At 42.4% G+C, this 62,572-nt stretch overlaps 2 protein-coding genes and 1 long non-coding RNA gene across 3 annotated transcripts in view; 2 read left to right on the forward strand and 1 right to left on the reverse strand.

Moving 5' to 3' along the window:
• Positions 1–1,592, reverse strand: part of apoba (apolipoprotein Ba) — a 36,372-nt gene extending 34,780 nt beyond the window's left edge. Inside the window, exon 1 of the mRNA XM_075447960.1 lies at positions 1,538–1,592. Within this exon, the coding sequence (XP_075304075.1) occupies positions 1,538–1,592 (55 nt within the window). The remainder of the gene's footprint in view (positions 1–1,537) is intronic.
• An 11,163-nt stretch (positions 1,593–12,755) lies between these two features.
• LOC142365833 (uncharacterized) lies at positions 12,756–20,333 on the forward strand. Its single transcript, XR_012766662.1, has 3 exons — positions 12,756–12,840; positions 15,073–15,151; positions 20,322–20,333. It is a non-coding gene; the product is annotated as an uncharacterized LOC142365833 (long non-coding RNA).
• Positions 20,334–20,905: 572 nt separating this feature from the next.
• dglucy (D-glutamate cyclase) lies at positions 20,906–55,695 on the forward strand. Its single transcript, XM_075447568.1, has 14 exons — positions 20,906–21,703; positions 23,096–23,249; positions 27,285–27,371; positions 32,773–32,926; positions 34,883–35,033; positions 35,122–35,244; positions 36,420–36,641; positions 38,165–38,282; positions 38,385–38,527; positions 38,596–38,695; positions 42,440–42,588; positions 43,666–43,785; positions 45,142–45,302; positions 53,279–55,695. Exons 1-14 carry the CDS (start codon positions 21,601–21,603, stop codon positions 53,453–53,455), a joined length of 1,962 nt encoding a protein of 653 aa, XP_075303683.1. The 5' UTR covers positions 20,906–21,600; the 3' UTR covers positions 53,456–55,695.
• Positions 55,696–62,572: the final 6,877 nt, after the last annotated feature.

Below are 62,572 nucleotides of genomic sequence, written 5' to 3' on the forward strand. Positions count from 1 at the left end.
TTCAGGAATAGTTCTCCAGGCTTCTTGAAGGACATCCCAAAGCTCTTCTTTGGATGTGGGCTGCCTTTTGTTGCGTTCTCTGCCAACATGACCCCACACTGCTTCAGTAATGTTGAGCTCCGGGCTCTGGGGAGGATTCATCCCTCCATCAGACCTGCTGCCACTGATTTTCAGCCCACTTCTTGTGTCCTTTGGCACAGCTCAGCCTTTTCTCCCTGTTTCCCTTCCTTAAGAACGGCTTCCTGACAGCCACCCTTCCATGGAGCCCATTTCTGATGAGGCTTGGGCCAACAGCAGATGGATCAGCTGAAGGTCCAGATGCATCTCTCAGCTCCTGTGTCAGGTCTTTGCTGGATGTTTTCCTCTTTCTTAAGGACATCACTTTCAGATCCTGTTCATCTGCTGGAGATAGTTCTTTAGGCCTGACACTTCTTCTTCTGTCCTCCACTTGTCCAGTTTCCTCAAATGTTTTAAGGACACACTGCACACCATGCTGAGATATGCCAAGTTTTCAGCTAACAGCTCTTTGGGAATCACCTTGTTGCTGCAGAAATCCTGTTTTCTGTCTGTCACACTGTGTTATCTTTGCTGTTTTTCACACATGCAGCTAAAGAAATGGGAACAAATCTTAATTCCAGTCTGAAACCCACAAAGAGCTTCTAGATTATTCATTTCTGGTGGCATAAAGCAGTTTAATCATTTCATTTATATGAATTGTTCCATAATTAGTCATTAGATTATATCTTATATTCCTTTTTTAAGCTTTAAATTGAATCTTATTTACTTTTTCTTGATGTTGAATAACATATAATTCTTATTATTGTCTGTTTTTTTCTTACTTTTCTACTTTTAGACTTGATAACTTTCATTATTTTGGGATTAGGATTTTTTTTAAACTGAATTTCTTATATTAATTTGACTCTTTTGGTAACTGAAAGCAGTTTTAACGTAAATGTACAAAAAAGTTGAAACTATGAAGCTGTTTTTCACAGATGCAGCTAAAGAAATGGGAACAAATGATGTGTCTCTGTGACAGGCTGCTGGGAACAAAGTGCCTAAAGATCCAGTTTAAAATGTGGACACAACACTGGTTCATCCCTTGAGTTAGGAGCCTTTTTCCTGCCTGAATGCTTCACAGCTCAGAGTTAAGTGGTTTAACGAAGAAAAAACACATTCCTCTAAGAATGCTCAGGTACAAGGACTGGACTGAAGATGAGGGAAGAAGCAGAAAATGTGCAAAGAAAAACTCTGAAAGAGCTTCAGAAAGCTGCAGAACTGCTGATCAGGACACTTTAAATAAACTATAAAGAAATGAGGACTTCTGTACAGAACTGAATAACAAATATCTATAAAAACAGCTGCTTTGATGCTGCAGATTTAAATTCAGACTCCACAGTATTTTAGAATATCGTGCAAATATAAGATGGTGACCGGATTTCCACCTTTATATTAAGTGAGCAACAGTTGCAGCTGATCAAAGCAACAAATGATAACAGATAGTTGCTGTAAGCTTCAGTAAAAACCGTTTGGGACTCACGCGCCACTGTGTAGCTGCTGAGCAGCAGAAACAGACACAGCTTGCTGTAACCCATCTTGGGCTGAAGAACGGCGTTTCCTCTGTCCTCCTCAGCCTCCCCACTGTTGGCTAACACCATCAGACCTCTGCTCAGATCTTTTATAAAGTCCCTCTTCTCTGTTCCCGCTGAGCGGTCATGACATAACACATTTCAAAGTTCAAACTCTGACTTACTCCTGTTGGGTAAGTGGCTGAAAGGTGAGTGTTCCCGAGTGTCTCCGATCGGATGATATGGAAGGTCTCCACCAGATAATCCACATTTCAGAACCTCTGAAACAGACTGAGGAGCAGAAAGGTGTCCCCAACTCCTGGGAAATAAGAATCAGGGTGAATAAAGAGAGACGTCTGATGAGTAACTGGTTCTTTATATGGAAATATGTCAGCATCAGATCCAGGAGTGGCTGAATGGGAACGATGATGTCACTCTAAACTAAAAAAACAGCCACTAAAGCTGCATTTTACAGCTGATTTATTTAAAAAAAAAAAATTTACAACCTAATTTATCATTTTTCCATATTGAAAACATTGACATCATTAGTTTTACAGCTGATTTATTTATTTTTTTTACAACTTTATTTATCATTTTTCCATTTTGAAAATATTGACATCATTAGTTAAGCATTTCTTACAAAAGTTGTGAACCCGCCCCACCCCATCCAGGGGGCTTCACCACAAACACATCCACAAAAACACTCATGTATCAAATGTGCAAACAGAGCACCTGTCACGCCCAGAGACTCATGTTTTTAGTTTTCATGTTTAGGTTATGTTTCTTTTCAGTCCATGTTTAGTTTTCCCTTCACTTCCCTCACTCAGGCCATTAGTTCATTCCCCTCACCTGTTCATTCCGCACCAGCTGCACCCACTCACTTAATCACTCAATCCCTATTTAGTTTCCTGCCTCCCCTTTCAGTTTGCCGGATCTTTGTTGTTGTTGAGGTTGATGTTTGTTTCCACGCCATGTTGCCACGCCATATTCGGCAAAGCTAAGTATTTATTCCATGCCATGTCCTTGTTCTTTTGTTTTGGTTATAGCTTCGTTTTTCTCCGGCTCTGCCGCGTTTTATGTTGATACTTTGTTTTTTTGTTAATAAATCACCCTTTTCTTTGAAAGTCCGCATCCGTGTCCTCCCCTTCTACACCAAACCTGACAGAAAGATCCGGCCAAAAAATGGACGCGGCGGACGAGAACGCCTTTTGGAAGCTGGTGGGGAGGTTCTGGGGCTGCTTGGCACGGGACGACACCGCCTGGCAGCAATTAAACGTGGCTGAAGACCTGGTGGACTTCTTTTTAAACAAACAGGTCCTCCAGCACTTGCCGGATGTGGCAGACATCTGGGCGGAGGTCATGAGCGTGCAGCGCTCAGCAACCCAGGACATTTTTGGCTTGGAGCCACACGAGGTAACCATGCTGTACAGCTTCTCCTCAGCCACAGTCACCAGAGACTCAGCCGTTCCCGAGCTGGCCCCGGCCCCAGCCGTTCCCGAGGCTTTAGAGCCTGACCACGAGGCTTTAGAGCCTGACCACGAGGCTTTAGAGCCTGACCACGACCAAGAGGCCACAGGGCCTGACCACGAGGCTTTAGAGCCTGACCACGACCAAGAGGCCACAGGGCCTGACCACGAGGCTTTAGAGCCTGACCACGAGGCTTTAGAGCCTGACCACGAGGCTTTAGAGCCTGACCAAGAGGCCATAGGGCCTGACCAAGAGGCTTTAGAGCCTGACCACGAGGCTTTAGAGCCTGACCACGAGGCTTTAGAGCCTGACCACGAGGCTTTAGAGCCTGACCACGAGGCTTTAGAGCCTGACCACGAGGCTTTAGAGCCTGACCAAGAGGCTTTAGAGCCTGACCACGACCACGAGGCCGCAGGGCCTGACCACGAGGCCGCAGGGCCTGACCACGAGGCTTTAGAGCCTGACCAAGAGGCTTTAGAGCCTGACCATGACCACGAGGCTTTAGGGCCTGACCATGACCACGAGGCCACAGGGCCTGACCACGAGGCCACAGGGCCTGACCACGAGGCCACAGGGCCTGACCACGACCACGAGGCCACAGGGCCTGACCAAGAGGCTTTAGGGCCTGACCACGACCAAGAGGCCACAGGGCCTGACCAAGAGGCCACAGGGCCTGACCACGACCAAGAGGCCTCCGGGCCTGACCATAAGGCGGCAGAGCCCGACATGGACTCACCGGTTCGAGCCCCTCCCTCCCACCCCCAGACTTTGGGGATGTCTGGGATCCATCCCTTAAAGGGGGGGCTCCCCCCCCGTCGGAGGTCCGTCCGACCGGGGGACGGTCTTCGCCTCCTGCTGCCACGCCACGGGATGTCTGGCCGCCCGCCAGACCACCACCTCCTGCTGCCACGCCACGGGATGTCTGGCCGCCCGCCAGACCACCACCTCCTGCTGCCACGCCACGGGATGTCTGGCCGCCCGCCAGACCACCACCTCCTGCTGCCACGCCACGGGATGTCTGGCCGCCCGCCAGACCACCGCTTCCTTCTGCCACGCCACGGGATGTCTGGCCGCCCGCCAGACCACCGCTTCCTGCTGCCACGCCACGGGATGTCTGGCCGCCCGCCAGACCACCGCTTCCTGCTGCCACGTCATCGGGGGTCCGGGCGTCCGCCGGATCACCGCCTGCTGCCACGCCGACGGAAGTCTGGGCGTCCGCCAGACCACCGCCCTCTCCTGCCGCCACGCCGACGGAAGTCTGGGCGTCCGCCAGACCACCGCCGTCTCCTGTTACGCCGTCTGCGGTCTGGGCGTCCGCCAGACCACCGCCTGTTCCGGCTACGCCGTCTGCGGTCTGGGCGTCCGCCAGACCACCGCCTGTTCCGGCTACGCCGTCTGCGGTCTGGGCGTCCGCCAGACCACCGCCTGTTCCGGCTACGCCGTCTGCGGTCTGGGCGTCCGCCAGACCACCGCCTGTTCCGGCTACGCCGTCTGCGGTCTGTGCGTCCGCCAGACCACCGCCTGCTCCGGCTACGCCGTCTGCGGTCTGGGCGTCCGCCAGACCACCGCCTGCTCCGGCTACGCCGTCTGCGGTCTGGGCGTCCGCCAGACCACCGCCTGCTCCGGCTACGCCGTCTGCGGTCTGGGCGTCCGCCAGACCACCGCCTGCTCCGGCTACGCCGTCTGCGGTCTGGGCGTCCGCCAGACCACCGCCTGCTCCGGCTACGCCGTCTGCGGTCTGGGCGTCCGCCAGACCACCGCCTGCTCCGGCTACGCCGTCTGCGGTCTGGGCGTCCGCCAGACCACCGCCTGCTCCGGCTACGCCGTCTGCGGTCTGGGCGTCCGCCAGACCACCGCCTGCTCCGGCTACGCCGTCTGCGGTCTGGGCGTCCGCCAGACCACCGCCTGCTCCGGCTACGCCGTCTGCGGTCTGGGCGTCCGCCAGACCACCGCCTGCTCCGGCTACGCCGTCTGCGGTCTGGGCGTCCGCCAGACCACTGCCTCCTGCTGCCCGAAGCCGGTACCACGCCCGTTTCTGGTTCCCCGACCGGCTTCGAGCCCCTCCCTCCCACCCTTGGACTTTTTTGGGATGTCTGGGATCCACCCCTTGAGGGGGGGGCTCTGTCACGCCCAGAGACTCATGTTTTTAGTTTTCATGTTTAGGTTATGTTTCTTTTCAGTCCATGTTTAGTTTTCCCTTCACTTCCCTCACTCAGGCCATTAGTTCATTCCCCTCACCTGTTCATTCCGCACCAGCTGCACCCACTCACTTAATCACTCAATCCCTATTTAGTTTCCTGCCTCCCCTTTCAGTTTGCCGGATCTTTGTTGTTGTTGAGGTTGATGTTTGTTTCCACGCCATGTTTCCACGCCATATTCGGCAAAGCTAAGTATTTATTCCATGCCATGTCCTTGTTCTTTTGTTTTGGTTATAGCTTCGTTTTTCTCCGGCTCTGCCGCGTTTTATGTTGATACTTTGTTTTTTTGTTAATAAATCACCCTTTTCTTTGAAAGTCCGCATCCGTGTCCTCCCCTTCTACACCAAACCTGACAGCACCAAAAGAAGAAAACAAATATACACAAATACAAAAACAGACAGAGACAGAAAAGACTCAAACCAATCTATGTTGATCAATATGGTCATAACACCAACACTCTGGACATCTGGCATAAGAAAAAAGACAAAAGTCCCAACAGTGAGAATATGGGCATCGAGAAGACGAGGACGGCAGTCAAAGAGAAAGAAAGAAAAATAAATACATTAATGAATGAAAATAAGGAGTCAGGCTAAAGGCAGGCTCTTGATATGAGTTATGAACAGTGACCAGGTTCTGTCATATTTGTCAACTGATTTATTTAAACATCCCAGGAAGCATTGTGTGCAGCATGCTGAGTTATTCTGGGATCTGCTTTATTTCTTGCTGCGACAGGAGATGTTTGGCAGGAAGGATCAATGGAGCTGTTTGTTTTTCTGTCTCTCTGTTTCTGGGTCAGTACGATTACACAAACCTGGATTTCCTGAAACAACAGTCCGTGGTTGTTGTTGTCTGGTTCTCCTCTTCATGATGCTCCGACATGTTCAGCAGGAGACAGATGTGGACAGATGTGGAGCTCACACCCTCTGTGTGCATGAAGCTGCTGGAAGTCCTGAAAACTCCAGAAACCTCAAAGAAAACTCCAGAAACTCCAGAAAACTCAAAGAAACCTCAAAGAAAACTCAAAGAAACTTCAAGAAAACTCCAGAAACTCCAGGAAACTCAAAGAAAACTCAAAGAAACTCAAAGAAAACTACAGAAAACTACAGAAACCTCAGAGAAAACTCCAGAAACCTCAAAGAAACTCAAAGAAAACTCCAGAAACCTCAAAGAAAACTCCAGAAACTCCAGAAAACTCAAAGAAACCTCAAAGAAAACTCAAAGAAACTTCAAGAAAACTCCAGAAACTCAAAGAAAACTCAAAGAAACCTCAAAGAAAACTCTAAGAAACTTCAAGAAAACTCCAGAAAACTCCAGAAAACTCAAAGAAAACTCTAGAAACTCCAGAAAACTCAAAGAAACTCAAAGAAAACTACAGAAAACTCCAGAAACCTCAAAGAAACTCAAAGAAAACTCAAAGAAACTTCAAGAAAACTCCAGAAACTCCAGGAAATTCAAAGAAAACTCAAAGAAACTCAAAGAAACCTCAAAGAAAACTCTAAGAAACTTCAAGAAAACTTCAGAAAACTCCAGAAACCTCAAAGAAAACTCAAAGAAACTCAAAGAAACTCAAAGAAAACTCCAGAAAACCTCAAAGAAACCGTCGTCCTGCTGAAATAACCACTGAGCTCCCGGGAACAGACGTCCCCTGGATGTCAGCATCTGTCTCTCCAGAGCTCCAACATCCAGCTCTGCATCAGGGGCACCTTCACACAGATGAAGCCCTCCCTGCCGTGGACCCTGATGCCCCCCCACACCTCACACAGATGAAGCCCTCCCTGCCGTGGACCCTGATGCCCCCCCACACCTTCACACAGGTGAAGCCCTCCCTGCCGTGGACCCTGATGCCCCCCCACACCTTCACACAGGTGAAGCCCTCCCTGCCGTGGACCCTGATGCCCCCCCACACCTTCACACAGATGAAGCCCTCCCTGCCGTGGACCCTGATGCCCCCCCACACCTTCACACAGATGAAGCCCTCCCTGCCGTGGACCCTGATGCCCCCCCACACCTTCACACAGATGAAGCCCTCCCTGCCGTGGACCCTGATGCCCCCCCACACCTTCACACAGATGAAGCCCTCCCTGCCACGTACCCTGATGCCCCCCCACACCTTCACAGATGCTGGCTTTAAACCTTTAATCCTGACACCCTCACCTGTCAGCAGGTAACCTGCTGGTTGGAGAAGCTTCCAGAACGCTGTTCCTGTAGATTCCTTTTCTGACTTTTCTGTCTTTATTTGACTCCAGAACAACTTTTACTGAGTGTTGCTGCAGCAGATTCTACGTTTGGTTCTGTTCATGATTAATCTAGTCAGTGAATGCACTGAAAAATCATTCATTTTCACTCACATCTGTTTAAAAAAAGATGGTATGAATCAAGAAATAATATATTTAAATGTTTGTGGCATTTCAGACAACCCGGCAACTTTTCTGGAAAAGAGGTTTGGAGTTGTTTTATTTACAAAGTAAAGTTAAAAACGATAGTTTGAAGCTACGTCGGAGGGAAATCTGCAACAAAAAAACTTGGATTAAAACCAGCTTTGAAGGTATTTTGGCAGGTTGACATAAAGATACTGACTGGTGAAAGGTGTGGCCTCACCTGGCAGTAATGTCTGAACAAACAGACAAATAAAACAGAATATTTACAACAATTAGAATCACTTTCAGGCTCTTCCAGCTGTCTCTGTGTCTCAGATTGTGTCGATGATTCCCACATCATAGTAGAGACTGTTTACAGATGGTAACGCCCAAGGCCGGATTAACCATATGGGCAATTGGGGCAATTGCCCATATGGCCCTCGACCTTGAAGGGGCCCAGGGCAGTGAGGGCACAAGCAAAATATCTGATTATCTCTGGCTTATATGTTAAACTGTCCGCCCCTGGCTTGATTGACAAGGACAACTTGATTGTCCTTGTCTTGTCTGTGGACTACGGAAGCCCAGAGCGGACGTGGTACGTATAAACTTGGAAGTATGGAATGTTGAGCGTTTGTGAAAATGCACAAAGCAAATCCAGCTGGTGTGACGAGCATTTCGTTTTTTCGAGATATTTATCTCGTTATCTCGAGAAAACGATAACGGCACCTCTCGTGCAACATTCGGTAACCATGGAGACGGCCTGGTCCCCTCAGCCGGTCAGTGATGAAGTCGACGACATCATCAGGATCACTGAGGTGTAAACGCCTGCTGAGCTGCAGTCGAGCTGGCCGTCTGCTTAAAGGACAAACAAACTGCGAACACATAAAACACATAAAACACATATAAACAGGGGCGGACTGGGGAGAAAAAGTAGCCTCGAAAACCATCGGTAAATTAAATCGTTATCTCGAGAAAACCATAAAAAAAAAGTTTACACGTACCGCGGCCGCTCTGGGCTTCCGTAGAGGACTTCCTCTGTGACGTCTCTATCACTTCAATACGTCTGTGTTGGGAATAGGTGTTATTAAGTAAATATCGGATGCTTTGAAAGTAGTTACTTATTCATTTTTTTTTGTGAAAATGGAGGACACTTCCTTCCCTCTCTGTGTAGTGGGCCAATTTATCCAGATTAGACTGATGCTGATGTGTTTTGTTTTCATAACATCTGTGAGTGAGTGGCCTTGACAAGAGGACATAGTGGTGCATTTGTAGTTTTATGAGCATTTGCAGATCTTTACATCAAAATGCACTTGATGACAGTTAGTTATTGAAGAATTGAGTATATTTACTGTATATTACTGTCATTTTTCTGTGTTTTACCAGATTATGGTGATCCTGGGGCCCTTGAATATTGTTGCCCAGGGTACAGCCAAGTGTTAATCTGGTCCTGGTAACGCCCATTATGTCGGATGCAGTCACAGTCAGCCGCTCAAACCTTTTAGATAGATAGATAGATAGATACTTTATTGATCCCAAAGGAAATTCAAACATCCAGTCGCAGACATAATAAAGCAGTAAAAATGTTTATACAATTATAAACACTTTAAAAACAATCTAAGAATTTAAAAAACAGTTTAGAAATATAAAGTGACCAGTGAAATTCAGAAGTGCCATCATTGAGAGCTGTTGTACAGCCTTTATTTGATGCATGTGGGAAAAGTTTTTCCAGCCAAAGTCTAAAGCTATAAAGCTGCTTTAGTTTGCCCTAATTAAAAGTTTCAGTGTTTATTCCCAGAATTCTGGGGCAGCAGGGGTTAAAGGACAGCCTGTCACAGAGAAGTCGATACGATTAGGAACACAGCTTCTTAGGTTTGGACCGCAGGTTTAAGGTAAATAAACATTAAAGCAACTCACTGGAGGATCTTTCTGCTTCCAGAAGACTGTAGTTTAGGGTTAATTCAGCTTAATATTTGGACCCATAAGCTTTAATTCAAAACTCTGAATAAGACAAAATTAGTGTTTTTTGGTCAAAGAGAAAAATGTGTGAAATAGTCGGACCCCGTCCCGTTGTTCTTTTTAGAGGTAAAACTGAACCGACGGGCCCAGAAAAGCTTGATGATGATTGAAAAGCACAAAAATGATCAACAGTGCGAGAAAATAATGACGAAAAGAATCATAATAACATTTTAAAAGAATATTTAATAGATAAATAAATACACTGTGAAGTAAATCCTGGAACTATTAAAGAAATTAGGTAAATGTCTGATAAGATAAAATAAGATCAGATAAGATAAAATAAGACTAACTTTATTGATCCCACAGTGGGGAAAGTTCACTGTTAAAGCAGCTCAAAGAGACGGGGGTATAAGGGCAGTTTAGATATTTTATATTATATCTACAATGTAATTGTACAAAAACAAAAGAAGAAAGAAGACGAGAGACGAACGTTATTCGAGGGGACAGTGAGGAAAGGTTTAGGAGTTACAGCTCTTCAGTGTCCAGAATGAACTTTTTCAGGAACTCAAAAGTATTTGGACAATCAGTTGAAAAGTTTTTTAAAAAACACATAAACACTTATGTACAAATATTCTGCAGGTCAGTCTTTGGAGAGCGTTCTCCTCGGGTAAGACGATATAATGATGCTAAAAAAAAAAGCATGTGACCTCTGGTGGTTAGAAGAGTCAAAAGGTTCAGTTCAGTTTTATTAATAAAGCACCAAATCACATCAGATATCAAATGCATTGTAATCCTATCAAATCCAATTCATTAAATTCCAAATCTTTAAAAAAAAGTTAAGGAAACCAACAGATTGGATCCAAACTTTGGTCTGATCCAATCCTTTTTTTTTTGTTTTTAACGTTTTTTCATTTTAGAGAATGAGCATTGATCAAAGTTATTCAACATACATATATTTCTTATTTTCTTCCCCCCACCCCACCATGCTGCCTATACAAAAAAGAAAAAGCTGAATAATAAAAATAAACATAGTGAGTGAAAAGTACAAATGTTACAGACATGAAAACATACAAGATTAAAATAATAAAAAAGACAATAATGATACAAAATGAAAATAATAAAAAATAAAATAAAGAAAAAGTGGATATTCAGGACAGTTCCAGTAGGCTATTTGCTTTCTTTAATTGTCTCTCTGATCCAATCCTAGACTAGTCCAAAACTAGACTGTGGAAAAATAAAACAAGTAATACTGTGACAAAAAACAAAGGACTTGGCGTGGCGTGGCGTGGCGTGGCGTGGCGTGGCGTGGCGTGGCGTGGCGTGGCGTGGCGTGGCGTGGCGTGGCGTGGCGTGGCGTGGCGTGGCGTGGAAATGGTGAAACCTGGAAACTAAATACTGAACAGTAAATGAGTGCAGCTGAGAAACGATGGACAGGTGAAGTGAATGAACTAATGAGCAGAACATGGGGACTGAGGGAAAAACAATGGCAAAACTAAAACATGGCAACACTTAACTAAACATGAAGTTAAAAACTAAGAGATGAAATAAACTAAGACATGATAAAACACAAAAGAAATGAAAACACGGGGAAAACCCCATGGACATGACAAACGGTTGTTATATTCGAGGATCAAACTTATGTTCCAGTCGTTGAAGGTGCTGCACACGATCACAAACCATCAACCAACATCATGTCTGAGCTCTGAAGAGTAGGGTTCAACATAAAGAGCTCCGACTCCTGAACTCTTCATCCAGTTTAGATCTTAGAGCTGCACCTTTGCACATGAACCTGATTCTTTACTGGAGCTGACAAATAAAGATGGATGCCATCCGGAGCGATGCTTTTAATCCGCCTCCCAACCACTGAGTTCATCTAGAATTACAGAAATAATCTTTTCAGTTTGTTAAAAGTTATTCTTCATTCTGACTGTGTTCCTCTTCTGTCCTGCGGATTCTCACTTTTACTGTGAACGTATGTCATATTTCATTACATAACGGTTAACCTGATAAACTCCTGTGAGAAGGTTTACTGAGTGCATGAAAAATAGGTTAACATGTCTGCTCTGAAGCCAAAGTCCCCGACTCCAGTGTAATGTACAGAAAGGACAGTATACCGAGGTGATAAGGGTCTGTTTAAAGTCCAGAAACACTTCTACTAATACCCCTGCAGCTCGTTATGTAATCAGCATTAATCATCATTAACTAACACGTACGTCTGGCTTAGAGTCAGAAACGCTGAGAGAGAATTGGTGCATTTTACAGATAAATAAATACAGATCACAGAGAAAGTCAATATTTTGGTTTGTGGAATTCCCTAAAACGTGTTCAAACATGAACATAAACCCAGAATCTGAGTCAGAACCAGAGTTAGTTCAGTTCTGAGCTCCTTTATTCTTTTGTCCTCCACTTGTCCAGTTTCCTCAAATGTTTTAAGGACACACTGCACACCATGCTGAGATATGCCAAGTTTTCAGCTAACAGCTCTTTGGGAATCACCTTGTTGCTGCAGAAATCCTGTTTTCTGTCTGTCACACTGTGTTATCTTTGCTGTTTATCACACATGCAGCTAAAGAAATGGGAACAAATCTTAATTCCAGTCTAAAACCCACAAAGAGCTTCTAGATTATTCATTTCTGGTGGCATAAAACAGTTTAATCATTACATTTATATTAATTGTTCCATAATTAGTCATTAGATTATATCTTATATTCCTTTTTTAAGCTTTAAATTGAATCTTATTTACTTTTTCTTGATGTTGAATAACATATAATTCTTATTATTGTCTGTTTTTCTCCTACTTTTCTACTTTTAGACGTGATAACAGTCATTTTTTGGGGATTAGGATTTTTTTTAAACTGAATTTCTTATATTAATTTGACTCTTTTGGTAACTGAAAGCAGTTTCAGAAAGCTGGAGAACTGTTAAAATATGACAGAAAGTCTGGCTGCTTGGAGGGAAACAGACAGAAATAGGGGCTGGATATCGTCTGTTTTCACAACTTTAGATCAAATATAAGTAATTTAAACTGCTTATAAAACTCATTATAACTGCTTTATAGCACAGAGGTTGTCTTTATGTAAGAATATAATACTAATTCTAGGCTATATGTATAGGATCGTGATTAATATGGTTCACAGCTTTTGATCGTTTAGCCTACAAAGATACGAGTTTCAGTGGGATTTTATTTTGTAGGGTAACCGGAAGTAGGAGGCTTCCGCCGCTTCGTCAACGTGCTGTGACGTATCGTCAGTTAACTGATTAATATTCCTGTCGGACAGTGTAGTAACTCTGTGAAAGGTATGAAAATAACGGTGTTAAAGCAGTAAAAAACGAGCTTGTTAGCTAACAAACAGCTTTGTGTGGTGAAAGCCGACATTAAAGATGACAGTTAGCTTGTTAAGGAAGAAAATACGTGACGCAGCTGAACTGTTCAGGATGTGAAGCTAACGGACGGCACGAGCTACCCGTTACTTATTCTCACTGTTGTCATGTGTTTAATATTGATTTTTTTATTATTATTATTGTTGTTTGATATTGTTTAAGCGATATTACTGCATTTCAGAGACATTAATTTGCCGTTACTGAATAAAATGTCCTTGAATTTATCAGTCATTCAACCGGACGTTATCGCTCCAAACTTGGGGCGTTTCAAAATAAAGGCTCACGTTGGGTTTCATATTTTAGAGTTGAAGAAAACGGTTGCTGGAGCTTATTTTGGAGATAAAACAGCGCGGAAAGTTGCTTTTAGGACCTATATTTTATATCAGCACGGCAGGTTCACCTCAGGGCACCTGACCCACAAAGAGCTTCTAGATTATTCATTTCTGGTGGCATAAAACAGTTTAATCATTTAATTTATATCAATTGTTCCATAATTAGTCATTAGATTATATCTTATATTCCCTTTTTAAGCTTTAAATTGAATCTTATTTACTTTTTCTTGATGTTGAATAACATATTCTTATTATTGTCTGTTTTTTTCCTGCTTTTCTACTTTTAGACGTGATCACATTAATTTTTTGGGGATTAGGATTTTTTTTAAACTGAATTTCTTATATTAATTTGACTCTTTTGGTAACTGAAAGCAGTTTTAACGTAAATGTACAAAAAAAAATGTGCTGCATTTCAGAGACATTAATTTGCCTTTACTGAATAAAATGTCCTTGAATTTATCAGTCATTCAACCGGAAGTTATCGCTCAAAACTTGTGGCTTTCAAAATAAAGGCTCACGTTGGGTTTCATATTTTAGAGTTGAAGAAAACGGTTGCTGGAGCTTATTTTAGGGATAAAACAGCGCGGAAAGTTGCTTTTAGGACCTATATTTTACATCAGCACGTAGGTAAAGTGGAGGCAGGTTCACCTCAGGTACCTGTTGACTCTCAGGACTAAAATTAGTGGTGAGATTTGGTGTTTCTCTGTCCTCTTTGGAGGTAATGAACATGGAATTTACTTAAAAGAACCAGGGAAGCTTGGGATCCAACCAGCATACGTCTAAATGAAAGATGACCGTAATAATGATGACAGTGTTCAGATTTCCTGTGGTTGGAAGCAGTTGGTTGTGTTCCTGATTGGTGCTTTTATTTATTCTCTGGGTATTTTTTCATTCTCGTTTTCTTCTGTTTAGTTTTTAGTTATTTTCTCAGTCCTGATCTGAGTTCAGTTTCTGGTTTATTCTCTCTCAGCTTCACCAGTATTTGTTCTCGGTCTGGATTTATTCTGGTTTCTGTTGTCAGAGTTTGTGCTCAGTTTAGTTTCCGGTTTTATTTTGAAAGTCTGTTTCCTGTTACTCACCTGGTCTCACACGTGTTTCCTGTTAGGTGATTATATCCTGTCACTTTAATGTTTTCTCTGTCAGTTTCTGGTTCTTCATGTTTTCTTCTTCAGATTTTGGATTTTTTTTAGTTTATTGGAGGTTCTGCCTCTGGATGGTACGTTTTGGGGTCCAAACCGCTCCACTTTAACCAGGGACCACAACAGATTTGTTATTTAGAAATAACTAGCATATCTTTAACAATAGAGCATTCTGCATCAATATAATTTCCTTTTAATAAAGTATTATTGGGACAAAAAGGGTCGGGTTTGATTATGCCATCCAACAAACAGGGCTTCTGTTTCAGCACCGGGGGGTAAATAATGGCTTTGCCCTGAAGGTAAAATCATTTACAGATCAGTCAAAGGTGGAAGAAGCAGTTGGAGTCGTTCATTTCTACCAGACGTCTTCATAATTAGATTATTTTCTATCATTTTTCTTGCTGTAAACGCAGCTGACGGGTCCTGCCTCCAAAGCCCGGCAGCAGCTGCTGTTCTACAGAGGAAACTCTTTGGTTTAAGCAGTTTCAGAAAAGATTTCGACTTTAAATATCTGCTTGTTCAGTAGAAGCTGAATAAAAAAGGACCCGTAACCGTGTTCCCGAACCACACTGTGCTTTCCTCGTGTCTTAAACATTTTTAAACACACTGTTGCTTTAGTTTTGTACCGAACTCTTCCTCAGTTTTGTCCACTTTCTGACCCAAACTTCCATCCTCAGACGGCAGGTGTTTGTTTCTGATCCCGTCCAGTCAGGCAGAGAGAGGACGACTCCTCATCAGGGTCCTCTGATACACCAGGTAATGAGCATAAACAGGTTGTAACACACCCACATACATGGGCTGCGTTCGAAACCGCATACTACATACTACATACTGCATACTGCATACCAGTGTTGTATAGTAACGAAGTAAAAATACTTCACTACTGTACTTAAGTATATTTTGGAATACTTTGTACTTTCCTTGAGTTTAAAATTTTTTGACAACTTTCACTTTTACTTCACTATATTTCCGAACTTAATTGCATACTTTTACTCCGATACATTTTCATTGTTCGGTTTAGTTACTCGTTACAAAAAGAGAGAGAGAGAGAAAAAACGCAACAGTGTTTTGACCCCATGCATGTTATGCCTGCCCAAAGACGTGGAAATTCTATCTTACAGAAACTCCCTTTTTTAGGTTTTAAGGTAGTTTTCCTCTTCAGATGCCAGATAAGCTGCAGTTCCCTCCCAATTCTTTTTTTCTTTTGTATAATGACCGGTTGTGTGTGCAGCTCCTATAGCTTGTGAAGTACAGTAAACGTAACAGCTTTTTTTCTTGGTGATGTTGGCCGCATTTTCTGTACTGAGTTATTACCTCCACCAAGGAGGTTATGTGATTGCCCGAGTTTGTCTGTTGCTTTGTCTGGATGTTCGTTCGTCTGTTCGTGCTGCAATCTTGCGACCTGCCACAAGGTGGCGCGACCTGCCACAAGGTGGCGCCACCTCCACAAGGTGGCGCGACCTCCACAAGGTGGCGCCACCTCAAGGTGCCAAAGCCAAACAGAGCCAAAGCCAGACAGAATGCATAGTGCGTGGATTTGCTTGCACGGCAACCCAGTGTGCATAACTGCATATAGCGTAATAATAACGGCGAACACTGCTTCCCGACAAAACATTATAATAATAATAATAATAATATTAATAATAATAATAATTAATAATAATAACGGCGAACACTGCTGTTCAATAATGAACAACATATGGGTGGATAAAAAAAAAAAGCGCTTATAAAACAAAGCTTCCTTGGCGGAGGTCTGCACTCTCTGAGTGCATTTCTAGTTTTATTTATTTTTTAGAAAGGTTTACAAAAGGGGTTTCAAACTGGACTCCCTCTTCAGATGCCAGATAAGCTTCAGTTTTCTCTTATTTTTTTCTTTAAATTTGGTTTATAATGATGGCAATAACAGCAGCAGCCTCTTTTGTTTAATTTTTTTCTTAATGGTGTAATGTACGCCTCATTTTCAGCACTGACCTTACTTGAAGAAGAAAAACTTAAAGGTTCACAAAGTTTGTATTTTCTGTCTAAACCTGGTCTAAATTTTGCCTGCACTTGGTTGTGTGCAGATTTTAAGTATATTTGACCTTCAAAGTTTACCAAAATATAAAAAATGTCATTAATTTTCCTTGTTTACTTTTTACTTATACTTTTCATTACATTACTTAAGTACATCTATTTTTACAGTAACTCTCATACTTAAGTACAAGACGTTTCGAATACTTAAAGACTTTAACTCAAGTAACATTTCAGTCAGTGACTTGGACTTTTACCAAAGTCATATTTTGGAGGGGAACCTATACTTTTACTTGAGTGTGAGATTTCAGTACTTTATACAACACTGGTACATACTACATACTACATACTCATCGATCAGACAGTATGCAGAGCGTTTACCCACAATGCATTTCGCTCCTGCCCGAGCCGAAATCAGCCGGCCTGAAGCTGATTTCTCTTAAGCTCTAAACTCTGTAAACTTTAGCAACATTTGAAACATTTTCAGGTGAGAAAGTAGTCGTTTAGATCCCCAACGTGTTGAAAACCTGACAAAATACCGGCTGTTTAAAATTTTGTTCCCACGAATTCGGCGCTACTAAAGCTAGCCGCAGTGAGCAACGCACTTCCTGTTATTTTCACAAAATAAAATACCCGTTGCCTTTTATCATAGGGAAAGCCATTACGATACAATTGGTGCTTTTGTTTTGAAAACAGGAAGTGAACCTACCCTCGTTGTAGCTAGCTTGAAACTGCCGTTTTGACAGGAAATGACGATCGGCGACGTCACGTTACGTTGCATCTTGGGTAGTTTGAGTATGAGTAGTAACCTCATGATGCATACTCAACATTTCGGAGAATCTAGTATGCATCCGGGAACTTCTCGCTTACTCAAACTCGCATACTAACTCAAAAAGTTAGTAGGAGTAGTAGGAGTAGTAGGAGAAGTAGGAGAAGTATGTGGTTTCGAACACAGCCACGGATGTATTATATTAACTGGATAAGACCCTGCAAAATGGCCGCCGTTGATTTCAATGGAGTTGCTCGCCTGGCGCATACGCCGAAAAAGTTTCTGACTTCCGACAACATTTATCCCTCAAATTAATTTTCAAAAAGAAGATTTAAATTTGTTGTAGAAAACTGTTATAATTGAAAAACAAATCTGGAAACAACAGAACACCTATTTTATGAACGTGAGACTGTTCAAAATGTGTGGAAATCTCTCCATGACTTATTATCGTCCAGCTCCATAAACACTGATTTCTGGTCTTTTAAAAAACATCCAAGTTGGTGTAATCCTCAAAGATAAAAAAAAACAAAACAGAGTTCTTGGTAAAGAACCTCATCATCACTAAATATTATATTCACAAGTGTCAATATGCCAAATCGCATTGCATTAAAAAATGATATATCCTTGTTACAAAAATGTCTGAAACATGTAAATAATCCCCATGCAGATAAATTATACACACTCATAGCAAATCTTAACCTGTCCTAACCCCTTGTAACTGTTTAGAATGGACTTACCTTTTCTTTTCTCCTTGTTTTTTATTATTTATTATCCTCTTTTTTTTATCTTGTGCATCTAAGATCTTTCAATGTTTATTTTTCTATAAGCGATAGCCCACACTACAATAATTGATTTTTTTTCAATTTGTACTATGTGAGCAGGTGTGAATATGTGAAGTTAAAAAACCAAAAACTGTTTACTTTTGAGTCATTGTTCTGTCAATGTGACATGTTTAAATAAATTTAAAAAAATAAATAGATAAATTTAGTTTTTTCTAAATATACCATACAAAGATTAGTAAATAACCGCGGTTACAGCTGGAGGCGTCCTGTGAGCAGTTTTACAGGCATCTCTGTTACTGTTGCGGTTTATGGGGAAAACTGCTTTTCGGGCCACAGGGGATTTGTTGTTGTTGCAATACCACGAGTGGCCACTGGGGAAGAATCGGCGTGGTTCTCCAGCTGCACCCCAGGACAGAGGAGAGACCTCTGAGCACACACAGGCTGAGAAACAGCTGAGCTGGACTTTAATAACGCAGATTTCTACACCTTTATGTGTTTATTATTGCTGCTTCTGTTTTATTATTTACTGGTGTCTTTATTGCTTTTATGCGATGCTGCCAAAGTCAATTTTGTTGTGTAGAAATCATACGAATCTTATTAAAATCTTATTTATCTCATTTTCCAGCGAGTAAAACAATCTGATGTGAGGTGAGCCAAACGCTTTGGGGTGAACTGAGGCAGGCTGGAGTTTAAACAACCTGTAAGGAAGGAGGAATCATTTACATTTCACCTCAACCTCGACAGATGGAGAGTTTAAACGTCTTAAAGTCGTGGCCGTCGTTCCCAAAAGGAGTTTCACCTGAGATCTAACTGCTAATGCAGTTTTTTTTATTTAGTTTTTGACTTGTTATTCAATTAGATGTTTATTAGTTTCATTCTACTTCAATATTCATCCAGTTTCATTTCAACAATCCTTCTGTTTTTTGGAGGATTTTAACCTTGGTGGAGTCTCTTTGTCTGGTTTCATGTTAAGTGATCTTTAAATTTACCCCAGATGGTGCAGCTCATGCCTAATTTTGGGCAAATTGAGCCACAGAATCACTTTTTATAATAAAACAAAGATTAATTCAGATTATTTAAATTGATGAGACCCATTCTGAGATTAGTTAATTTGACTTCTGCCTCATTTTCTCTCATCTTGAGGAGCAGAAGTTAAAAATAGCCCATCTTACCCCTTTTTATTTAGATAGATGAGTTTGTTCAACACTTATTGACCAACTCAACCCGCATTTTGATCTCCAAAGTACATAAAAAGTTGCATTTCTAAAGCACTGCTGAGTTGGTGTAAGATGGAAAAGATGCAGAATGTGAGACGATACCTGCTGTACATAAACAGGCCGAATTATCAGATGATAACGGATAAGATGGAAATCCTGTGGGTGAAATCAGACTTTACACCAAACCGATGGGCGATAGATTTAAACTACGGGTAAGAAAAGGCTTAACAGGGTGTGATATCATGAAGAAAGATGACGTTATGAGCTTTCAGAGAAGATTACTCACTGGAAAAAGAAGACTTTTATCGATATAATAAAGAAAAAACAGCAGGAAGGCCAGCAAATCCTACTTTTCCTGTCCTACTTTTAATAAAAGCTTACAAATGGGAGATTATTCGAGGATTCGCTGCCCAACTATACAAGTTCCAAGACAATTTGAAAGGCTACTCAGCAAAATATATGAAGAACAGGTGGGAGAGAGAAGGAGACCTTATAGTTTCAGCTGATGAACGGCTGTAAAAATGGTGTCGGATGCTGCTTCATCATCATTTATCATAATAATTATGATTGCAATGAATTAAATTCCAATTGGCTTGAATTGGACTTTATTATTTAAGTGCCTTGAGATGACATTTGTTGTATTTGGCACCTTATAAATAAAAATGAATTGAATTTAATCGAATTTATATTAAATCAAATCAAAATCAAATCAAATGTATTTATATAGCACATTTCATGTATAAACAATTCAAAGTGCTTTACATAAAATAAAAGCATTGCAGCAGGGAAGCATTAAAAATACATAAAATAATATGAAGAGAAACAAATAAAATCTTTTAAATGAATTTAAAAACAAGCACAAGGCAAATTAAAACAATTAAGGCAAACTGTCAAAACTGTAACCTGTGCAGGAGGAAGTTTGGTGGTCAAATATGTCCAGATATCCAGGTAATTATTGGAGGGAAATCCAGATTATCTTTAAACCACAGATACAGTTTGAATTCAGGTTTTATTTGTGGAATATTAAGATGATTCCTGCTGAAGGTGGACATTTCTGTACGATGCTGAAACCCCTTTAAGACCTGATAAAGTGGGACACATTGATGTGTTTTATTATGACCATAACTGTATGTTTTTCTCCTCTGAAGCATGATGTCTGCTGGGAGAATCACCAGGAGTTCCTGTGGATTTTTCAGAAGCATCTCCAACTCCTCCACGAACAAAGGTGAAACCCAAACACACACATATGCGTCGTGCTTCTCCTCGTGGGCGTTTGTACGAGGTCATCAGGAACATCGAAGGAAGCGCTGTTTGCTTGAAAGTTCAGAGAGACAGGAAGAAGGGGGCAGAGAGAGGGGGAACAACATGCAGCACAGGGCCATCAGATGCAGGACTCGAACCGGGGCCAGCTGCACCCACTACGCCACGGACCACCCCTGTTTTATTATTTATTTTATTTAGTAAAAGTCTGTTGCTGTCTGCTGTGGAACCGGAAAAGAAAGTAATCGGCGGATCCACCAAACACGGAGAAGGGTACGGAACTTTTACTCGGCCATTTTCATTTTAAAGTTCTTCCAGACGGCGGAGTCGACAGAACCAAAGTCATCTGTAAACACTGCCAAGTTGAATTGTCTTCTCAGCGTAGTAGTTCCAGTCTAAAATATCACTTAAAGGCAAAACACACAACTGATAGCAGCAAGTCATTCAAGGAAACAGACAGTGGAGCGAGGCTTCTACATAAAAACTACAGAAAGATGCTGATGTTAAAAGTGTGTTTGCACAACAAATGTTATGGCACTTTCATTCATATGGCAGCACATTTAAAATAAAACTAAATACTAAAAGCTATACACTACTTTTGGATTCTGCGTACAAATAGGATTAATCGTGATTAATCAGGGAAATCATGTGATTAATTAGATTAAACATTTTAATCGTTGCCCAGCCCTATTAAAAAGTGTTTTTCCTGCCTTTGAAATGAAATGAAATTCAACCTGTTTGTCAAACTGTTGTCTGTAACGAACAAATCCGAACGTTTTCTGACTGTTGCCGGAGGAACAAACCACTGATCCAACGTTTCTGCGTCTTTGGGGAAGATTAAATGGCTGGACTCACTCGCCCTCACCGCCACGGTTTGGAGGAAAGATGTCGATGAAAGGAACCAAATGTAGACCAGTAAATGTTGGCGAAGACAGGAGGTCAAAGGTGAAGCGAAGTAACTTATTACTTAACGAAGAGCAAAGCAGAACCGGAAACACATGCAAACTAAAACTGGGAAAGGGGTAATCCTTTTCAAAGATTAACCACCCCTAACTCCTCTGCACTCAAACATTAACCCTATAAAAACAACCATTTGGGCAGCAGTGTCTGAGTATCCAGCCCTGCCTTGAGCCACTCAGAGGAGAAAGTAGTCGATCGTGTTCTGAGATGCAGCAGCCAGCTAATTTAGATTGTCTGAGTCCTGCTGAACTGAGACTGTTGATCAGGCAGAAAGATCCCAGAATAAGTGCGACGACTGGATTAGCCAACGGTAAGAGTCCGTTTATCACCTGTATGTGACGATGGGACTTTAAGGGCCGTGTATACTCTCGCAGCAGTGTGTCGCAGGTATGACGCAGTTATTTTTGATTTATGCCCAATTTTGAAGCGCGGTCTGCGCTATGTTAATCCCACGCCACAACGCAAGAGGGACAATCACGAACAAGCTAGGATTGTGGGTGTGGTGAGTGGCGACTGGACGAATGCGCACTTTGATTGAGATGCAGCTGATCGATCTAGAAATAGAAGAAATATTGCTACTACTGGAGCTGGCAGAGAGGCAAAAGAAGCGTCACGGTTAGCACGGTTAGCGTCACCGTTAGCCGGTTAGCAAACCGGAAATACGCAGAGTGTAGAGCGGATGTAGAGTTGACCAATCAGAGGCCTCCTTTCTCTCCTCCCTGCAACGATATCTGCGGCACTGTCTGCGGTCAGTTACAATTTTGGGGAGGTGCACCAGAGTGTCTGCGTAAGGGTGCGGGGCATATCTGCGTTAACTGCGATACACACGCAGGCGACCTGGTTTCCGACCATAAACAGGCCTTTACTCCTGCAGTTATTTCTGATCTGTTCTTGAAATTTGAGATAAAAGGGAATAATGAATTTTTTTTCATACTGAGATGACAAAAATGTTAATTAGAACTTTCCTATTTTCCACAAGCTTATGTTTGTTATAGAAGTAAGTACGGAATGATCAGGAACTCAAAACAGGGCTGCAGCTTGTTGTTTTGTAGGTTTTATGTTATGTGTAATTCTTCTTCTTCTCATTGTTATTATTATCTGCCCCTATCCACACCCCACCCATCGCAGCTCCATCTTACATTGCCTTTTCAATGCATCAGATTAGCCAATTCTTTCATTAAAACTTTATTCATCCCTGAAAGTAAATGATAAATCTGCCCGGATACTCTTAAAGCTGAGCAAAGAGCTGTTCCTGCAGCCAGGTCTCTGCCTGATATTCCTGCTTTGTCCTCATTAGGGCTCCAAGCTCGTCCATTTTATCCACCTGTGATCTCACATTTCCCATGATGATCAGGGGAAGAAATGCTTTAAACTTCCTCCTCCTTTTCCTCCATTTTGTTCCTGCTCTGCATCTTAGACGTCTCCTCTTCAACTCATCTTGATTTGCTGGTGGTGGTGTTGCATTTAGATGCTAAATGTCTTCGGATCCACTAATTATGTGTGTGTTTATGTTCTCTGACATGCAGGCATCCATACACACAGTGTGTTTGGGTGTATGTGTATCTATATTTTAATAATTGTTATTGCATTGATGTCTACAGCCATAATGATAAAATGATGGTTATTGTTTCTGATCCAAATCGTGGGTTTAGCTGACCTCAGAAACAGAGGACGTGGTTAGAAATGTGTGTCTTTTTGTCAGGTTACCAGCAGGCGAACGTCGTCATCCTGCCCGCTCATCTCGCCGATGACTTTGAGGCTTTCTGTCGCAGTAATCCCGCCCCCTTGCCGCTCCTTTATCGCAGCCAAACAGGAGAGACTTCCTGTCCACCTCTGGCTGGACATGCAGACATCAGGTAGGACACACACCTGCAGAATAAAACCGATGTTCTGGTCACTTAGTTAATTTACTTCAGCTGTGTTCACTTCCTGTTTGTTGTGTATTCAGCTGTGTTCACTTCCTGTTTGTTGTGTACTCAGCTGTGTTCACTTCCTGTTTGTTGTGTACTCAGTTGTGTTCACTTCCTGTTTGTTGTGTACTCAGTTATGTTCACTTCCTGTTTGTTGTGTACTCAGCTGTGATCACTTCCTGTTTGTTGTGTACTCAGTTGTGTTCACTTCCTGTTTGTTGTGTACTCAGTTGTGTTCACTTCCTGTTTGCCGTGTACTTAGCTGTGTTCACTTCCTGTTTGTTTTGTTCACTTCCTGTTTGTTGTGTACTCAGTTGTGTTCACTTCTTGTTTGTTGTGTTCACTTCCTGTTGGTTGTGTACTCAGTTGTGTTCACTTCCTGTTTGTTTTGTTCACTTCCTGTTTGTTGTGTACTCAGTTATGTTCACTTCCTGTTTGTTGTGTTCACTTCCTGTTGGTTGTGTACTCAGTTGTGTTCACTTCCTGTTTGTTGTGTTCACTTCGTGTTTGTTGTGTACTCAGCTGTGTTCACTTCCTGTTTGTTTTGTTCACTTCCTGTTTGTTGTGTACTCAGTTATGTTCACTTCCTGTTTGTTGTGTACTCAGCTGTGTTCACTTCCTGTTTGTTGTGTACTCAGTTGTGTTCACTTCCTGTTTGTTGTGTACTCAGTTGTGTTCACTTCCTGTTTGTTTTGTTCACTTCCTGTTTGTTGTGTACTCAGTTATGTTCACTTCCTGTTTGTTGTGTTCACTTCCTGTTTGTTGTGTACTCAGTTGTGTTCACTTCCTGTTTGTTTTGTTCACTTCCTGTTTGTTGTGTACTCAGTTATGTTCACTTCCTGTTTGTTGTGTTCACTTCCTGTTTGTTGTGTACTCAGTTGTGTTCACTTCCTGTTTGCCGTGTACTCAGCTGTGTTCACTTCCTGTTTGTTTTGTTCACTTCCTGTTTGTTGTGTACTCAGTTATGTTCACTTCCTGTTTGTTGTGTACTCAGCTGTGTTCACTTCCTGTTTGCTGTGTACTCAGCTGTGTTCACTTCCTGTTTGCTGTGTACTCAGTTGTGTTCACTTCCTGTTTGTTATGTACTCAGTTGTGTTCACTTCCTGTTTGCCGTGTACTTAGCTGTGTTCACTTCCTGTTTGTTTTGTTCACTTCCTGTTTGTTGTGTACTCAGTTATGTTCACTTCCTGTTTGTTGTGTTCACTTCCTGTTTGTTGTGAACTCAACTATGTTCACTTCCTGTTTGTTTTGTTCACTTCCTGTTTGTTGTGTACTCAGTTATGTTCACTTCCTGTTTGTTGTGTACTCAGTTATGTTCACTTCCTGTTTGTTGTGTACTCAGTTGTGTTCACTTCCTGTTTGCCGTGTACTCAGCTGTGTTCACTTCCTGTTTGTTTTGTTCACTTCCTGTTTGTTGTGTACTCAGTTATGTTCACTTCCTGTTTGTTGTGTACTTAGCTGTGTTCACTTCCTGTTTGCTGTGTACTCAGTTATGTTCACTTCTTGTTTGTTGTGTACTCAGTTGTGTTCACTTCCTGTTTGCCGTGTACTTAGCTGTGTTCACTTCCTGTTTGTTTTGTTCACTTCCTGTTTGTTGTGTACTCAGTTATGTTCACTTCCTGTTTGTTGTTTTCACTTCCTGTTTGTTGTGTACTCAACTATGTTCACTTCCTGTTTGTTTTGTTCACTTCCTGTTTGTTGTGTACTCAGTTGTGTTCACTTCCTGTTTGTTTTGTTCACTTCCTGTTTGTTGTGTACTCAGTTATGTTCACTTCCTGTTTGTTGTGTTCACTTCCTGTTGGTTGTGTACTCAGTTGTGTTCACTTCCTGTTTGTTGTGTTCACTTCCTGTTTGTTGTGTACTCAGCTGTGTTCACTTCCTGTTTGTTTTGTTCACTTTCTGTTTGTTGTGTACTCAGTTATGTTCACTTCCTGTTTGTTGTGTTCACTTCCTGTTTGTTGTGTTCACTTCCTGTTTGTTGTGTTCACTTCCTGTTTGTTGTGTACTCAGCTGTGTTCACTTCCTGTTTGTTTTGTTCACTTCCTGTTTGTTGTGTACTCAGCTGTGTTCACCTCCTGTTTGTTGTGTTCACTTCCTGTTTGTTTTGTTCACTTCCTGTTTGTTGTGTACTCAGTTATGTTCACTTCCTGTTTGTTGTGTACTTAGCTGTGTTCACTTCCTGTTTGCTGTGTACTCAGTTGTGTTCACTTCCTGTTTGCCGTGTACTTAGCTGTGTTCACTTCCTGTTTGTTTTGTTCACTTCCTGTTTATTGTGTACTCAGTTATGTTCACTTCCTGTTTGCCGTGTACTTAGCTGTGCTCACTTCCTGTTTGTTTTGTTCACTTCCTGTTTATTGTGTACTCAGTTGTGTTCACTTCCTGTTTGCCGTGTACTTAGCTGTGTTCACTTCCTGTTTGTTTTGTTCACTTCCTGTTTATTGTGTACTCAGTTATGTTCACTTCCTGTTTGTTGTGTTCACTTCCTGTTTGTTGTGTACTCAACTATGTTCACTTCCTGTTTGTTGTTTTCACTTCCTGTTTGTTGTGTACTCAGTTATGTTCACTTCCTGTTTGTTGTGTACTCAACTATGTTCACTTCCTGTTTGTTGTGTTCACTTCCTGTTTGTTGTGTACTCAGTTATGTTCACTTCCTGTTTGTTGTGTTCACTTCCTGTTGGTTGTGTACTCAGTTGTGTTCACTTCCTGTTTGTTTTGTTCACTTCCTGTTGGTTGTGTACTCAGTTATGTTCATTTCCTGTTTGTTGTGTTCACTTCCTGTTGGTTGTGTACTCAGTTGTGTTCACTTCCTGTTTGTTGTGTACTCAGCTGTGTTCACTTCCTGTTTGTTGTGTACTCAGCTGTGTTCACTTCCTGTTTGTTGTGTACTCAGTTGTGTTCACTTCCTGTTTGCCGTGTACTTAGCTGTGTTCACTTCCTGTTTGTTTTGTTCACTTCCTGTTTGTTGTGTACTCAGTTATGTTCACTTCCTGTTTGTTGTGTTCACTTCCTGTTTGTTGTGTACTCAGTTGTGTTCACTTCCTGTTTGCTGTGTACTTAGCTGTGTTCACTTCCTGTTTGTTTTGTTCACTTCCTGTTTGTTGTGTACTCAGTTATGTTCACTTCCTGTTTGTTGTTTTCACTTCCTGTTTGTTGTGTACTCAACTATGTTCACTTCCTGTTTGTTGTGTTCACTTCCTGTTTGTTGTGTACTCAGTTGTGTTCACTTCCTGTTTGCCTTGTACTCAGCTGTGTTCACTTCCTGTTTGTTTTGTTCACTTCCTGTTTGTTGTGTACTCAGTTATGTTCACTTCCTGTTTGTTGTGTACTCAGTTGTGTTCACTTCCTGTTTGTTGTGTACTCAGTTGTGTTCACTTCCTGTTTGCCGTGTACTTAGCTGTGTTCACTTCCTGTTTGTTTTGTTCACTTCCTGTTTGTTGAGTACTCAGTTATGTTCACTTCCTGTTTGTTGTGTACTCAACTATGTTCACTTCCTGTTTGTTTTGTTCACTTCCTGTTTCTTGTGTACTCAGTTATGTTCACTTCCTGTTTGTTGTGTACTCAGTTGTGTTCACTTCCTGTTTGTTTTGTTCACTTCCTGTTTGTTGTGTACTCAGTTATGTTCACTTCCTGTTTGTTGTGTACTCAGTTGTGTTCACTTCCTGTTTGTTTTGTTCACTTTCTGTTTGTTGTGTACTCAGTTATGTTCACTTCCTGTTTGTTGTGTTCACTTCCTGTTGGTTGTGTACTCAGTTGTGTTCACTTCCTGTTTGTTTTGTTTACTTTCTGTTTGTTGTGTACTCAGTTATGTTCACTTCCTGTTTGTTTTGTTCACGTCCTGTTTGTTGTGTACTCAGTTATGTTCACTTCCTGTTTGTTGTGTACTCAGTTTTTTTCACTTCCTGTTTGTTGTGTATTCACAATTAATTCATTTTGAATCAGCGTGACAGATCTCAACACAACGTGTGTGTTTTGTGTGCATAGGACGGATATCGCTCAGTACTGCGTATATGAGGAGGGTCGTTTGGTGAAAACAGTTTCCAGTCTGCAGAGTCACAGCAGCGAGTCCAGGTTTGACAGCAGAAACTCATTTAATGTGGAGATGATTCGTTTAAAATCACTGATTTCTGGTATTTTCCTGCTTCTTTCTTTCAAAGCAAACAGAAATTAAAATGACATTCTGCAGCTTTTACTTTTGTTTGTGGCTAAGTTCAAGTTGTGTTCACTTCCTGTTTGTTTTGTTCACTTCCTGTTGGTTGTGTACTCAGTTATGTTCATTTCCTGTTTGTTGTGTTCACTTCCTGTTGGTTGTGTACTCAGTTGTGTTCACTTCCTGTTTGTTGTGTACTCAGCTGTGTTCACTTCCTGTTTGTTGTGTACTCAGCTGTGTTCACTTCCTGTTTGTTGTGTACTCAGTTGTGTTCACTTCCTGTTTGCCGTGTACTTAGCTGTGTTCACTTCCTGTTTGTTTTGTTCACTTCCTGTTTGTTGTGTACTCAGTTATGTTCACTTCCTGTTTGTTGTGTTCACTTCCTGTTTGTTGTGTACTCAGTTGTGTTCACTTCCTGTTTGCTGTGTACTTAGCTGTGTTCACTTCCTGTTTGTTTTGTTCACTTCCTGTTTGTTGTGTACTCAGTTATGTTCACTTCCTGTTTGTTGTTTTCACTTCCTGTTTGTTGTGTACTCAACTATGTTCACTTCCTGTTTGTTGTGTTCACTTCCTGTTTGTTGTGTACTCAGTTGTGTTCACTTCCTGTTTGCCTTGTACTCAGCTGTGTTCACTTCCTGTTTGTTTTGTTCACTTCCTGTTTGTTGTGTACTCAGTTATGTTCACTTCCTGTTTGTTGTGTACTCAGTTGTGTTCACTTCCTGTTTGTTGTGTACTCAGTTGTGTTCACTTCCTGTTTGCCGTGTACTTAGCTGTGTTCACTTCCTGTTTGTTTTGTTCACTTCCTGTTTGTTGAGTACTCAGTTATGTTCACTTCCTGTTTGTTGTGTACTCAACTATGTTCACTTCCTGTTTGTTTTGTTCACTTCCTGTTTCTTGTGTACTCAGTTATGTTCACTTCCTGTTTGTTGTGTACTCAGTTGTGTTCACTTCCTGTTTGTTTTGTTCACTTCCTGTTTGTTGTGTACTCAGTTATGTTCACTTCCTGTTTGTTGTGTACTCAGTTGTGTTCACTTCCTGTTTGTTTTGTTCACTTTCTGTTTGTTGTGTACTCAGTTATGTTCACTTCCTGTTTGTTGTGTTCACTTCCTGTTGGTTGTGTACTCAGTTGTGTTCACTTCCTGTTTGTTTTGTTTACTTTCTGTTTGTTGTGTACTCAGTTATGTTCACTTCCTGTTTGTTTTGTTCACGTCCTGTTTGTTGTGTACTCAGTTATGTTCACTTCCTGTTTGTTGTGTACTCAGTTTTTTTCACTTCCTGTTTGTTGTGTATTCACAATTAATTCATTTTGAATCAGCGTGACAGATCTCAACACAACGTGTGTGTTTTGTGTGCATAGGACGGATATCGCTCAGTACTGCGTATATGAGGAGGGTCGTTTGGTGAAAACAGTTTCCAGTCTGCAGAGTCACAGCAGCGAGTCCAGGTTTGACAGCAGAAACTCATTTAATGTGGAGATGATTCGTTTAAAATCACTGATTTCTGGTATTTTCCTGCTTCTTTCTTTCAAAGCAAACAGAAATTAAAATGACATTCTGCAGCTTTTACTTTTGTTTGTGGCTAAGTTCAAGACGTCACCTGTGAGGATCTCAGGGAATTCCCATGCTGCTTTGCGCGCAATTTCATTCACGCTGCAAAGGCAGCCTGGAAATCACCGCCCTTATTTTTGAGTTAGGGAACCAATCACAGAACGGGGGGGGGGGGGGCGGACGATGACGACGTCTATGCGCGACACCGAAGCTTGTAGAGTGTTAATCCAACATGGCAGCGGACACAACGTTACCGTTCGATGCAGCCTTAGAAAGTGTTTTAAGTAGCTTAGAACGCAAGTTTACTTTTAAAAATCGCCATCGTCTTCTCATATACAGTAAAGCGTCTTCTTCTTCCTCGTCGAATTTCTGTAGCTCTACATACGTCATCTGGTATAAGTGATACAATTGGCTTTGAATCGCGCGCAAAGCAGCATGGGAAGAACCAGACGCCATTTGATAGACATTCGTAGCGCCCAATAAACGGCTCTAGGCATTCGTAAACCACGCCTCAAATACGAGAAAATTTACACCTAGTTCCCAGACCACCATCTCATTGAGATGTGGACGGGTCAGCCAGGCAATCAAACCACCTCCTTTGAGGCCAAATGTGTTTTTTAGGGCTGGGCAACGATTAAAATGTTTAATCTAATTAATCACATGATTTCCCTGATTAATCACTATTAATCGCATTTGTACGCAGAATCCAAAAATGAATCCAAAAGTAGTGTATAGCTTTTAGCATTTAGCTTTATTTTAAATGTGCTGCCATATGAATGAAAGTGCCATAACATTTGTTGTGCAAACACACTTTTAACATCAGCATCTTTCTGTAGTTTTTATGTAGAAGCCTCGCTCCACTGTCTGTTTCCTTGAATGACTTGCTGCTATCAGTTGTGTGTTTTGCCTTTAAGTGATATTTTAGACTGGAACTACTACGCTGAGAAGACAATTCAACTTAGCTGTAAATGCAGGAGTTTTTTTTTAATTTATTTTGAAATATGTGCTTTTATTTTGAAACAAGTAAAACAGGAAGTAGCGCCGGTTAGCTCCGTGAGCTTCACACCTGTAGCGGTGATGTTACCTGCTAGTTTATCTTTATTTTATTCCTCCATGCTTCGTGGTGTTTGCTGTAACTGTGTGAATGTGATGCATTCAACAGACTTTTACAATAATAAAACCTGCGTTAATGCACGATAAAATAATTATCGGCGTTAACTAATTAACAAGTTAACGCGATAATAACGAGTTAACTCACCCAGCCCTAATGTTTTTATTTATGAATCATAAGGAATGAATCAGACAGGGACAACACGAGTGGGATGTTTTTAGAAGTTAAAATGCTTTAAAAAACGCCATTTTGTAACATGTTACGGTTTTATTAGATTTTTATGAAGCACATGACATCATCCCAAAGCCTGAGCTGCATCTGACCTGAAGTTCGAGCTTATTTTTAAACCAGTGTCAGGGCTCATCCTTCAGGATGGGGTCAACACCTCAGTCATTCAGGAGGTTCTCAGAGTCGAGTCGATGCTCCTCCCACCTGGTCCGGAGTCAGCAGCAGAGACTGGATGGATGGGGACTGGAAAGCTTTGCTCGTCCCTTTTTTACGGTGGCCGACACGTGCAAACGTCAAAACAAATCCAGTTGTAAAACGCTGCAAGAGAAAAATGCGACAATCACAAAAACGGCCTGAGCACACGCGACGCAAACGCCAAAAGACAAATACAAAAGAGAAACGCGCTGCATTATCAAAATTCAAACACACATGCAAGAGAGAAAAACACAACGGAAGTTCCCCAGGCCACTGGGGGGTCTCGACATGTGTGGGATAGGCCAGTGATACTCACTATTTTTCTCACAAGAGCCACATTGGCAGCAAAATCAAGGGAAGAGCCACTTTTACCACAACATACTAAAGTCCCCTTTTGCAAATCTGCATTTCTACATATAAAACATCCCACAAAAAAAGAAACAACACAGCCAATACATTTTCAATTCAGACCACATTTACCTTAATACTGGGATGAAGCTGGCGTGCATGTCCTCGACTTTCTTCATGCTGTATTTGTAGTTTGTTGTTGTAATCATAGTGAGACATTCAGGATGAGCATGGTTTTTGTGCTGGTTTTTGCCCTTTTTTTATTAAAAACCGATCCATTGTGCCTGCATCTCGCGCTGCCTAAAGGAGCTAGCGTGCACTGTGGTTTAAGCGGGCTGCGTTGCCAGGTTTAACAGTTCCCCCTTTAGGAAACACCATTAAGCCTTAATTAATACTTAATAATAATACATAATACTACAAAAATGCCAACTTAATAAAAAATACTTAATAATGTGCAGTATTCGCTGTGTGTTATTTGAAAAAGATTATTGTTATTGTTACCATATGTTATAAGCTACTGTGCCAGCCGCCAGTTAAAGCTTGATGAGGCACGCAATGAGTATCTCTGCGATAGGGGATCGACTATGAGTGATCGACCATCGTAACGAAGGAGAAGAAAGTCAAAAGGTACGTTGTCCTTCATGTCTTTATGTCAAGTGTTTAAAAAAGACGTAAAGGACAACGTACCTTTTGACTTTCTTCTCCTTCGTTACTCCTCCGATCTCCCACAGTCGATCCCCTTTCCCAAAGGTCGAGACCCCCTCGTGGCCTGGCGAACTTCCGTTGTGTTTTGAGTGAACTTGCAGCGTTTTACTGTTAGATTTGTTTTGCCGTTTGCACGTGTCGGCCACCGTACTTTTCTGACCGTGGAAAAGAAAAAGCACACACAGCCGTACCTTCTGGATCTGAGCGCACAGGCTCCTCTGCTGGTCCTCTGTGACTCCTCACAGCTGTTGCTGTGTGCTGTGATTAAAGTAGTGCAGATATTTGGTGTCGTCAGACCGTTTCCTGTCCAGGAGAGGCGGCAAAAACAGGTTAAACTTCTTCTTTAACTTTTAGTCTAAATCACGGCTGGAAAGAATGAACAGATTACACATTAACCTTGGAGCACCCACAGTTGCAGATATGCAACAAGCTTTTTATTTATTTACATAATTTATTTACATTATATTTTCATTTATATTTTTATTTACATTACATTATTTGATTTTTTTAAATTTACATACATTATTTACATTCATGTGTAATATTTTTTTACATTACATTTTATGTGCCGACAGTTGTCACAGCATCATTCTGTTGGCTCAGTGAATTACACTCTGCTTTGCGGTGGTCTGTTCTTGTTCGTTCTGGTCTCGTTTGGTGTGGTCTGCTTTGTCCACCTTTCACAGCGGTAATGGGAGCTCAGCTCTCCAAATTGTATTATTACAAAATTAATCAGGAAAGCCCACAGTTGCAAATATCCAACATTGCCTAAAATGATCAAAAATAGCCCAATTCTCAAAAATATTGGTTTATTCCCACCCAAAAAGATGCAAGAAGAGCCTAAATGATTTTTTTCAATGATTATTCATATGCTTGGGTGCTACAAGGTTAACAGCACGAAGAGTCTCCCCAAATGTTTGTTATAGAGGGACAAATGTCGCAAGTAGCTGTTCTTACACAACGTCAGCCGTGGGCACAACGACAGTGATGAACTTTAACAGCTCGGGAAGTTACAAAGTCCGAAAAAGGACTGAGCTTAAGCTGCGTCCCGCTTCTGTGGATAAACTGTTAAAACATTTAGAGAACTTCTTCCCCATTTATGAATTCTGCATTAAAAGCAGCATTTATCAACGATAAATGAAGCGAGTTGGAGGAGATTAAAGGTTCTTTGTTGTCTTTCGGTCCCAGGACGCCGTCGGAGCCGCAGGCCGGGCGCCGCGGCCCGCTGGCAGACATGGTCAGCTTCTACCTGGGCTGCAGTTTTGGCTTCGAGGGTAAACTGAAGAGAGCTGGCGTCCCTGTGAGGAACGTGGAGCAAGGCCGCAACATCAGCATGTACAGGGTATGACAAGCTTTTAGTTCTGAAACTCCTGAAACGCCATTTCAAACAAAAAGAAATGGTTTGGTCTGACCACAGTACACGTTTCCACCGTGTGACGCTCCATCCCAGACGCCTCCGAGCCCAGAGAAGTGGACCAGGCTAACATCAGGCTAACATCAGGCTAACACCAGACTAACACCAGGCTAACATCAGGCTAACACCAGGCTAACATCAGGCTAACACCAGGCTAACACCAGACTAACACCAGACTAACACCAGGCTAACATCAGGCAACACCAGGCTAACATCAGGCTAACACCAGGCTAACACCAGGCTAACATCAGGCTAACACCAGGTTAACATCAGGCTAACACCAGGCTAACACCAGGCTAACACCAGGCTAACATCAGGCTAACATCAGGCTAACACCAGACTAACATCAGGCTCACACCAGACTAACACCCGGCTAACATCAGGCTAACACCAGACTAACACCAGACTAACACCAGACTAACACCAGGCTAACACCAGGCTAACATCAGGCTAACATCAGGCTAACACCAGACTAACATCAGGCTAACACCAGGCTAACACCAGGCTAACATCAGGCTAACATCAGGCTAACACCAGGCTAACACCAGGCTAACACCAGGCTAACATCAGGCTAACACCAGGCTAACATCAGGCTAACACCAGGCTAACACCAGACTAACATCAGGCTAACACCAGGCTAACATCAGGCTAACACCAGGCTAACACCAGGCTAACATCAGGCTAACACCAGACTAACACCAGACTAACACCAGGCTAACATCAGGCTAACATCAGGCTAACACCAGGCTAACATCAGGCTAACACCAGGCTAACACCAGGCTAACATCAGGCTAACACCAGGCTAACATCAGGCTAACACCAGGCTAACACCAGGCTAACATCAGGCTAACATCAGGCTAACACCAGGCTAACATCAGGCTAACACCAGACTAACACCAGACTAACACCAGGCTAACATCAGGCTAACATCAGGCTAACACCAGGCTAACATCAGGCTAACACCAGGCTAACACCAGGCTAACATCAGGCTAACACCAGGCTAACATCAGGCTAACATCAGGCTAACACCAGGCTAACATCAGGCTAACACCAGGCTAACACCAGGCTAACATCAGACTAACATCAGGCTAACACCAGGCTAACATCAGGCTAACATCAGGCTAACACCAGGCTAACACCAGGCTAACATCAGGCCAACACCAGGCTAACATCAGGCTAACACCAGGCTAACACCAGGCTAACACCATGCTAACACCAGGCTAACATCAGGCTAACATCAGGCTAACACCAGGCTAACATCAGGCTAACATCAGGCTAACACCAGGCTAACACCAGGCTAACATCAGGCTAACACCAGACTAACACCAGGCTAACATCAGGCTAACACCAGACTAACACCAGACTAACATCAGGCTAACATCAGGCTAACACCAGACTAACACCAGGCTAACATCAGGCTTCTTTTCTGCACAGTAAAGCCTGTGAATGGAACTCTGTATATCGTGGCGATTGCCTCCTTCTAGTCTAATTCAGGCTTAAAATACCAAACTGGATAAATGTCAACAAATTAAAAGAAGTTAAAGAGACTAAACATGAACTTTCTTGTGCTCATATAGTCTGTGATTTGATAAAGTTAATATAAGTCCCAACTTTTTCCTTTTCAGGATCGTAGATTCAAAGCAAATTGTAGCATATCAGAAGCTTTGTGTTCATTTTACCCAGATGTTCAACACAAAGTCGCCTATTATCTGAATGTTTATCAGTGAATTCATTGATGCACATGTTAGTTTGACTAAAAAATTAAAACTTTCAGTGTTTCGGGCACTAAAGTAAAGATATATGTATGTGTGTGTGTGTGTGTGTGTGTGTGTGTGTGTGTGTGTGTGGGTGTGTGTGTGTGTGTGTGTGTGTGTGTGTGTGTAGACCGCGGTGTGCTGCGTCCCTGCTGGGGCGTTCTGCTGCCCCCTGGTGGTCACGATGCGTCCCGTTCCAGCCGCTCTGCTGAATGCAGCAGTGGAGGTTACTCACCTTAACCCGCTGGCTCACGGCGCTCCTGTACACATCGGAGACCCAGGTGCACACCTGCACACACACACTGTATTCACCTGAGAAGCTCAACACCTTCATGGGTGTTTGTTGCTGCTTCCTGTGTGTGTGTGCAGCTCTGCTGGGGATACACGACCTGTCCAGACCGGACTATGGGGAGCCAGTGGAGCTGCAGCCCGGGGATGTCTCCGTCTTCTGGGCCTGCGGGGTCACCGCTATCGAGGCGATACTCAGCAGCAGTGAGGATTATCACTTCCTAAAGCCGTATTTGTTTCTGAAATGATTCTCAGAGTCTTCTCTGATTAACTTCTTTGTGTTTAGAACCAAACACAGAATCTGAAGCATCACCACTCAGTGAAAGCTGCTCCAGAGTCATGTTTCCCATCCTGTTCCATCAGCTTCCTTTTAAGGACCTTTCTTAACGCTTTGTTTGTTTGTTTGTTTGTTTATTCAGTCACACAGTAAACAACAAATGTGTTCAGTACAATCACAGCATTTTTTAAGTGCCTGAAAAGGCTACAGGCTGAAGCGTAATGCTTATATTTAAGCCTGTCCTGTTGAACAAAATTAAGCTACCCATCAGCCTATATTTTTTACAAATACTAAAGTAAGAAGAACAATAATAGTAAAAAGAGAAAAGACAAAAAACAAAAAACAATCAGAATTGCATCCAATAAAGTAAAAAAAAATATAAAGAATAATGAAGCAAAATCATAAATAAACACAAAATCCTTCACAAATTATAAATACTTGTAGCCCTCAAAAATTGCTTAAGAAACCATCCTTTTGAAAACCAAAAATGTTTACAGTTTCTTACATTTATATTAGCATCATTCCATAATTAAAACTGAAACTTTGGGAACTAAGGATGCTGATTGTTGCAGTTTTTCAGAGGAATCTGGGTCCATTCCTGCTGAAATAACCACGGAGCTCCCGGTTCAGCAGCTGGAATTGAACCGTTTTTGTACGCTGTGTATTATGGGATGTGGGGCTGTACGGCTCCTGTGAGAGGACAGAAAGAAAAAGAACGGTATCATTTGAATCTATTAAATGCAAAGCAACACAATAGAACCCATTTTCTTGTTCGGGCTTTTCCTTGTTGGTGTTTAACTTACTTCCTGCTTTATTTAGTAAGAGGCTGTTTTGGTGAAGACTAAAAACGAATGAAGCTTGTGGTACTGCAGCACATTGATGCTCTCCTGTTTTATGATGAAAAAATAAAAACTTTAATGGTTTTTCTTTGGTAGGTCGAACCAAAGCTGCTGAAACGTCTTTTGAGTGTTTCACAGCATCTGTTTAGATTTGTTTATATTCTCATTTCTTTGGACTTATGTCTGTGGAATAAACAGTAAGATAAAATCAAAGGATGAACACATTTAACTTGGTAAACTGACACATTTCTCTCATCTGGCAGAGCCTTCGGTGGCGTTCAGTCACTCACCGGGCTGCATGTTCCTCACCGACATCCCCGACTCTCCTTCCTCTGACGTCATCAACTCTCTGAACGCAGAACCCGGTCCCGAGCTGACCCCCCTCTGCTTCCCCGTATCCCACAATCCCTCCATGTACAGCCTGGTGTCCAAGGCAGCAGTGGCCAAGATCAGAGAGCTGGAGACGATAATCGGAGACGATCCAGGTAGAAACGTTCAGGGAAAAGGATTTCATTTGGCTGCAGGCTTCACTGTACGTTTTCTTTCATTGTTGACGTGAAAATACAATTTAGTTCAGCTTTTAGGAAAGCCCACAAGAAGAAGTTTTAAAGGTGACATATTAAGCCCATTTTTAACAAGCTGATGAGATTATCTGAGGTCTTATTGAGCTGTTTGAGAGGGACTTTGGGTAAAATAACAGGAACAGGAAGGAGTTTTACACCTCAGACGCCCTGATATATGCTCCCAGGAACAGGAAGAAGGAGTTTTACACTTCAGACACCCTGATATATGCTCCCAGGAACACGAAGAAGGAGTTTTACACCTGCTGGTGACTTCAGACGCCCTGATATATGCTCCCAGGAACAGGAAGAAGGAGTTTTACACCTCAGACGCCCTGATATATGCTCCCAGGAACAGGAAGAAGGAGTTTTACACTTCAGACACCCTGATATATGCTCCCAGGAACAGGAAGAAGGAGTTTTACACCTCAGACGCCCTGATATATGCTCCCAGGAACAGGAAGAAGGAGTTTTACACCTCAGACGCCCTGATATATGCTCCCAGGAACAGGAAGAAGGAGTTTTACACCTGCTGGTGACCTCAGACGCCCTGATATATGCTCCTAGGAACAGGAAGAAGGAGTTTTACACCTCAGACGCCCTGATAAATGCTCCCAGGAACAGGAAGAAGGAGTTTTACACCTGCTGGTGACTTCAGACGCCCTGATATATGCTCCCAGGAACAGGAAGAAGGAGTTTTACACCTCAGACACCCTGATATATGCTCCCAGGAACAGGAAGAAGGAGTTTTACACCTGCTGGTGACTTCAGATGCCCTGATATATGCTCCCAGGAACAGGAAGAAGGAGTTTTACACCTCAGACACCCTGATATATGCTCCCAGGAACAGGAAGAAGGAGTTTTACACCTCAGACGACCTGATATATGCTCCCAGGAACAGGAAGAAGGAGTTTTACACCTGCTGGTGACCTCAGACGCCCTGATATATGCTCCTAGGAACAGGAAGAAGGAGTTTTACACCTCAGACGCCCTGATAAATGCTCCCAGGAACAGGAAGAAGGAGTTTTACACCTGCTGGTGACTTCAGACGCCCTGATATATGCTCCCAGGAACAGGAAGAAGGAGTTTTACACCTCAGACACCCTGATATATGCTCCCAGGAACAGGAAGAAGGAGTTTTACACCTCAGACACCCTGATATATGCTCCCAGGAACAGGAAGAAGGAGTTTTACACCTCAGACGACCTGATATATGCTCCCAGGAACAGGAAGAAGGAGTTTTACACCTGCTGGTGACCTCAGACGCCCTGATATATGCTCCCAGGAACAGGAAGAAGGAGTTTTACACCTCAGACACCCTGATATATGCTCCCAGGAACAGGAAGAAGGAGTTTTATACAATATGTCACCTTAAAATGTTCAACATTTTAGCAGAAACATGACTTAAAACATCATCAGATTAGAGTTTGTCTCGTTTCTCTCTTCAGGTCAACGAGGCATCAGAGCGTTATTTGTTCAGGATGAACTTCTTCGCTCCTGCCTGGCGCTGTCCCACTCCTCCTCTGTTGCCATAACAACTGGATTTCCTACCCACTACATGCACAGGTACCCACACGTTAACGCTGCCTCGGAAAAGGACTCATCCGCCGTTTTTTTTTTTGTTCTAGCGCAACCTGCAATTCAGATGGTTTGCGTCCTTTTTTTTAGCCCCCCTGACGAAACAGACGGCCCACCTGGAGCCATTGCCATGGCGACCATGCTGCTGTCTCTGGGGAAACGGGTGACGCTGTTGACGGACAGGAGAGCCCTGGAGATGAATCGAGCCCTCGTTGATGAAGCAGTGAGGACGGGTGAGCCTGAACGGAGCTTCTGTGGTTTTTAAAGAGAGTCGTGTTCACCGTGCGGTTGTGTCCTTCAGGGGTGCTGAAATCTGCCATCCCATTGGTCACCTATGAGGACGAGGGCCCAGACGCTGCGCTGAACTTCCTGTGTCACCATGGAGACGCTAGCAAACCCAGGTTAGCCGATCGATAGTCCTGATTTTACTTCCACAGGTGGACGTTTAGTCGTTTAGAGGCTAAACACAAAACTAGGGCCGGGCGAGTTAACTCGTTATTATCGCGTTAATTATTTAACGCCGATTAATATTTTATCGCGCATTAACGCAGGTTTTATTATTTATTTTATTATTGTAAAAGTCTGTTGCTCACAGGCTTTTATTTTGTAAAAGTCTGTTGCTCACAGGCTTTTATTTTGTAAAAGTCTGCTGCTGTCTGCTGCGGAACAGGAAAAGAAAGTAATCGGCAGATCCACCAAACATGGAGAAGGGTACAGAACTTTTACTCGGCCATTTTCTTTTTTTTTTCCATTTTCTTTTTTTTATTAAAATAAAAAGAACAGAGGGATGTAACAGAAATGTACATGGTATGTTGGGACATCAACACCTGGGTTTCTTTAAACAATTGAATAGAATATTAAATAAAATAAACAGGAGACCGAGCAACCTCTTCCTTAGACCGTAGAGCTGTGTATCAGATTATGAGAAAAACTGAAACAAAACAAATAAATCCCAAGAGTTAAAGAAATAAATAAATAAAACAAACAAAAAGACAGAACACCACCACAAAAACCAAATCTATCAATTTGTTAACTCCACGAAATCTGTCCGTGACTGTCTTACATAGGAGACCCATTCTGACCACAACTCAATAAATCTGTTCATTTGTAGGCGAAGTGAAAAAGTAAAACGCTGCCAATATGCAGCCCATTGATTGGATGCGAGACTCCGGTTCTTCTCACAGATGTTTATTAAAGGAGAAGTTCACTATTTAAGACCTTGAGTCCCAGTTCCAGCTTGTTTATCAAGAATAAGAAATGAGGAGACCATTTTCACAACAATAGCTCATTTCTATCCATTTTGGCTGTTTTCGCTGGTCCATCCTGCTGCTACAGACAGGGTTCCATTGGGCACTGTGTTCAATGTCCTTAAAACAATACTAATGTTCATTTTAAAGAAAAGGTCAACTCACCGGGTGGTTCGTGGATGTTCCTGTGTGTCCCAAAAAAAATTGCGTTGCGAAATAAAAGTTATTTCTTGCTTTATTTAGCATTTTGTAATCCAATTGTATTCCGTTTGGAAGACTTTTCACTTTGACTTTCACTGTCAGATCTCTGCGCCAGGGTGCGTTCTGGAGCTTCCAGCGGCCACTCGCTCATCCAATCCGCTCTCCAGCACACTCCTCGGACTCATGCTCTGCCAAAGTCGGCCTCACATCTTCCAGAGAACCACCCTGGAGCTTCCAGCGGTCACTCGCTCATCCAATCCGCTCCCCAGCACCCTCCTCGGAGGCTAGAGCCTCAGACTCAAATATAGAGCGGATGTTTACGTGCGTCGTGATTTAGCATGAAAAATAGTTCCTGAACAGCAAAGAACACGGATTACACGGATGGAAAACCATAAAATGCGCCGACATTTTTTTTTTTTTTGAATACCACTAACCACCCGGTAAGTTGACCTTTTCTTTAAAATGAACATTAGTATTGTTTTAAGGACATTGAACACAGTGCCCAATGGAACCCTGTCTGTAGCAGCAGGATGGACCAGCGAAAACAGCCAAAATGGATAGAAATGAGCTATTGTTGTGAAAATGGTCTCCTCATTTCTTATTATTGATAAACAAGCTGGAACTGGGACTCAAGGTCTTAAATAGTGAACTTCTCCTTTAACGCCACATCAACACCGTAGAACTAAATGTTCGAGTAAACAAAGTAAAAGACAACATTAGTTGTAATCATTAAAGAAATAGCATTCTTAGCATTGTGGCTGGTACCAATAAATAATCAAAGTAATACTGGCCACTTTAGCTGCTTCTCAACCAACGACAGAGTCATTCCCCAGAGGCAATCTGCAGGGTCAGAACTAGGATTCTTTAACTTCCACTTCTCCTCTGCATCACATTCACACAGTTACAGCAAACACCACGAAGCATGGGGTAATAAAATAAAGATAAACTAGCAGCTAACATCACCGCTACAGGTGTGAAGCTAATGGAGCTAACCGGCTCTACTTCCTGTTTAACTTGTTTCAACATAAAAGCACATATTTCAAAATAAATTGAAAAAAAAAACATTTACAGCATTTACAGCCAAGTTGAATTGTCTTCTCACCGTAGTAGTTATTATTTATTTTATTTTGTAAAAGTCTGTTGCTGTCTGCTGTGGAACAGGAAAAGAAAGTAATCGGTGGATCCACCAAACATGGAGAAGGGTACGGAACTTTTACTCGGCCATTTTCATGTTAAAGTTCTTCCAGACGGCGGAGTCGACAGAACCAAAGTCATCTGTAAAGACTGCCAAGTTGAATTGTCTTCTCAGCGTAGTAGTTCCAGTCTAAAATATCACTTAAAGGCAAAACACACAACTGATAGCAGCAAGTCATTCAAGGAAACAGACAGTGGAGCGAGGCTTCTACATAAAAACTACAGAAAGATGCTGATGTTAAAAGTGTGTTTGCACAACAAATGTTATGGCACTTTCATTCATATGGCAGCACATTTAAAATAAAGCTAAATGCTAAAAGCTATACACTACTTTTGGATTCATTTTTGGATTCTGCGTACAAATGCGATTAATCGTGATTAATCAGGGAAATCATGTGATTAATTAGATTAAACATTTTAATCGTTGCCCAGCCCTAGATAAAACTGATAAAAGTTAATCACCTCTGCAGAATAAAGATGCTTCAGTTCCTGCCTCTTTGATTTTGATCACGAGCCAATAGAAACTCATAGATTCCTGATTCAAACAGGTGCCCACAGTCGGGCTGCAGCAGGCGATTGTTTAGGTAATCGAGTATTCTGTCGATTATTGCATTGATTTATCGAGTAATCGGATACAAAATACTGTTTGATGATTATTTAAAAGAGAAAAATGTACATTATGAACCAGCTTTTACGTGTAGCCACGGTTACGGCTGCATTATATGGGGAAAAAAACATATTTATCTCCAAACATTCCTCCTCCTGATACTGACAACAGGACCATAGAACAGTAGCTGTTAGCTTTCCAGCTAACATCCAGCTGTGTTAGCATCTGTTAGCTTCTCTCCTGCTGTCTCTGCTTTCATAAACTGTTTTTCAATGCAGCTGAAGGAGTCGCTCTGAGCAGGAAGAAGTTTTTTTACGTTTTCCTTTTCCAGAATAAAGTCATTATGTGGAGAATAACCACATAATGGTGGGCAGCTGCATGCTTCTATCCCCTTATGTGTCCATTACGGCTGGTTTCTCCCTCTGAACAGAACCAATTTACATCATTAAAGTACTAATATTTATCACCACACTGAGATTATGCACTAAAAGTGAAAGAATTTACTTTTTTCCCGACTTATTATGAGGTCATACTTTACAACTGCAAAATCTCTTGATGAAACATAAGGGACTTTGTGCCTTAAACTGCACACGTGATCTGTTTTACGTCACCACGGTTCTGCAGCTGAAAAGCTACACGAGAATAATAACTGCATCTTAAGACCAAAATACAGATGCAGTAATTTATATCGCAGCACAACTCCACACATAAACAAGTCTGTTGTTCCAGAGCTGGTTTGTTTTCAGCCTTGAAGGGAATAATTTCATTGGAAAATGTCTTATATCAGTGAATGTTAATGCATTTTTTAAAGGTTTAATCTATAAAAGGAGACATTTTAGAAAAAATAGGAAAGCAAAACACATGAAAACAATGTCGTTTCATACGTTTAACACCAGGTACGACCACCTGGTGGCGATAGAGCGCAGCGGACGGGCTGAAGATGGAAATTATTACAACATGAGGGGAGTGAACATCAAGCACCTGGTGGATCCCATCGATAACCTGTTCATTGCTGCCAAGAATATAGCAGGAATTACAACTACAGGTGGGTTATCATGTTCACATCATGTTCAGTTTATCACAGAAATCTTTATTCTCACATTTAAACACACCTTCTGGTTTTAATTGAGCCACACGGGTGTGTTTGTGACGCAGCTGCTGCACAGAAGGAACAGTTTTTATGAAGCTTTGTGGGAAACCCAAGAGCCACATCTCAGACTCTGCAGGCCTCAGTTAGCATGTTAAAGGTTAAAGGTCACCCCAAGGTCAGAAACCCAAGAGCTACATCTCAGACTCTGCAGGCCTCAGTCAGCATGTTAAAGGTTAAAGGTCACCCCAAGGTCAGAAACCCAAAGAGCTACATCTCAGACTCTTCAGGCCTCAGTTAGCATGTTAAAGGTTAAAGGTCACCCCAAGGTCAGAAACCCCAAGAGCTACATCTCAGACTCTACAGGCCTCAGTTAGCAGGTTAAAGGTTAAAGGTCATGACAGCACAGTTAGAAACAGACTGAACAGGTGTGGCTTGTGTGGAAGGGCTGCAGGAGAAAGCCTCTTCTCTCTAAAAAGAACATGGCAGCACAGCTTAGGTTTGCAAAGCTGCATCTGAACAAACCACAAGACTTCTGGAACAATGTGCTTTGGACAGAGCAGACCAAAGTGGAGATGTTTGCTCAGAATGCACAGCAGCACGTTTGGAAGAAACCAAACACAGCATATCAGCACAAACACCTCACACCAGCTGTCAAGCACGGTGGTGGAGGGCTGATGATCTGGGCTGGTTCTGCAGCCACAGGACCTGGGCACCTTGCAGCCACTGAGTCCACCAGGAACTCCTTTGGATACCAAAGTGTTGCTGCTAAAGCTGCTGGATCAGGGGGTTCACTTAGTTTTTAACACACTGCTTCTCTGCTTTGTCTCAGTTTTTATTCAATAAATAAAGAAACAGTGTTTTATGTCATGTGTTGATCTGAGGTTGGATTTCTTGAGCAGATTAGTTTTCATGTCCTGATGTGTAAGTTTCCTTTCACATTTCCATTAAACTAATAACACCCTCACTCAGTCTGTGTGTTCCGGTAGAAACAAAGAGGAACTTTTTCATCCTTTTCATCCTGTTGCTCTGTAGGAATCGGTGATGGCGGTAATGAGTTGGGGATGGGTAAACTGAAGGAGAGGGTGCAGAGCCTGATGCCCAAGGGAAGCCTCATCGCCTGTGTCGTTCCCGCCGACTCAGCCATTACTGCTGGTATGGCTGAAGTAAACAATGCTGTAATGGGTCCTCAAACACAGGGCAGAGATGCTTTTAAAGCTCGGTCATTAAGAGCTTCATGTTATTCTATTCTGAATTTAACAGGGAGTCAATGAAGAGGAGCTAAAACTGGAGAAATATGACATGTGTTCTTATGTTTTTCTGCATCACTCTGAGACTGGATGTTCCTGATTTTAACCTTGTAGCACCCACAGTTGCAGATATGCAACTGCCAATAAACCAAAAATATTGGTTTATTCCCACCCATTTTTACATAAAATGTAATGTAAAAAAATATTACACATGAATGTAAATAATGTATGTAAATTTAAGAAATCAAATAATGTAATGTAAATAAAAATATAACGTAAATAAATAATGTAAATGAATAAAAAGCCTGTTGCATATCTGCAACTGTGGGTGCTACAAGGATAACAATATTACGAAGGTGAAAGAAGGCAGTCCTAGAAACCTGTTTTATATGCGAATCAAATGATAAATTCTGGTCAAAAATAACTCCAAGGTTCCTCACTGTTGGACCAGAAGCCAAGGAAATACCATCTAGAGTAACTATATAGCTAGAAAATGGTCCAAAGATAACAACTTCAGTTTTGAATTTAGAAGCAGACAGTTCTGAGTCATCCAGGTCTTTATGTAAATGTAAATGTATTTTATTTATACAGCCCTTTACAGACAATCCTTACAGTGTACCAAAGTGCTGTACCTCACGTAATAAATAAAGTAAAAACAAATAAAAACAATAAAAGAACAGTGAAAGCAATAAAATACAACAAAATCAAATAAGATAAAAGAAGATAAGAGTCATCATACTACTGGGTATTAAAAGCAATCCTATATAAGTAGGTTTTTAGCCTAGATTTGAAGAGGCCCAGGTCAGAAATAAGATAATAATAATTTTATGTCTTTAAGACATGCTTGTAGTCTGACCAACCTATTGGGTTCATCTGGCTTCATAGATGAGTATAGTTGAGTATCATCAGCATAGCGATGGAACTTTATGCCATGCTGTCTGATAATGTTACCTGATGGAAGCATGTATAAAGTGAAAAAGAATCGGTCCGAGCACAGAACCCTGAGGAACTCCATGACTTACTCTGGTGTGTGAGGAAGATTCTTCATTTACAAGAACAAACTGAAATCTTTCAGATAAATATGACTTAAACCAGCCTAATGCAGTTCCTTTAATCCCAAAAAACTGGTTCAAATCTCTTTAATAAAATGCTGTGATCGACCGTATCAGATTCAGCTCTGAGATCCAACAGGACGAGCACAGACACAACACTGATGATCTGATGTCTTTATTTCGTTTTCCCTCGTCCCGTGCGACCGCAGGGGTGTCGAACTGGGGAGGATACGCCGTGGCCTGCGGGCTCTACCTGCTCCACACCTGCCCATCGCACCATCGGTACCTGAGGAGAGGACTGGGACTGGAGCCTGCAGCCACCAAAGAGCAGCTGCAGGACTGGACCGCCAACCTGCCGTCTGTGGAGAAGGTAACGCCTTTCTAAAATCTCTTTTCACAGGAGTGTTCTCTGGTTTTCAGAATGGTCCAACTAATCATCTCTGAATGTGTGAACACCTGGAAAAGTGAGCTGTTTCACATGATAACATCACAAGTTCACTAAACATTAAATGGGCATCTAAAGTAAGTAAAGTGCATTGTAGGGTTGTCATCTTACATGTCATAACTTAGCTACAGCCCTATTTCCTACAGAGTTTGGTGTGTAGACCCGTTTTATTTCAGTCTGAACCCTAATTAGCTTTCTTTCTCTCGTCGTTTTCAACCCACAACAGGAAATGTGGCAAAAGTAAAATGGATTCCACCAAGTCCAAAATGGACTTTAAAGGTCAAGTGTGTGGACTTTAGCGACACCCAGTGGCACAAATTACAAACTGCAACCAACTGAAAACCCATTATTTCGTCCAAGGTGTCTTTTTTAGTCTCTCTGATGGTTATTTGTGGATTTCTTTTCACAGAATCTCACCCGAGGACACTTTTACATGTAGACAAGTCTTTTTTTAATAAAAAATAAAAATAATAATAATAATAATAAAAAAACTCTTTTTATTGTTTCTGCACACAGAAAAGTTAGTAAGAGTCAGGGCTTGAAAACAAAATTATTTTTCAATCGTTCCGTTCCGAACGGTTCAGGCATGTTTAACGTTTTCGTTCTTGCGTTCCGCCACCAACATATCGTTACTGAACAGGTTCGCAACGTAAAATATCGTTCGTTCTTATCGTTCCGGCAGTGTTTGGCGGGCCTATCAAGTCTACGTGCGTGGACTTTACCTTAGAATAGACGTACTCATTAGTATTTGCCCTTGATTTACACCGTAGCTCTATGCCCAAAAATAATAAATCACCAGCAGCATCCAAAAACATTCAGATGGGCTAAAGCTGCGTCGACGTCACTTCCTTGATCTGGGAGCTTCAAAGTAAGATGAGGGTTGATCTACTTCTGTAGACAACAAAGTATATGCTATATTCTACATGAATTTTTATGTTGTAGAGTTGTGGATTTATTTTATCAACGGAGAAATTGAGCAGCCTTGCTTTGTTGTCTACAGTAGTAGATCAACCCTCATCTTACTTTGAAGCTCCCAGAAGTGACGTCGACGCAGCTTTAGCAGCAGAGAAGCTATTAGGCTTGTGTTGATAATAATAAACTCCTGGACTATGTACAAACTTCCAAATGCATCTTTTGTGAGTACAGACCATATTTGTACTACTGTAGAAGTTTGGTGTCATGGCATGTGATTTTAGTGTGGTAATTTTGGAGATACTGCCAGGGTCTGTTAGCGCTTGTACTAAGCTATTCGGGATAACTCAGTAACTCGGCTGATGTTCAGCCAAGATCGAAAAAACTTCAGGTGGGCTACTTGGCTGGATGTCACGGTTCAAATGACCCTAGGGTAAATCTACTCCGAACCTACACTTTAACTAGTAGATAACTAGACTAAGTAGTGGATAAAGGAAGGGATTCGTGACAGCTGCCTGCATTGAGCCTAGCGGGCAGCGAAGTGAACGCACAACCGGAAGTAGTCTTTTTTTTTTCCCCTGACAAAGGCTACGCTTTTGTGAAATTTTATAAAATATATAGAGAACGAAAAAAAACGTTATTAACCGGTTTTGTGGATTTCAGAATAACGTTTCTGTTCCGGAACAGTTGAAGACCATTTCGTTTCCGTTTCCGTTCCTCGTAAAATTCCGTTCGTTTTTGGTTTTGGTTTTCGTTCCTTGAACCGGTTCGGAGCCCTGGTAAGAGTTAATAAATGGTTCCTAAAAATCAGAATTTTCTTCACCTGACTCCACAGTGTCTCAGCCTCAGTCTCAGGTGTGTTTACCTGCGTTAGCTGTAATCAACAGCTGGACATCTGCTGTGTGATTTAATGCAGTAACACAGACATAATGAAGCTGTTCCTGCAGTCACACCAGAAACACTCCAGCTGTACATACGGATACAGATAGTGGCCGTTTCTCAATATACGTTCTTGTCCGTACTTGTGTTCTTGTGTTCTTGTGTTCTTGTGAAACGTCATCAGTCGCAGCCCAAGTACTGTCCCAATACACAAGTTCGCATTTCGCCGAGAACGGTGAAAGTTCCCGGATGTGTTCTCGACACGCCCATTTTACCGAGGATGCATCGGTAGCTAACTTGTGCTAACTTGTCAGCGCAAATATCCCACAATGCACTGCGCTCCTACCCGAGCCGAAATCAACAGGCTGAAGCTGATTTCATTTTAGCTCTAAACTCTTTAAATATATCACTTTATCCACGTTTAAAACATTTTGAGGCGAGTAAGTAGCCCTTTAGATCCCGATTTTATCGTTATTTTGTCTTAATACTAGAGATGCACCGGATCCAGGATCCGGGGTCCGGTTCCGGCCGGATAGTGGCGTTTTTGACGAGGTTCGGTTACTGCCGGACCCGGTGCCCCAACCGGACCGGATCGTACAGCACGTGAGCACAACGTGATTACGTCGGTAAATGTTTAAAGAAGAAAACCGCCATTGTGCTAGCAGTCGTCGGCAGAAATGGATGCAGTGAGCCGAAAAAGTGTTGTATGGCAGTACTTTGAACTGAAAGAGGGAGATTCAAGTCGCGCAATATGCACGCTTTGTAGTACAAATTTGGCTTGTGGAGGTAAAGACACTAGATACTACTCAACATCTCCGCTGTTAAAACATCTCCGTGCAAAGCATCCAACGGAGTATGAGTTGTGCAAGGCCGAGTCTAACGTCAGTGAGGCTACAGGTACCACAGCAGCACAGTCACAGAGTGGTACTCAGACCACTATTACCAACTTCACGAGCCCTGTACCAAACAAACCGTGGGCTTCAGACCACTCAAAAGCCAATGCCATACATGCCGCAATCGGTAAAATGATAGCTGTTGATTTGCAACCATACAGCATTGTGGAAGACACTGGGTTCACCGAGCTAGTGCAACTGCTTGAGCCACGTTACAAACTCCCCTCACGGCGTTTCTTTGCTGATAAAATCATTCCTGAAATGTATGAAACGGTAGCTTCCCGTATACGAGGGCATGTCAAGGAAGCGCATGCCTTTTCATTTACATGTGACATATGGACTTGCGAATACACTACTCAGTCATATTTGAGCGTAACATCACATTGGATTGATGATCATTTCAACCGCGTGACTGCTATCCTACAATGCGAGGCATTCGATGGAAGACACACAGCTATTAACATTGCAAACGCACTGCAAGACATTATCAAAGCGTGGGACATACCTGTCAACAAATGTCACCTGGTCCTGAGGGACAACGCTGCGAATATGCGCAAAGCCATGTCCGAAGCTGGCATTCCCAGCGCTGGCTGCTTCGCACACACGCTCCAGCTGTGCATACACGAAAGCCTTTTATCCCAACAAAGTATCTCTGACATGCTCGCACTGGCCAGGAAAACTGTAGGCCACTTTAAACACTCTTCAAGCGCGAAATCAAGGCTGTCAGCTCTTCAGCAGGAGTTGGGGCTACCAAATCACCAATTAATCCAGGACGTAGTGACACGGTGGAATTCTACCTATCTGATGTGCAATCGCTTGGTGGAACAGAAGCGTGCCATAAACCTCTATGTGTCAGAGACGGATAGCATGCAACATATTCATGCTCAGAGGTGGACTCTGATGGAAGATGTGCTCAGTGTGCTCAGGCCTTTCGAGGAGTTGACAAGAGAAATAAGTGCAGAAAATGCGTGCATATCAACAGTCCTGCCTGCTGTGATGATGCTGAAGCGCTTCATTCACAATGAAACCGACAGCAGTGGAATTAAACAGATGAAAGCGCGCATGCTGACGTCCCTGCGAGAGAGATTTGAGGGACTTGAGGGCAACGCTTTGTTCATTGTGGCAACAAGTCTTGATCCGAGATATAAAACCAAATTTTGGATGAATGACACACTCCAGTGCCGATCAAAGTTACTTGTGCAGGAGGCTGTCTCCCGCATATCCGAAACAGATCAAGACTCGCGTGCGAGGCGAGTGCCATCTGACCAGGCTGAGACAGAGGGGGCGACAGGCCGAGCGAAACGACACTGTTCAGGTATCTGGAGCAACTGGGACGATCTGTTCCGCAGAAACACTGAGTGTGAGCCAGCCACACTGAGCGCCGAAACAGAGGTCAGAGTTTTTTTCAGCGAGCCACTGATTCCTCTTACCGAAGACCCGCTTCAGTGGTGGAAAGGCAATCAGCAGCGCTTTCCGCTGCTGTCAAAAACGGCCAAAGTTTACCTCTGCCCGCCACCAACCTCTGTACCCAGTGAACGACTCTTCAGCACCGCTGGAGACATCCGTTCACACACTCGCAACCGGCTGTCGCCGATTAATGCAGAGCGTCTTGTTTTTCTCAAAGGAAACGCTCATTTTCTGTCCTAGCTATAGAAGTTGTTCATAATAGAACCTACGGGAGAGTAGGTTCGAGTTCTTTGTGCCACGCTTTGTTTAATTTTCTAATACAGTTAAATAGAAGTGAAATAGCCCATGTTCCAGGACTGTAGGCATTCATAATGATTATCGAGATTCCCAGTGTTTTGTTTTTTTTCTGAGAAAAAAATCAGTCTGCAGTTAATTTTGTATCCAAGAGTTATAGATGTGCTAAATTTGCTATGTTTTAGTTTGTAAATGCAGTAGGCCTATGTTTTGTTGGATTCTTTTACTTTTCAAAGAGCACTTTATGGCTTGCTGTTTATGACAGGCCTCATTTTCTTTAGTAATAAAGATGTTATGTTATGTTATTTGTTCTTTGGATTGAACAGAATAAAATAGATGACGTTAGAAGTTATTGCGTATTTCATCTGTTAAGGAAAGGAAATTAACTGTAAAGTGGTTTTCACTGCATTTTAATGTACTAGCTGATGATGAGTAGGATCCGGTATCCGGTTCCGGTTCCGGCAGGATCTTAAGCAGTGGATCCGGTATCCGGCAGGACCTTAAAAATCAGGATCCGGTGCATCTCTACTTAATACCAGCTATTTACAATTTTGTTCGGAAGAATTCTGCGCCTCAAACTTGTCAGCGCAAATATTCCTTTCGGCAGTCATGTCTGTACACACACACACACACGCACACACACGCATACATACACACACACACACACACACACACACATTAGAGCGAGAGAGAGCACTTGGATGAAAAAGCCCAGCTGTTTAATCAGAGCAGGCTGCCTCGGGCACGAAGAACGCATCGTCTCAAAACTGAAAACGGAGCATGTGTACTTGTGATCTCCCGAGTTCATTCTTCCGAGGTTGACTAGCAAGAACATTCTCCTCAAGAACACAAGTCTGTTCTTTGCATTCTTGGTATTGAGAAACGGCCAGTTACTCTGTTGATCCCAGAGGGAAACAGTTTAGCAGGTTAGCTGTAAGCTAGCAGCAGATGCTAGCAAACAATGCTTTCTCATCAACAGTGATGGAACAAGCCGGAGATGTACACAGCGTAACTCGTAGTAATGCATGGATACCGTTAATTACTGCGTTTAAACACTTTGGATATATTAACCTCATTAAACAGTTGTACTGGGAGACCTACATCTTTATCAGAAACATGCCGATAATGTAACGTTAGCACAGCGAGAGTGAGGAGAGGACCGGTGTTGTGTTGGAAACACACCTTATCCACACAGCTGCAGGCTGATGAGTTACAGAACGGAACCGTTCAGCCAGAAAGCTTCAGCTAACAAAAGCCGCTTTCGGACTGTAGGAACCTTTGGCAGTTCTAATAACCTTTTAATCCGCGGGGCCGTTTTCTCCCGTGGAACTCGGGGCTTTCTCCCTTAGTTCCTATAACTATTTAGCTCCTTCTCCGAGGTCGGGTCTTTTCATAGTTCTTATAGAATGAATCTAACGGAGGTGTTTGGTGGTCGGTAGCTACGCCCCATGTCATGCTATCACGGCTGAAATGTTTCCTCATAGACACAGACACAACCGGCGGGTGTTTAATAAGTTAAACTTACACTGGTCTCATTTGTCTGCAGCGCTCTGCTCTCCTTTCTTCCTTCATGAAATGAAAAAGTATCTCCTGCGCTCGATCCTGACTCTCTCTGTGAGCTTTTCCAGCCTCGATATTAGACGCCTGATGTGATCGTCCATGATTAATATCACCATCATGCAGACCATAAACACGGTGGCCTCCCCGGTCTCCATATTAGCTTCTTGGTGGTGTTTTTTCTACTCTCCTTACTTTTACCGTTTTGTTTTGTGTTTGAATGTAGCGCTAAACGGCTAACGGCTAACACGTCACTGAAGCAGACGGCTGCGCGCAGCGCATCAGTCCCTATCAGGTCCCGACTCATGTGCGAATGCAGACTGAAACAGCTGGGGAAGGATAGTTATCAGAACGAAATTTGAGGAGGGTAGTTCTGATAACTACTTTCTTAGAACGGTCTGTCCGAAAGCGGCCAAAGTAATGTGGGAACAATAATGTTCATCTTTCAGAAAGGAGCAGCAATAACTCCTTAGAAGCTGGTGTACGGCACCTTCGTTAGCAAAGCTGTTAGCGTTAGCTGCTGCTAAAGGAGAAAATAACAGCAATAACTCCTTAGAAGCTGGTATACGTCACCTTCGTTAGCAAAGCTGTTAGCGTTAGCTGCTGCTAAAGGAGAAAATAACAGCAATAACTCCTTAGAAGCTGGTGTACGTCACCTTCATTAGCTAAGCTGTTAGCGTTAGCTGCTGCTAAAGGAGAAAATAACAGCAATAACTCCTTAGAAGCTGGTGTACGTCACCTTCATTAGCTAAGCTGTTAGCGTTAGCTGCTGCTAAAGGAGAAAACAACAGCAATAACTCCTTAGAAGCTGGTGTACGTCACCTTCATTAGCTAAGCTGTTAGCGTTAGCTGCTGCTAAAGGAGAAAACAACAGCAATAACTCCTTAGAAGCTGGTGTATGTCACCTTCATTAGCTAAGCTGTTAGCGTTAGCTGCTGCTAAAGGAGAAAATAACAGCAATAACTCCTTAGAAGCTGGTGTACGGCACCTTCATTAGCTAAGCTGTTAGCGTTAGCTGCTGCTAAAGGAGAAAACAACAGCAATAACTCCTTAGAAGCTGGTGTACGTCACCTTCATTAGCTAAGCTGTTAGCGTTAGCTGCTGCTAAAGGAGAAAATAACAGCAATAACTCCTTAGAAGCTGGTGTACGTCACCTTCATTAGCTAAGCTATTAGCGTTAGCTGCTGCTAAAGGAGAAAATAACAGCAATAACTCCTTAGAAGCTGGTGTACGTCATCTTCATTAGCTAAGCTGTTAGCGTTAGCTGCTGCTAAAGCAGAAAATAACAGCAGTAACTGCTTAGAAGCTGGTGTACGTCACCTTCATTAGCTAAGCTGTTAGCGTTAGCTGCTGCTAAAGGAGAAAATAACAGCAATAACTCCTTAGAAGCTGGTGTACGTCACCTTCATTAGCTAAGCTGTTAGCGTTAGCTGCTGCTAAAGGAGAAAATAACAGCAATAACTCCTTAGAAGCTGGTATACGTCACTTTCATTAGCTAAGCTGTTAGCGTTAGCTGCTGCTAAAGGAGAAAATAACAGCAATAACTCCTTAGAAGCTGGTGTACGTCACTTTCATTAGCTAAGCTGTTAGCGTTAGCTGCTGCTAAAGGAGCAGCAATAACTCAATAAATAAACCATGAGGAGTTATTTCTCAGATGCTTCCATTTCCCTGCTCTGAAGTTCAGGCTCTGAGAGTTGGAACTGATCCCTCTTTGTGGCTCAGCTTCTTCAGTCCAGCGTTGAACTGGACCAAGTTGTTAAAACAGTGGGATGAAAAGTGGCTGCTGCACATCCACAGTCTTTAGCTAACTCTGCTGGAACATTAGCCTCAGATAGAGTTTATCCACTGGGCTCTGATGTCCTCTGAGGCTCCTCAGTGCAGCTGACAGCAGAACAGGTTCCTGACCAACATTTCTACAGGTTCTGTAACATGACTTCTGTGTCTCCCTGTGTGCACCAGGAGGAATCCTTCCTGTCAACTCTGGTGCGGTTTGGAATCCGAAGTGGGAAAACTGGGCACTTGGCCATGGAGGTGGATGGCTTGACCTTTCACCCCACGCACTCTGACATCATCACCAGACTGCTGGAGGCGACACGGGGCTCCACCACGCTGGACCCACCATCTTCTTTCTTTTAAGGTGGAAGTGTTTCTCACAGTTGAAACAAAGTGGGACAGAAAGAAAGAGCCGTGTGATGGGAACATGCTGCCTCGGTTACCTTTCTGCTCACTTCCTTCTCTCGGTCACTGAGCAGAGCTCTTTCTTTGTGTCCGTTCGGTTCTTTGTTGCTTCGTTAATGAATAAATCAGAGTTCAGATTAAACTCGGTGCTGATCTGGTGCCACGTTAATGGATTAATGAATGACGATAAATCTTTGGTGCAGATTTGACCGAATTAGATACAACTTTATAACTAAACCAGGTAGAAGACACACTTATTTTCAGCTGCGTTTGAATAAAGCTCCAAATCTGAAGCTTGAGTTTCAAAACTTAATCACATTTTACCTACTGATTTTATCTGATTCTATCTATTGTTCTTATTTCTTTCTTTTTTGTTTAAAATTTAAATCATGCTTTTTATTTCTACTGTTTTAATGTCTCTGTAAAGCACTTTGAATCACCTTGTAGTTGAATTGTGCCGTACAAATAAACCTGCCTTTCTTGCCTTAAATGACACCCTTTAACGTGTCCATCCAAAGAAGGTTCACTCTCAATTCTAAGGTGTCAGGACAAAATAATCATCATCGGCTCCTCAGCAGGTGTTAAAACTCAATTAATCCAACATATTACACTGTCTTTTAGGGATGGGAATTGTTAAGAATTCATCAATTCCGATTCCATTAGCGATATCGATTCGGTTCCTTATCGGTTCTCATCCAGTTAAATAGTACAAATGGCTTTGGTTGTAACACTTTCATTTCAAGTATGCACCAACATTTTATCTATTTTAGCCTCGATGAAAGGAGTAACTACAGGTATGCGGGAGCCTGCCTCACTCCTGGAGTCCTCGTCAACTAAATGTTAACATCAGATGGAAATTATTTGTACAGTATGTCGCTAACATTATTACAATCAAAAGGAAGTTTTATGTTACCCCCGCAAGAGTTGCCGCCATCGCTTATCTGCAGAGATGGGGACTCGAGTCGCTGTTTTGATGACTTGTGACTTGACAAAAAATAAAAGACTCGAGACTCGACTCGGACTTGGAAGTCAAAGACTCGGCACTTGACTTGACTTGAGACACGATGACTTGAATGACTTGAGTGTTATTCAGTTCATGTTTTCAGTTTGAATATAAAAATAATAAATTAATTTAAAAAATGGCAGGAGGATTCTTGCTTCAGCTCATTGAGGTTTGCAGCATCGGTTGAGTTTTACCGCCCGCTGCTCAGCAGATTATCTGCATTATGTCCTGATATGTAAAACCTTGGAACTGAGGGTGTACTTTCTTTCTTACGTGACTGTAAATATTAACCGATGCACTCCATGTCCCACTATAGGACTTCAAAGCCCTGGATGGTTCAGCTCTGAGGTCAGAGCATTCAGATGATGACACTTTAAGATGATCCGCTCCGCCTGCCTTCACCTCCAGTTTAACACTCACTTCCTGTTCTGAAATGGTCCAATTTCACCCCTTAAATAGGGTTAAAATCCCGTGTTTTCTGTCGTCCTGTGCAGTGCTGCAGCTCCTCGTGTCACTTTCCACCTGAAATGCTTCGTTTTAAACGCCGTCTCTTTAAGAACCGGTTCACTCTCTTTTAACAAAGTCGCTGCTCAAAGAATGTCCGAACAGACGAAAACATCTTAACAACCCGACGTGTGCCGGTTGTGGTGAAGCACGAATGCTTCGGCCCCCGATCAGACCCTGATTTAACTTATGAACACGTGATGTTCGTCTTCAGATGTCTAAATCTGATTTGAGCAAACGTGAAAGAAGCACTTTGAAGGTTTTTGTTTGTCTTCCTCCAACCAAAACACAGATTTCCTTTGATGCGTTGGTTTATCAGACTTCTTCTTCGTCTCAGAAATATTTGACCAAATCACCCAAAAAGCCTTTTGTGGGAGTTAAACCTCCTGATTATCTGAATGTGATGTTTTCTAACACTTTAATTGGTATCTGCCTTCTTTTATCTCATGAGAAAGGAACTGATGAATGTTTCTTTGACGTTGAGTCTTTTAATAGAAGCAAACTTTTCACCCTCAACAGAAGCATCTGAAATATCTGACTCATGATGATGAATGTTGTCTGAGAGCCTTTAAAGGGAAACTCAAAGTATTTTTTGCTTCTCGTCTTTGTTGAATGATTTTGTAAATTATTGGAAAATGATGCACAGTTTGTAGGAAAGTGATTTAAAATAAAAACAATCTGACTCCTCTGATGAGGCGTTTGTCTCTGGAATGTTTTGTTAAACTCCTCCTTTGGCTTATAAAATGCTGTTTTTGACATTATTTACACGTCCTCCAGATGTTTGTGTGTTGCAGGACCTTCGGTGAGTTAAATCCACCGTCCGTGCTGTGGCTGAGGATTCCTGCGAGTTCCACCGACAGTCTCAGAGAGGTGAGGTCAGAGGTCGAGCCGTGCAGCTGATGTGTGACGAACAGATGAAATGAGAAGTTAGATCAGACTTGTGGATGTGCTGCAGTGAACTGACCCTCCTATCCTGTAACATTCAGAAAGCTACTAAATCTAGATGGATCATGCTTCTGGTCCTCCAAATCCACTCTAACTCGCTTATTTTTTCACCCATTTTCATGAAAGTTTTGTTGTTATCGACGTGAGAAATTCAGCATCATGCTCATATCTATTTGAAATTGAATTAAAATGAGAGGATTTAAAGTATCTGCGAAATAGCCACGTTTCTGAGCTTTTTGGAGGCCCAGGTATGAAAACAAAGAGCCATCCCTAACTATAAGCTTTATCAGAAAGGAAAGTTTTAACCCTGATCTTAAAGGTAGAGAGGGTGTCTGCTTCCTGAAGCCAAACTGGCAGCTGGTCCCACAGAGAGGGGCCTGATAACTGAAGGCTCTGCCTCCCAAACTGGCAGCTGGTTCCACAGAGAGGGGCCTGATAACTGAAGGCTCTGCCTCCCAAACTGGCAGCTGGTCCCACAGAGAGGGGCCTGATAACTGAAGGCTCTGCCTCCCAAACTGGCAGCTGGTTCCACAGAGAGGGGCCCGATAACTGAAGGCTCTGCCTCCCAAACTGGCAGCTGGTTCCACAGAGAGGGGCCTGATAACTGAAGGCTCTGCCTCCCAAACTGCCAGCTGGTTCCACAGAGAGGGGCCTGATAACTGAAGGCTCTGCCTCCCAAACTGCCAGCTGGTTCCACAGCCAGGGGCCTGATAACTGAAGGCTCTGCCTCCCAAACTGGCAGCTGGTCCCGCAGAGAGGGGCCTGATAACTGAAGGCTCTGCCTCCCAAACTGGCAGCTGGTTCCGCAGAGAGGGGCCCGATAACTGAAGGCTCTGCCTCCCAAACTGGCAGCTGGTTCCACAGAGAGGGGCCTGATAACTGAAGGCTCTGCCTCCCAACCTGGCAGCTGGTTCCGCAGAGAGGGGCCCGATAACTGAAGGCTCTGCCTCCCAAACTGGCAGCTGGTTCCGCAGAGAGGGGCCCGATAACTGAAGGCTCTGCCTCCCAACCTGGCAGCTGGTTCCGCAGAGAGGGGCCCGATAACTGAAGGCTCTGCCTCCCAAACTGGCAGCTGGTTCCGCAGAGAGGGGCCCGATAACTGAAGGCTCTGCCTCCCAACCTGGCAGCTGGTTCCGCAGAGAGGGGCCCGATAACTGAAGGCTCTGCCTCCCAAACTGCCAGCTGGTTCCACAGAGAGGGGCCTGATAACTGAAAGTTCTGCCTCCCAAACTGGCAGCTGGTTCCACAGAGAGGGGCCTGATAACTGAAGGCTCTGCCTCCCAAACTGCCAGCTGGTTCCACAGAGAGGGGCCTGATAACTGAAGGCTCTGCCTCCCAAACTGGCAGCTGGTTCCACAGAGAGGGGCCTGATAACTGAAGGCTCTGCCTCCCAAACTGGCAGCTGGTTCCACAGAGAGGGGCCTGATAACTGAAGGCTCTGCCTCCCAAACTGGCAGCTGGTTCCACAGAGAGGGGCCCGATAACTGAAGGCTCTGCCTCCCAAACTGCCAGCTGGTTCCACAGAGAGGGGCCTGATAACTGAAGGCTCTGCCTCCCAAACTGGCAGCTGGTTCCACATAGAGGGGCCTGATAACTGAAGGCTCTGCCTCCCAAACTGGCAGCTGGTTCCACAGAGAGGGGCCTGATAACTGAAGGCTCTGTCTCCCAAACTGACTTATTTTAACGACGTCATCATTAGGAAACATTTGGTTTACACTAATGGAAGAAGGTCGTTATTCTGAGTTATTTAGTGTTTCTCTATCAGGAGGATAAATGTGTTTTCTCCTCATGTTGGCTGTTTGGTTTCTGTTAATCTGGAGAAAAGTTCTCCCTGAGGCCAGTTTAGATGGAGTTAAACAGAAAGTGGAGGCAGGGAACGAGAGGATGACAATCTATAGTATATAATCTCATCAAAGTGATCAATTCAACACCCCGATTCACAGATTTTCAACACATTAGAAAACATACAACTTGAGGGAGTCCTAACAGGCGAGTTCCCACCACAGTTTATTCTTTATTTGACCCATTTCTAACACAAAAGACTGAGAGAAGGCAAATATGTGACTGAAATGTCAAAAAGTCTATCGAATAGTCAACAATCACAAGCGTTTGGAGCTGCCAAGCTTCTTCCTCTCCATCAGATAGGGGAGATGTTTTCTCTGGAGCTGAAGTCATTACAGGCGTTGCATCATCAGATCAGCGGCTGAGCTTTAACCCGTCAGGAGTTTGGAGGAGTAGAGGAGGAATTTATTGAGGAAATACTCACATTTCTGTTTGCATCTGGAGACAAAGCTGAGCAGTAACTTAAAAAACGCAAGATTAGACGTTGGAAAATGTGCTTTAACGTCTGGAACGCCGACCGATCTTTGAGGCCCGGCTTAAAGACACAGTTTGGTCAAACAAAAATAAGCCCTCAGCTCGAGGCAGGGAAGACGCGGATGTAAACAGCTGAGGTTGGTTTCCCAGAATGAGTTTGAAGAGCCGCTTTCTCCAGTAAATTAGCACACTTACGGTATTTCCAGACTGTGGGTGAAAGGCTGCAGTGACAGGAACTAATTAGACTCTGGGCGGAGGCCAAAAGACCTTCTGTGTATATTTAGTGATGCGTTAGAGAGGGAGTGAAAACAAACCATCCAGATGTGTCATCCAAACAGTTTTTACATGAAAGTTATTACTCGGGCTCATTGTGGGCTGAATGTACCTGAACCAGCTTCAACTTTATTTATATAGCACCTTTCCTACGAGGGATACCTCAACTTTATTTATATAGCACCTTTCTCAACTTTATTTATATAGAACCTTTCTCAACTTTATTTATATAGAACCTTTCCTACGAGGGATACCTCAACTTTATTTATATAGCACCTTTCCTACGAGGGATACCTCAACTTTATTTATATAGCCCCTTTCCTACGAGGGATACCTCAACTTTATTTATATAGCACCTTTCCTACGGGGGATACCTCAACTTTATTTATATAGCACCTTTCCTACGGGGGATACCTCAACTTTATTTATATAGCCCCTTTCCTACGAGGGATACCTCAACTTTATTTATATAGCACCTTTCCTACGGGGGATACCTCAACTTTATTTATATAGCACCTTTCTCAACTTTATTTATATAGAACCTTTCTCAACTTTATTTATATAGCACCTTTCCTACGGGGGATACCTCAACTTTATTTATATAGCCCCTTTCCTACGAGGGATACCTCAACTTTATTTATATAGCACCTTTCCTACGGGGGATACCTCAACTTTATTTATATAGCACCTTTCTCAACTTTATTTATATAGAACCTTTCTCAACTTTATTTATATAGCCCCTTTCCTACGAGGGATACCTCAACTTTATTTATATAGCACCTTTCCTACGGGGGATACCTCAACTTTATTTATATAGCACCTTTCTCAACTTTATTTATATAGCCCCTTTCCTACGAGGGATACCTCAACTTTATTTATATAGAACCTTTCCTACGAGGGATACCTCAACTTTATTTATATAGCCCCTTTCCTACGAGGGATACCTCAACTTTATTTATATAGCACCTTTCCTACGGGGGATACCTCAACTTTATTTATATAGCACCTTTCTCAACTTTATTTATATAGAACCTTTCTCAACTTTATTTATATAGCACCTTTCCTACGGGGGATACCTCAACTTTATTTATATAGCCCCTTTCCTACGAGGGATACCTCAACTTTATTTATATAGCACCTTTCCTACGGGGGATACCTCAACTTTATTTATGTAGCACCTTTCCTACGGGGGATACCTCAACTTTATTTATATAGCACCTTTCCTACGAGGGATACCTCAACTTTATTTATATAGCACCTTTCCTACGGGGGATACCTCAACTTTATTTATATAGCACCTTTCCTACGGGGGATACCTCAACTTTATTTATATAGCACCTTTCCTACGGGGGATACCTCAACTTTATTTATATAGCCCCTTTCCTACGGGGGATACCTCAACTTTATTTATATAGCACCTTTCCTACGGGGGATACCTCAACTTTATTTATATAGCACCTTTCCTACGGGGGATACCTCAACTTTATTTATATAGCCCCTTTCCTACGGGGGATACCTCAACTTTATTTATATAGCACCTTTCCTACGGGGGATACCTCAACTTTATTTATATAGCCCCTTTCCTACGGGGGATACCTCAACTTTATTTATATAGCCCCTTTCCTACGGGGGATACCTCAACTTTATTTATATAGCCCCTTTCCTACGAGGGATACCTCAACTTTATTTATATAGCCCCTTTCCTATGGGGGATACCTCAACTTTATTTATATAGCCCCTTTCCTACGGGGGATACCTCAACTTTATTTATATAGCACCTTTCCTACGGGGGATACCTCAACTTTATTTATATAGCACCTTTCCTACGGGGGATACCTTAACTTTATTTATATAGCACCTTTCCTACAAGGGATACCTCAACTTTATTTATATAGCACCTTTCCTACGGGGGATACCTTAACTTTATTTATATAGAACCTTTCCTACGGGGGATACCTCAACTTTATTTATATAGCACCTTTCCTACGGGGGATACCTTAACTTTATTTATATAGCACCTTTCCTACGGGGGATACCTCAACTTTATTTATATAGCACCTTTCCTACAAGGGATACCTCAACTTTATTTATATAGCACCTTTCCTACAAGGGATACCTCAACTTTATTTATATAGCCCCTTTCCTACAAGGGATACCTTAACTTTATTTATATGGCACCTTTCCTACAAGGGATACCTCAACTTTATTTATATAGCACCTTTCCTACGGGGGATACCTCAACTTTATTTATATAGCACCTTTCCTACAAGGGATACCTCAACTTTATTTATATAGCACCTTTCCTACAAGGGATACCTCAACTTTATTTATATAGCCCCTTTCCTACAAGGGATACCTTAACTTTATTTATATGGCACCTTTCCTACGGGGGATACCTCAACTTTATTTATATAGCACCTTTCCTACGGGGGATACCTCAACTTTATTTATATAGCACCTTTCCTACGGGGGATACCTTAACTTTATTTATATAGCACCTTTCCTACGGGGGATACCTCAACTTTATTTATATAGCACCTTTCCTACGGGGGATACCTCAACTTTATTTATATAGCACCTTTCCTACAAGGGATACCTCAACTTTATTTATATAGCACCTTTCCTACAAGGGATACCTCAACTTTATTTATATAGCACCTTTCCTACAAGGGATACCTTAACTTTATTTATATAGCACCTTTCCTACAAGGGATACCTCAACTTTATTTATATAGCACCTTTCCTACAAGGGATACCTCAACTTTATTTATATAGCACCTTTCCTACGGGGGATACCTTAACTTTATTTATATAGAACCTTTCCTACGAGGGATACCTCAACTTTATTTATATAGCACCTTTCCTACGGGGGATACCTCAACTTTATTTATATAGCACCTTTCCTACAAGGGATACCTTAACTTTATTTATATAGCACCTTTCCTACAAGGGATACCTTAACTTTATTTATATAGCACCTTTCCTACGAGGGATACCTCAACTTTATTTATATAGCACCTTTCCTACGGGGGATACCTCAACTTTATTTATATAGCACCTTTCCTAACTTTATTAATATAGCCCCTTTGATCCCATAGACATAAATATGACAATCAACAAGTCAGCTCAAACTGTAAAGAAGATAGTTAAAAGAAAAGAGGGTAGAAGTAGAATCACTGATAATTCAGGGTAGAAAACAACTATTCAACTATGAGATCTTTAAGATATGATGGAGCTCGGTTGTTGAGCGCTTTGTAAGTAAGGAGAAGGTTTAACAGAAAAGAGTTTCTAAAATGGGGGAATTTCTGATAATACTGATAATACTGATTTAGAATAGTTCAGCCGAGAAGGAACAAATACATGTTTTCAGCTTCAGCCGACAGTCTGAAAGACATGTTTTATGTGTGTTCCAGTAACAGACAGTAAAATCTCTTTAAAAGTGACATATTGTGTAAAAATCCCTTCTTCCTGTTCCAGGGAGCAGATATCAGGATGTAAAACTCCCCAAAAACACAACTCTGGTATTTATTTAGTTCCTCTTTGTGTGAAAGTTCCTCATTTAACGAGCCGTTCGGATTTTCATTTCTAAAGCACGTCACTGCTGAAGTTGACTCCGCCTCCTCTGTCCAGGTGTGATAACGCGGTCTTACTGGGCTGAGTTTCAGTTTCTGAGTCTGATTCGACCCCCAGCTGTGTGATCTGGGTGTTAGTCCGTCTTTGAGAAGCCTGATTTAGTCTGATTTTCTCTGGATTCACATGTCTTAACGTGTGTTTTTTGTCAAACTGACACAAAGAGTTGTTTTTCTCTCATATCATGTAAACATCCTTCACGAGGCTGTTAAATAAGGTTGTAATTCAGCAGATTCCAGCTGTCTCTGGGTTGCTCATACCGACTCAAACAACTGATTTTAAACATTTAACATCCACATGCTTTCATATTTAATTCACATGGTGACGAACAAAGAGAGAAGCATTGTGATCTCTGCTGGCTCCTTTCTTTTAATCTCACCTATTATTGTTTAAATCTATTATTT

This window comes from Odontesthes bonariensis, chromosome 17, assembly GCF_027942865.1.
Source record: "Odontesthes bonariensis isolate fOdoBon6 chromosome 17, fOdoBon6.hap1, whole genome shotgun sequence".
NCBI classification, from domain to species: Eukaryota; Metazoa; Chordata; class Actinopteri; order Atheriniformes; family Atherinopsidae; genus Odontesthes; species Odontesthes bonariensis.

Coding starts and splice junctions, on each gene's coding strand:
- dglucy (XM_075447568.1), top strand. CDS start 21,601: ATGCAGCAGCCAGCTAATTTAGATTGTCTGAGTCCTGCTGAACTGAGA. Junction 21,704..23,095: donor GACGACTGGATTAGCCAACG/GTAAGAGTCCGT, acceptor TCTTTTTGTCAG/GTTACCAGCAGGCGAACGTC. Junction 38,528..38,595: donor TGATGAAGCAGTGAGGACGG/GTGAGCCTGAAC, acceptor TGTGTCCTTCAG/GGGTGCTGAAATCTGCCATC.